Below are 64,349 nucleotides of genomic sequence, written 5' to 3' on the forward strand. Positions count from 1 at the left end.
ACTCAGTGTTGACTTTATTAGGTACAGGATGTTCATGGTCTTCTGCTGCTGTAGCCTGTCCACTTCAAGGTTCAATGTGTTGTGCATTTAGAGATGCTCTTCTGCACATCACTGTTGTGAGTGAGTGAGTCGGTCAGGGTCGACCATCGATGTGGCATCCTAGCTGTCTAGATATGTAAGCCCGGGCAGTACGATATAGAGAGCAAGCTGTTGCCTATGTAGCAAGCTCCCCCTCCCCACGTGTCTGATGAGCCCAATGGAACCGCAGGCCCCGAAGCAGATTGGTACCAGCAGCACGGCAGGAGTTGCCTGTCAGCATTGACCTCAACTTTGGTCTGCTTTAGAGACTCCAGCTCCAGCCCTTTCCCTCGGGATTTACTCACGAAGATGAGCTGCCAACCATGGCTGGCGAGCCCCACATGCCCGAAGCAACTGATTTTAAGGTTCCAGTCAGCTGCTTTTGCCCTTTCTCCTGTTAGTGGAAATGGTTCTGCCATGAAGGCTGGCAGCTGGGCTTGGTTGTCAGAGGCTATTTGAGGTGCATGCCATTGGGAGCAGTTAATAGTTAGTGGGAGCTTGTCCCCATCACCACCCTGGCTCTAACAACCTTAAGGAACCACCGTTGTAAAGCGTCGTTATTTGAGTTACAGTCACCTTCCTGTCAGTTTGAAACATTCAGACCATTCTCCTCCGACCCCTCCCATTAACAAGGCATTTTCACCCACAGAACTGTCACACTGTTATTTGCACCATTCTCTGTAAACTCTAGGGTGAAAATCCCAGGAGATCAGCAGCTTTTGAGTCACTCAAACCACCCCATCTGGCACCAGCAGTCATTCCACAGTCAAGGTCACGTAGATCACACTGCTTCCCCCATTCTGATGTTCGGTCTGAACAACAACTGAACCTCTTGACCGTGTCTGCATGCTTTTATGCATTGAGTCACTGCCACGTGATTGGCTGATTAGATATTTGCATTAACGAGCAGGTTGTACAGGTGTACCTAATAAAGTGGCCAGTGTGTGTGTACCAAATAACAAGGAGCAAAATTCTGGTTCCTCATCATGCTCTACATGTGTGCGACAGATATTTTTATTCTGGGGTAGCTGATACAGGGATACCTGGTTCATATTGGCATTAGAATTGGAAACCCTGTAAATAGAACTCACCAGACGCAAGCACCATAGGGGGACCTTGTTGTCAAGCAGCATGTGCACTGATTTGACACCAGCACTGCCATTTTGGAGCTCAACATTCCAGCTAATGCCTTCTCTTAATCTCACACAGCTGAACACACGTTCCGCAATAGGAAGGAAACCAACAGAGTGACAGGATAGAAAGCAGGTGGGATTGAACTTCAATCGGGATAAAGATGCAAAGGTCTGTGGTAGGATGTAAAGATAGTAAAGTATGCCTCTGTAGGTGTGAATGAGACTAGCTGAATCTGAATCTGAAGCCCTCCCCATCAAAAAGCACATTTACAAGAAGCACTATCACAAGAAAGCAATGTTTATCATCTAGATCTCCCACCATCCAGACTATGCTCTCTTCTCTTGTTGCCATCGGGAAAGAGGTACAGGAGGCCCAGGTCCCACACCACAACCATCAGGCTGCTGAAACAGTGTGCACTTAACCATTTTGTATTTTCCTTTTGGAAGAAGAATTAAGTAGAAATAGTACCAGCCTGCCCTAACTCCGACTTTCAACTTAAACTGTTGACAGTGGTCAACATCCATTACAGTACTCGTGCTTTTTATTTCTAAAATTTTATTTTCTAAAAGACAACGCCTCAAAAAGGTGGCATCGTTTATGAAGGACCCTCACCATCCAGGATTCTCATCATTGCCATCAGGGAGGCAGAAGACATACACAGTCGGTGTTTTAGGAACAGCTTCTTCCCTTCCAGAATCAGGTTTATTATCACCGGCATGTGACGTGAAATTTGTTAACTTAGTAGCAGCAGTTCAATGTAATACATAGTATAGAAGAAAACAAAATAGTAATAATAATAAATAAATAAGTAAATCTTATTCAATATACTTTACACAGTTTATGTATATTGAATAGATTAAAAATTGTGCAAAAAAACAGAAATACTGTATATTAAAGAAAGTGAGGTAGTGTCCAATGTCCATTTAGGAATCAGATGGTAGAGGGGAAGAAGCTGTTCCTGAATCACTGAGTGTGTGCCTTCAGGCTTCTGTACCTCCTCCCGGATGGTAACAGTGAGAAAAAGGCATGCCCTGGGTGCTGGAGGTCCTTAATAATGGACGCTGCCTTTCTGAGACACCGCTCCTTGAAGATGTGCTGGGTACTTTGTAGGCTAGTCCCCAAGATGGAACTGACTAAATTTACAACCCTCTGCAGCTTCAGAAGTTTTTGAGTGCATTTGTTGACATACCAAATGTCTTCAAACTCCCAATAAAGCATAGCTGCTGTCTTGCCTTCTTTATAACTGCATCAATATGTTGGAACCAAGTTAGATCCTCTATCACAAAGGTACATATATATATAGCTCATGGGTCCAAGACTTTTGCACAGTCCTGTAGTAATTATATGTACTGCTGCTACTGCAGCGAAAGAAAACAAATCTCATGACATATGTGAGTGATTCTGATACGGGTTTCTATTGTGGACTGAGAATGGGAAGGGGGCAGGGAGAGGGGAATCACGGTTGGGAAAAGGGGAAGGGAGAGGGGAGGGAGTGGGAAGCACCAGAGAGGCATTCTGTAATGATCGATAAGCCAATTGTTCGGAGTCAAATTACCTTCTCTGGGGTCTCAGGACTGGGTGCGTTTGCACCCGCCCCACCCCCTGACCCTGACATTCCTTCTCTGCCACCTGTCTCACACTCACCCCCTCCCCCTTGCAGCGCTCCACCCTCACCATTCCCAACATCCTTTGCTCTCTGCTCCACATTGACCAATACAGTTCTGTGCAAAAGTCTTAGGCACCCTAGTTATATATATATATATATGTGTGTGTGCCTAGGACTTTTGGACAGCACTATATAAACTTTGTATATACACAATGTGTTACATAGAAACATAGAAAATAGGTGCAGGAGTAGGCCATTCGGCCCTTCGAGCCTGCACCGCCATTTATTATGATCATGGCTGATCATCCAACTCAGAACCCCGCCCCAGCCTTCCCTCTATACCCCCTGACCCCTGTAGCCACAAGGGCCATATCTAATTCCCTCTTAAACATAGCCAATGAACTGGCCTCAACAGTTTGCTGTGGCAGAGAATTCCACAGATTCACCACTCTCTGTGTGAAGAAGTTTTTCCTAATCTCGGTCCTAAAAGGCTTCCCCTCTATCCTCAAACTGTGACCCCTCGTTCTGGAAAAATATTTGCGCGAAAGTGGTCGATTGGAAATTAATTATTGTTGATGCTTTCACAATTTTGGAAAATCTATTGTGGGTGCATTAGCATGTTATCCACTCTCCAGCAGGTGCGGAAATCTGGTCAGTTCATTGCCATTTTGGGTGCGTCATTCCAGCGAAGTTCTCTTTAGCCCTCCCACTTAATTGTTCCAGTTAATTGGTTCACATCAGAATCAGTACTTTTTGGCCCAATTAGCCAATTTTTCATGGAAGTAGTTAAAAAGGTAGAAAAAAGATAAGATATTGTTTAACTGAATAACAAATTATGCATTTAAATGAAATACAGAAATTAGAACACTACCAATGGTATTGTGCTACTAAAAACTGTGTATAAGTTCCTAACAGTTATCAGTGAAGGAATTCATCCAATGTATACTGCCATGCTCTTTGATTGATTGTAAATGAACAAAATGAGCAGGGACACCTAGTGCAGATGATGGACAGCCTTCATACAATGCTTTCAATTGTTTCATCCTCTAAATCTTCATTTTCATTATAATGTTCAAGATAATGCCGATACCTTCAAATTCTTCGTAGCTCCTTACTTGTTGAAAAGCAATGAAATCGTTTCATTTTCACTCCTGGTCATTTCTGGCATCTTCAAGCTTGAATGCTTGAAACCACAGTGAGCAAAATAATTCTGAGTTCTCTTACTGCTTATTTCTTGCCAACAATCCATGACAAAGAATCACAGCTTTTGAACAGAAGTACATGCAAGTGATGCTATTTAAAACCTGTTGCAAGATAACAGGCCTCTCTCTCTACATACATATGTATGTGTGTGTGTGTGTATGTATGTGTATAGATACACAATATATTTGTATATTTTTTGTGTGCTTGTCCATCTTGTCCAACAATGTCAGGAAACAAACTTGTGCGGGAGAGTTTTTAAAGAGAAAAAGCTATTGCACTGGGGTCGTTCCACTCTCTTGACCTCAGAAGTCCAGGTCCAGCAGTGGTACAAACAAACGTCACAAACTGGAGTTTTCCTTGGTTAGAAACATAGAAACATAGAAAATAGGTGCAGGAGTAGGCCATTCGGCCCTTCGAGCCTGCACCGCCATTTATTATGATCATGGCTGATCATCCAACTCAGAACCCAGCCTTCCCTCCATACCCCCTGACCCCTGTAGCCACAAGGGCCATATCTAACTTCCTTTTAAACATAGCTAATGAACTGGCCTCAACAGTTTGCTGTGGCAGAGAATTCCACAGATTCACCACTCTCTGTGTGAAGAAGTTTTTCCTAACCTCGGTCCTAAAAGGCTTCCCCTCTATCCTCAAACTGTGACCCCTCGTTCTAGACCTCCCCAACATCGGGAACAATCTTCCTGCATCTAGCCTGTCCAATCCCTTTAGGATCTTATACGTTTCAATCAGATCCCCCCTCAATCTTCTAAATTCCAACGAGTACAAGCCCAGTTCATCCAGTCTTTCTTCATATGAAAGACCTGCCATCCCAGGAATCAATCTGGTGAACCTTCTTTGTACTCCCTCTATGGCAAAGATGTCTTTCCTCAGATTAGGGGACCAAAACTGCACACAATACTCCAGGTGTGGTCTCACCAAGGCCTTGTACAACTGCAGTAGTACCTCCCTGCTCCTGTACTCGAATCCTCTCGCTATAAATGCCAGCATACCGTTCGCCTTTTTCACCGCCTGCTGTACCTGCATGCCCACTTTCAATGACTGGTGTATAATGACACCCAGGTCTCGTTGCACCTCCCCTTTTCCTAATCGGCCACCATTCAGATAATAATCTGTTTTCCTATTTTTGCCACCAAAGTGGATAACTTCACATTTATCCACATTAAATTGCATCTGCCATGAGTTTGCCCACTCACCCAACCTATCCAAGTCACCCTGCATCCTCTTAGCATCCTCCTCACTGCTAACACTGCCACCCAGCTTCGTGTCATCCGCAAACTTGGAGATGCTGCATTTAATTCCCTCATCCAAGTCATTAATATATATTGTAAACAACTGGGGTCCCAGCACTGAGCCTTGCGGTACCCCACTAGTCACCGCCTGCCATTCTGAAAAGGTCCCGTTTATTCCCACTCTTTGCTTCCTGTCTGCTAACCAATTCTCCACCCACACCAATACCTTACCCCCAATACCGTGTGCTTTAAGTTTGCACACTAATCTCCTATGTGGGACCTTGTCAAAAGCCTTTTGAAAATCCAAATATACCACATCCACTGGTTCTCCCCTATCCACTCTACTAGTTACATCCTCAAAAAATTCTATGAGATTCGTCAGACATGATTTTCCTTTCACAAATCCATGCTGACTTTGTCCGATCATTTCACCGCTTTCCAAATGTGCTGTTATCACATCCTTGATAACTGACTCCAGCAGTTTCCCCACCACCGACGTTAGGCTAACCGGCCTATAATTCCCCGGTTTCTCTCTCCCTCCTTTTTTAAAAAGTGGGGTTACATTAGCCACCCTCCAATCCTCAGGAACTAGTCCAGAATCTAACGAGTTTTGAAAAATTATCACTAATGCATCCACTATTTCTTGGGCCACTTCCTTAAGCACTCTGGGATGCAGACCATCTGGCCCTGGGGATTTATCTGCCTTCAATCCCTTCAATTTACCTAACACCACTTCCCTACTAACATGTATTTCGCTCAGTTCCTCCATCTCACTGGACCCTCTGTCCCTTACTATTTCTGGAAGATTATTTATGTCCTCCTTAGTGAAGACAGAACCAAAGTAATTATTCAATTGGTCTGCCATGTCCTTGCTCCCCATAATCAATTCACCTGTTTCTGTTTGCAGGGGACCTACATTTGTCTTTATCAGTCTTTTCCTTTTTACATATCTATAAAAGCTTTTACAGTCCGTTTTTATGTTCTCTGCCAGTTTTCTCTCATAATCTTTTTTCCCCTTCCTAATTAAGCCCTTTGTCCTCCTCTGCTGAACTCTGAATTTCTCCCAGTCCTCAGGTGAGCCACTTTCTCTGGCTAATTTGTATGCTACTTCTTTGGAATTGATACTATCCCTAATTTCTCTTGTCAGCCACGGGTGCACTACCTTCCTTGATTTATTCTTTTGCCAAACTGGGATGAACAATTGTTGTAGTTCATCCATGCAACCTTTAAATGCCTGCCATTGCATATCCACCGTCAATCCTTGAAGTGTCATTTGCCAGTCTATCTTAGCTAATTCATGTCTCATACCTTCAAAGTTACCCCTCTTTAAGTTCAGAACCTTTGTTTCTGAATTAACTACGTCACTCTCCATGTTAATGAAGAATTCCACCATATTATGGTCACTCTTACCCAAGGGGCCTCTCACGACAAGATCGCTAATTAACCCTTCCTCATTGCTCAAAACCCAGTCCAGAATAGCCTGCTCTCTAGTCGGTTCCTCGACATGTTGGTTCAAAAAACCATCCCGCATACATTCCAAGAAATCCTCTTCCTCAGCACCTTTACCAATTTGGTTCACCCAGTCTACATGTAGATTGAAGTCACCCATTATAACTGCTGTTCCTTTATTGCACACATTTCTAATTTCCTGTTTAATACCATCTCCGACCTCACTACTACTGTTAGGTGGCCTGTACACAACTCCCACCAGCGTCTTCTGCCCCTTAGTGTTACGCAGCTCTACCCATATCGATTCCACATCTTCCCGGCTTATGTCCTTCCTTTCTATTGCGTTAATCTCTTTTTTAACCAGCAATGCCACCCCACCTCCCCTTCCTTCGTGTCTATCCCTCCTGAATATTGAATATCCCTGAACGTTGAGCTCCCATCCCTGGTCACCCTGGAGCCATGTCTCTGTGATCCCAACTATATCATAATCATTAATAACAATCTGCACTTTCAATTCATCCACCTTATTACGAATGCTCCTTGCATTGACACATAAAGCCTTCAGGCACTCTTTTACAACTCTCTTAGCCCTTTTTAATGCTTGCCCTGGATTTGTCGGCCTGCCACTTTTACTTTTCCCCTTTGTACTTTTTGCTTCTACGCTCACTTTACACCCCTCTGTCTCTCTGCACTGGTTCCCATCCCTCTGTTGTGAACTAACCTCCTCACACCTAGCCGCTTTAATTTGATTCCCACCCCCCAACCATTCTAGTTTAAAGTCACCTCAGTAGCCCCCGCTAATCTCCCTGCCAGGATATTGGTCCCCCGAGGATTTAAGTGTAACCCGTCCTTTTTGTACAGGTCACACCTGCGCCAAAAGAGGTCCCAATGATCCAAAAACTTGAATCCCTGCCCTTTGGTTGTAGAGGATAATCATCTTCTGTGCCTTGTCATGCCCTTTGCTCCCCACAGAACATTGCAGTACCACATTCTTGGCCATTGGATCTCGCTGTAAATCTCATCCACCCAGTCCACATATATATAACTATGGTGCCTAAGAATATTGCACAGTACTGTATATTGGTTAAAATAGGAAGGTGGTTGGGAAACAGAAATAAGAGTGCTTAGCTTTGTATTAGCTCAGTAGTATTTACTGTTATTTGGTAACTGAAAAAACATAATATACTGTACTGTTCAGAAACATTAGGCCTCAGACTTTTGTACAGTAGTGTATATTATATATTTCTTATTGTAATTTATAGTATATCTTCTGTATTGAACTGTACTGCAGCCATAAACTACAGGTTTCATGACATATATCAGTAACAATAAAGCTGATTTGGATTTTGATTGTAGTTGTCCTTATTTTTCCGAGAAGGCCAATAACGAGTCGTTCCACCTGGTCTCTAAAGGTAAATTAGTAAGTTGGTCTATTACGGTCACATGTATAAAGGTACGGCAAAAAATGGTCTGCACGCTATCTATTCAGATAATTTCGTTACAACAATGCATTGAGGTAGGCTAAAGGCTAAGCAATATTAAATAATGCCTGTCTGGTCTGACTGTTTCACTTGATCACATATCTCCCTGACAATGAGCCTGCAAAATGCCCTCTCCTCCAAAACGTGATGCACTCATGATTCAAATTATCATTTTCTTAGCAGGAAACCTAATCAAGCATTTTATTCAGATATGACCAAATAACCAAAGAAGAACACAGATGAACAGCAATTAAGAAATTACTCTGCTCTGTGCAATGATTTATTATTAATGATTACACATTTTAAGACTAACTTTAAAACATTTCCAAATAGAAAATGTTCAATTTTACGTTCTGTTTGCTAATACCCACGAATCAGTATTGATCATACATAATCAAAAAGAGAAACAAACTAAATAAATAAAAGAAAATTGAATAAAAAAATATATCCAGAAGAGATTCTGAAGATGCTGAAAATCTTGAGCAATATGCACAAACTGCTGGAGGAAGTCAGCAGGAACCTCATGAAGGGTCTCGGCCCGAAGCGTCAACTGTTTTTCCCCTCTCCATAGGTGCTGCCTGGCCTACTGAGTTCCTCAGGCGTTTTGTGCCTGTTTCTTGTGACTAAAATTGTAGTATTGCATATGTAACTAAAACAAATGGGATCACAATATTTTGTTGGCTTAGTGTATGGGGAAATTTCAATGAAAAGGGTAGATTTATTATTCATGTGACCAAAAAGTTTAAGTTTTCTATAAAGATTGAAATGATGGATTGTATTCAAGTGCTTTGATTGGGACTATTGGCCCATTCTATCTGTCCTACCACTTTACAAGTCCAATCACTGATCAGTCCCACTCCATATAAGACCATAAGACATAGGAGCAGAATTAGGTCATTTGGCCCATCGAGTCTGCTCCACTATTCAATCATGGTTGATCCTTTTCTCCCCTCCTCAGCTCCACTCCCCGGCCTTCTCCCCATAACCTCTGATACCATGTCCAATCAAGAACCTATCAAACTCTGCCCTAAATACACCCAGCGATCTGGCTAAAGAAATTTCACTGCATCTCTGCCTTAAATGGAAGCACCTCTATCCTGAGGTTGTGCCCTCTTGTCCTAAACTCCCCAACCATGGGAAACATCCTTTACACATCTACTGTGCCTAGGCCTTTCAACATTTGAAAGGTTTTGATCAGATCCCCCCTCATCCTTCTAAGTTCCTTCTAAGACCCAGAGTTCCTCGTATGATAACCCTTTCATTCCTGGAATCATCCCTGTGAACCTCCTCTGCACCCTCTCCAGTGCCAGCATATATTTCTTGGATGAGGAGCCCAAAACTATTCACAATTCTCAAGGTGAGGTCTCACCAGTGCCTTATAAAGCCTCAGCATCACATCCCCGCTCTCGTATTCCAGGCCTCTTGAAATGGATGCTCACACTGCATTTGCCTTCCTCACCACCGATTCAACCTGCAAGTTAACCTGCAAGTTATGTTCTGCACAAGGACTCCCAAGTCCCTTTGCATCTCAGATTTTTGGATTTTCTCCCCATTTAGAAAATTGTCTGTACATTTATTTCTACTGCTAAAGTGCATGACCATGCGTTTTCAGCATTGTATTTCATTTGCCATTTTCTTGCCCATTCTCCTAATCTGTCTAAATCCTTCTGCAGCCTTCCTGTTTCCTCAACATTACCTGCCTCTCCACCAGTTTTTGGATCATCTGCAAACTTGGCATCAAAGCCATCTATTCCATCATCTAATCATTGATATACAGCATAAAAAGAAGCGGCCCCTGCAGAACATCACCAATCACTGGCAGCCAACCAGAAAAGGATAATTTTATTCCCACTCACTGCCTCCTACTAATCAGCCAATGCTCTAACCATGCTAGTAACTATCCTGTAATACCATGGACTCTTAACTTGGTAAGCAGTCTCATGTGTGGCACCTTGTCAAAGGCCTTCTGAAAGTCCAAATATAAAACATCCACTACATCCCCTTTAACTATCCGATTTATAATCTCCTCAAAGAATTTCAACAGGTTCGTCAGGTGAGATTTTCCCTTAAGGAAACCATGCTAACTTTGTCCTATTTTGTCCTGTGTCACTAAGTACTCCATCACCTCATCCTTAACAATTGATTCCAACACCTTCCCAACCACTGAGGTCAGACTAACTGGTCTATAATCTCCTTTCTGATGCTAAGAGGATGCAGGGTGACTTGGATATGAGGTGAGTGGGCAAATTCATGGCAGATGCAATTTAATGTGGATAAATGTGAGGTTATCCACTTCGGTGGCAAGAACAGGAAAACAGATTATTATCTGAATGGTGGCTGATTAGGAAAAGGGGAGGTGCAGTGAGACCTGGGTGTCATTGTACACCAGTCATTGAAAGTGGGCATGCAGGTACAGCATCTTATTGAAAGGTATAAAATTCTAAAGGGATTGGACAGGCTAGATGCAGGAAGATTGTTCCCAATGTTGGGGAAGTCCAGAACGAGGGGGTCACAGTTTGAAGATAAAGGGGAAGCCTTTTAGGACCAAGATGAGGATAAACTTCTTCACACAGTGAGTGGTGAATCTGTGGAATTCTCTGCCACAGGAAACAGTTGAGGCCAGTTCATTGGCTATATTTAAGAGGGAGTTAGATATGGCTCTTGTGGCTAAAGGGATCGGGGGTATGGAGAGAAGGCAGGTACAAGGTTCTGAGTTGGATGATCAGCCATGATCATACTGAATGGCGGTGCAGGCTTGAAGGGCAGAATGGCCTACTCCTGCACCTATTTTCTATGTTTCTATGTTTCTTAAACAGTGACATGACATTTACAATTTTCCAGTCCTCTGGTGCCATTGTAGGGTAGTCCAATGATTCTTGGAGACATTCCTAATGCCTCCATAATCTCTACTGCTACCTTTCAGGACCCTAGGGTGCGGTTCATCTAGTCCGAGTGACTTACGTACCCTCAGGTCTTTCAGCTTTTTGAGCTCCGTCTCCCTTGTAATAGAAACTGCACTCACTTCTCTTACCTCACACCCTTCAATATCTGGCGCATTGCTGGTGTCTTAAGAATATAAGAAATAGGAGCAAAAGTAGGCCATCTGGCCCATTGAGTCAATTAATAAGATCATTGCTGAACTGGCCATGGACTCATCTCCACCTACCTGCCTTTTCCCCATAATCATATTGTGATCACTGTCATAACCATAATCAGTCTTCCATAATAAAGACTGATGCAAAATACTCATTTAGCTCATCTGCCATCTCCTGGTCCCCCGTTATTATTTCTCCTGCCTCATTTTCTAACAGTTCCATATCCACTCTCATCTCTCTTTAATTTTTTACGTACTTGAAAAAGCTTTTACTATCCACTTTGATATTGTTTGCTAGCTTGCTTTCATATTTCAACTTTTCCCTCCTAATGATTCTTTTAGTTGCTCTCTGTAGGGTTTTAAAAGCTTCCCAAACCTCTTTCTTCCAGCTAATTTTTGCTTTGTTGTATGCCTTCTCTTTTGCTTTTACATTAGCTTTGACTTCCCTTGTCAACCATGGTTATACAATTTGAATATTTCTTTGTTTTTGGAATACATCTATCCCGCACCTTCCTCATTTCTTCCAGAAACTCAAGCCATTGCTGCTCTGCTGACATCCCTGCCAGCATCTCTTTCCAATTTACTTTGGCCACCTCCTCTCTCATACCACTGTAATTTTTTACTCCACTGAAATACTGCTATGTCAGACTTCACTTTCTCCCGATCAAATTTCAAGTTGAACTCAGTCATATTGTGATCACTGCCTCCGAAGGTTTTTTAAAAATTAAGCTCCCTATCACCTCCAGTTCATTACATAACCCCCAACCCAGTATCTTATCCCCTAGTAGGCTCAATGACAAACTGCTCTAAAAAGCCATCATGTAGGCATTCAACAAACCTACTCTCTTGAGATCCATTTCAAACCTAGTTTTCCCAATCGACCTGCATTTTGAAATCTCCCATGACTATTATAACATTACCCTTTTGACACGCCTTTTCTATTTCCTGTTGTATATGTGGCCCCTATCCCAGTTTGTAGGCCTGTCTATAACTGCCAACGGGGCCCTTTTACCCTGTCAGTTTCTAAACTCAACCCACAAGGATTCAACAGCTTCCGATCCTATGTCACATCTTTCTACTGATTCAGTGCCATTCTTTACCTATAGAGCCGCGCCAACCCCTCTGTCTACCTTTCTATCCCTCTGATACAACATGTAACCTTAGACATTCAGCTCCCAACTACAACCATCCTTCAGCCACAATCCAGTGATGGCCACAACATCATACCTGACTGTCTGTAAAAGTGCAACAAGATCGTCCACTTTATTTCTTATACTTCATGCATTGAGAAATAACACTTTGAGTATTGCATTTGCTACCCTTTTTGATTCTGCATCTCTAATACACTGGCACTCACCCTGCTGGCTGCAATTTTGTCCTACCATCTGCCTGCCCTTCCTGACAGTCTGACTGCATGCTATCTTTTGCTTTATTACCATCCGTCCTGTCCTGAATCCCTTCACTCCAGTTCCCACCCTCTTGCCAAATTAGTTAAAACTCTCAACAACAGCTCTAACAAACCTCCCCATGAGAATATTGGTCCCCCTCGGGTTCAGGTGCAACTCTTCACTTTTGTACAGGTCATACCTCCCCCAGAAGAGATCCCAATGACCAAGTCCCCTGAAGCCCTGGCCCCTGCACCAGCTTCTCAGCCACACATTTATCTGTCAAATCATCCTGTTTCTATCCTCACTGGCGTGTGGCACAGATAACAATCCAGAAATTACTATCCTGGAGGTCCTGCTTCTCATCTACCTGCCTAGCTCCCTAAATTCTCTTTTCAGGACCTCTTTGCTTTTCCTTCCTATGTCATTAGTACCTATATGTACCAAAGCATCTGGCTGCTCTCTCTCATTCTCCAAAATGCCATGGATGCAATCTGAGATGTCTATGACCTTGCCACCTGGGAGGCAACATACCATTTGGGTGTCCCGTTCACGTCCACAAAATCTCCTATCTGTTCCCCTGCCTATTGAGTCGCCTATCACTCTGCTCCTGCACCACGAACCCATGCTCAGTGCCATTAACCCAGTCTCCAAGCCATTCCCCTGGGAGGTCACTCCCCACAAAGGTATCCAAAATGGTATACTCCCACTTTGAAACAGAAAAAGTCACAAATGTCCATTAATTTGACAAAAGTTTTCCGCAGTCAGTGGACTCACTTTTGACAATTTATTCCCCGTTGCACATTTTGCTTGTAGGTCTTTGTTGCGTGTGATTTTTCATAGAGTCTGTTGTGCTTCTTTGTTTTGTGGCTGCCTGCAAGAAGATGAATCTCAAGGTTGTATATGGTACATACTTTGATAATAAATTTGAAGTTTGAACTTTAATTTGATTGACACCAGTACAATGATTGATCAAATTGCTTAAAATCATGTGCAAGAAGTAGATTGCTACCTAATACTGAATATTGTTCACCAGACTTGCAGAGCTTTGAAACGACGAACATTAAAAAGATTGTCAAACAAAAAACTGACTTACAAAAATGACTTGATGAAATGCAGCTCTCTAACACTGATTGAGCTTTTGATTCTCCAGCCAGCTTGCTACCAGATGAAAGATGCTATTAAAAATCAAGGTTACATACTTCATCTCAAAGTATATTGCCACTACATTGAACTCTGTCAAGTACATGATGTTACCTTACAAAATTGAATCTTAATATTAGTTTGAGGTGAACCCAGTTAATGGTGTGAAAACTGATCTTTTTAACTGAAGTACAGAACCACACATTCAGCATACGCCTCAGTATCTTTTAATTCCAATGGTTGCAATCTTTATATCCATAAATTCTAAATCAAATATTTGGATTAATTTTAAGCAGTTTGTTAGATTCTGTACCTATAGAATGGGAACAGAATAAATCAGAGTTGTATATTTAAACAACTCCTGTAAGAAGTTCAAACACGAGGAATTCTGCAGATGCTATAAATTCAAGCAACACACAAAGTTGCTGGTGAACGCAGCAGGCCAGGCAGCATCTCTAGGAAGAGGTACAGTCGACGTTTCGGGCCGAGACCCTTCGTCAGGACTAACTGAAGGAAGAGTTAGTAAGAAATTTGAAAGTGGGAGGGGGAGGGGGAGATCCAAAATGATAGGAGAAGACAGGAGGGGGAGGGATGGAGCCAAGAGCTGGACAGGTGATTGGCAAAAGGGATGTGAGAGGATCATGGGACAGGAGGCCCAGGGAGAAAGAAAAGGGGGAGGGGGGGAAAACCCAGAGGATGGGCAAGGGGTATAGTCAGAGGGACAGAGGGAGAAAAAGGAGAGAGAGAGAAAGAATGTGTGTATAAAAATAAATAACGGATGGGGTACGAGGGGGAGGTGGGGCATTAGCAGAAGTTTGAGAAGTCAATGTTCATGCCATCAGGTTGGAGGCTACGCAGACGGAATATAAGGTGTTGTTCCTCCAACCTGAGTGTGGCTTCATCTTTACAGTAGAGGAGGGTGTGGATAGACATATCAGAATGGGAATGGGACGTGGAAGTTTTCTGGATTTAATTTAACCCTTGTATTTTCAAATGATGCTTTATGCGATGATTCTGACAACAATTCCCAGGAATGATCAGAAGTATTTTGTATTCTTATTTTGACTGGTTTACATGCCCATCTGACACATTTATTGTTCAAGGGTTCAGGATTGTTTACTGTCATTTCCAGTACACAAGTGTGAAGGAGAATGAAATAATTGTTATTCTGGATCCAATGCCGCAGAAAAGCAGAATAAGCAAAAGGCAGTCCTACAAAAGGAAGTGTATTCAGCCCAGTTCATCATGGGTAAAGATCTCCAAACCATTGAGCATATCTACATGGAACATTGCTGTAGAAAAGCAGCATCAATCATCAAAGGTCCTCACCACCCAGGCCATGCTCTTTTCTCACTGCTGCCATCAGGTAGAAGGTACAAGAGTCCCAGGACTCACACCACCAGGTTCAAGAACAGTTCCTTCCCATCAACCATCAGGCTCCTCAACAAAAGAGTTAACTATACTCACTTGTCCATCCACTGAGATGTTCCCACAACCAATGATCTCACTTTAAGGACTCATTATCTTGTTATTTCATGTTTTCATTACTTATTGTTATTTATTTATATTTCCATTTGCAGAGTTTGTTGTCTATTATGCTCTACTTGATCTTTCATTGCTCCTGTGTACAGTTACTATTCTACAGATTTGCCCTGAATTCCTGCAGAAAAAGAATCTCAGGGTTGTATATGGTAACATATATGTACTCTGATAATAAAATTTACTTTGAACTTTGAACACGACAATAAAAAGCACAAATATAAATACATAAGTAACTGATATACCATACACAGATTGGTTGTATGTCCATAAAGTGATGCTAGGCAATAGAAACAGTTCCACCAGGCCTTGCAGCTAAGCCTCATGTGAAGGCCAGGAGCTGGACTTAGTTCTCAGAGGCTCTTAGTGATGCACGCCATTTGGTGCACTTTACAGGTAGCGGGAGCTTATCCCTGCTACTACCCCCAGCTATGACAACCTTAGGAACAACAATCAGCCTTACTGCTTGGGGAAAGTAACTGGTTTTGAGTCTGGTGGCCCTAGGGTGGGTGCTACAAGGCGAGAGTGGGACAAACAGTCCATGAGCATTCTTAAACAACTTCAAAACATTTAACATATAATTCACAACCTGATTCTATCTGTTAATATTACAAAACCATTTTTTTTCTTTCAGAAGACTGGAGAAAACAAGAGCATGGAAGGTAAAGATTAATTGGTATATTGACCTCAGTATCAAGAAATCCAAATAACCATAAGGTATGAACTTTATTTTTGCAACAAGCAAATATAAATGTAAAAAGATGGTTAAATTCAGTTAATTATATCGTCTTTAACAAGTGCCCACCACTTTGCCTAGAAGCATTATTTGAGTAAAATGTGATACAGGACACTAAGGTCTTGGTGAAAGAGGGAGATACAAAATACACGTTGAGAAGAAACAAGGAGATTTACAGAGATAGTGTACCGAAGTGTAGGGACATGTCTGTCTCTGCTGGCGTACAGACACATATTAAAATTTGTTGATGAAATAGCAACAAAATGAAGACAAGTCAACAGCTACAGTATATTCCATCAGGACTCTGAAGAGACTTGGTATATCACATAAGACGTGAGCAAAATTCTCAGATGTACAGTGGAGAGCATCGTGATTGGATGCATCAATGTCTGGCATGCACAGGATTGGAAAAAGCTGTAGAGGGTTGTAAGCTCAGCCAGATCCATTATGGGCACTAACCTCCTCACCATCGAGAACATCTTCAAAAGCTGATGTCTCAAAAAGGCAGAATCTATTTCAGGTTACTAACAAGGAGGAATACAGGAGCTTATAAACAGGCAGCATAGTCAGCATCTATGGATGAGAATAAAGACCCAACTTTTCAGGCAAGGCCCTTCATCAGGACTGGAAAGGAAGGGGGAAGATGTCAGAATAAGAAGTGGGAAGAGGTGAAGGACTACAAGTTAGAAGGTGACAGGCGAAGCCAGGTAAGGCGGGAGAGAGGGGTGAAGAAGGTGGGAGGTGATAGGTGGGTAAGGTAAAGGACTGGAGAAGAAAGAATCTGGCAGGAGAGGAGGGTGAGCCATGGAAGAAAGGCAAGGAGGAGGGGCACCAGGGAGGAGAAGAGCTAAGAGGCCAGGGTGGGGAAATGAAGAAGAGAGAAGATTGATGGAGAAAAAAATTACCAGAAGTTGCAGAAATCAATGTTCATGCCAACAAGTTGGAGGCTACCTAGACGAAATATGAGGTGTTGCTCCTCAAACCTAGGAGAGAATAGTGTAAGATTAGTGTAAAAACCTACCACTTATTCAGTGGGCCAAAATACCTACTTCTATGCTGGATGACCTATGATAACTAAATTACCGTATGTTCGAACATTCTTATCAATTTATCTCTGTCCCCACTCAGTTCTGATGCAACTGAAGACTATATTTTGATCCAGTTCTTCCAGAAGCAAGTCATTATGATTATACACTCAGTGGCTACTGTATTAGGTACATATTACAGCAGCTTGTTAATGCAAGTATCTAATCAGCCAATCATGTGGCAGCAGCTCAGTGCATAAAAGCATGCAGACATGGTCAAGAGATTCAGTTGTTGTTCAGACCAAACATCAGAATGGGGAATAATTATGATCTAAAGTGACTTTGATCATGGAATGATTGTTGGTGCCTGCTGGGGTAGTCTGAGTAGCTCTGAAACTGTTGATCTCCTGGAATTTTCACTCAGAAAAGTCTCTAGAATTTACAGAGAAAGGTGCAAAAAAAGCAAAACAAAAACATCCAGTGAGTGGCAGTTCTGTGTGAAAAATGCCTTGTTAATGAGAGAGATCAGAGGAGAATGGCCAGTCTGGTTCAAGCTGACAGGAAGGCGACAGTAACTCAAATAACCACACGTTAAAAACAGTGGTGTGCAGAAGGGCATCTCTGAATGCACAACACATTGAACCTTGAAGTGAATGGTCTATAGCAGCAGAAGATCACACTGAGTTCCACTACTATACCTAATAATGTGGCCACTGAGTGTACATATAAGAGAAACCATCTTTGCACCCTCTTGCTATGGATATTTAATGACATTATGAAATGTCATGTATTACGTTGGATACACTAAGAATAGCTGTGTAAAGCTCACACAGTGTAAGATATTAAAAGTCTCAGCCCTGTCCCATATGAGTACACAATTCCAACACTAAAACCTAACAGAATTTTATTAGAATATTGCAGGACTTCCATAAAACTTAACGTCAATAGCATTTAAGTTGTGCTCTTTCTACGATTTTATCCTGGTGCAGTTCAGAATTAGTATCAGAATCAAGTTTAATATCACTGGCATGTATCATGAAATATGTTGTTTTGCAGAAGCAGTACTTTACAGTACATAACAATAAACTATAAATTACAATAGGAAATATATATATTAATTAGTGCAAATAGAGAGGGGAAAAAGATGGTGGAGGGAAAGAAGCGGGTCCTAAAACGTTGAGTGTGTGTTTTGTTGCCCCCTGTACCTCCTCCTTGATGGTAGCAATGAGAAAAAGACCCGTCCTGAATGATGGGGGTCCTTAATGATGGATGCTGCCTTTTTGAGGCATCGCCTTTCGAGGGTGTCCTGAATGCTGGGGAGGCTGGTGCCTGTGAGGAAGCTCTGCACTCCACACACCATACCTCACAGTAATTCAAATTTCCACATTGTTGGGTGTTATTCAGCAATATCATTAGTCACATAATCAGACACAATAAAATGATGAAATTAAAATAGAAAATGCTAGAAATACTCAGCAGGTTAGGCAGCACCTGTGGAGAGAAAACCAGTGTTGATATTTCAGCCTGATGACATTCCTTCAATGAAATGTATTCTTAAGCCAAGAATCAAAGTTATAAGAGAATGTGCCTTTAGTCTAATTGTTAAGCATTTCAGCCAAGTACTGTCAATGTAGAATTTCTCAATTTGAAATCCTTTGTAGAAAATGTTATTTATATCATTTTAGTGGAATCCACTCAGAATTCTAATTTCCATATGAATTATATTTCTTGGGCTGCACCAACATGAAATTTTAAAGCAACAGCAAGCAATACTTATTAAGCTTTTTTTTAAATGTCATGCTGACGTAAAATGAGGTGCCGGGCAGGATATGGCAGACTGCTAATTTAATCACTCCCCATCTGAATTATACTGTTTATTAATCCTTATGGTCCAAACTTTTGTTCCATTTTTATTTATTTTAATTTAATTTTAATATGGAAGTGCCTACTTCTTGCTTGTTATCCAAGTGGCATCTAACAGGTTCAACTATTGTCTAGTTTAAGAATTTCATGCTGAGACTATTAAATTGTGGGTCGTATTTTGAATTGGCTTACTTCCTGTCTGTCTATCTGTTTCTTGTTTATCTGTCTGTTACTCATCAACACTCCAGCTGTGCGCATATTATATTGCCTTAATTTCAAAAGTCGCCTAGCATTTTCGGTTGCAATCTGAAGTGAGATTATTGTTTTAGCCCAGTGGGTGTCAGTCACATTCTTTAGTTTTTTTTTAATATGAAGTGCAAGGGTGTAATGCTGAGGCCTTATAATGCATTGGTCAGACTACACTTGGAGTACCGTAAGTGGTTTTAGACCCCTTATCTAAGAAAGGATATGCTGACATTGGAGAGGGTCCAGAGGAGGTTCACAATAATGATCCTGGGAATGAAAAGGTTAATGTATGAGAAACATTTGATAGCTCTGGGCCTTCACTCGCTGGAGTTTAGAAGGTGATGGATCTCATTGAAGCCTACCAAATATTGAAAAGCCTTGATAATGGACAGGGAAATGATGTTTCCAATAGTGGGAGAGTCTGGAACCAGAGGGCTCAGCCTCAAAATACAAGGACATCCCTTTAGAACAGAGGTGGGCAGGAATTTCTTTAGCCAGAGGTTCATGAATCTGTAGAATTCATTGTCATGGTTGCCATGGAGGCCAAGTCATTGAGTATATTTAAAGCAGAAGTTGATAGGTTCGTGATTATTAAGGTTGTCAAAGATTATGGGAAGAAGGCCAGAGAATGGGGTGGAGAGGAATGATAAATCAGCCATGAGAAAATCTGTGGATACTGGGAGTCCAAAGCAACACACACAGAATGCTGGAGGAACTCTGCAGGTCAGACAGCATCTATGAAAATGAGAGAACAGTTGGCATTTCCTGCTCAGACCTTCCCTCAGAATGTGATGGATCAGCCAAGATGGAATGGTGGAGCAGACTCCATGGGCCACCGTGCCTCCTCTTTCTACTCCTATGCCTTGTGGTCTTCCTTCATCTGTATCTTAAAACATAACCAATCTTTCAGCTAATGTTATTATTCCAGTTGTGGGGATGGAACTGGACTCTCTGACGGTGGTGTCTGAAAAAGAGGATGCTGTCCAAGTTGCATGCTATCTTGGACAATGTCTCCCATCCACTACATGATGTACTGGTTGGGCACAGGAGTACATTCAGCCAGAGACTCATTCCACTGAGATGCAACACAGAGCGTCATAGGAAGTCATTCCTGCCTGTGGCCATCAAACTTTACAACTCCTCCCTTGGAGGGTCAGACACCCTGAACCAATAGGCTGGTCCTGGACTTATTTCCCGGCATAATTTACATATTACTATTTAACTATTTATGGTTTTATTACTATTTAATTATTTATGGTGCAACTGTAACGAAAACCAGTTTCTCCCGGGATCAATAAAGTATGACTATGACTATCATAGTACCGTTTGTGGAGACCTCGGTGAGAAGTACGGTTCTAATTAACTGTAAATCTGTAAACTGTAACATTTATGATATCAATGTATGTCTTTTCAAGCTAAAGCCAACATCCATCTTCTGGTTGCAGGGAATATTTAACATACCGTATCTAAGAGTCCATACTGACCCGGGGTGAACTTCAGTGATAATGTAAAAAGCCTAGGATCCGAGCTGCCGTTTTTGTTCATTGTAGAATCGTGGAGTTCTACAGCACAGGGTCAGCACCTTCCGCCCATCTGGTCCGTGCCGCTCTATTAATCTACCCAGACCCGACCTGCATACATACCCTCCCATCCATGCACCTATCCAAATTTCTCTTATATGTTGGAATCGAACTTGTATCCACCACTTCCGCTGACATCTCGTTCCGCACTCTGAGGAATGCCCGAATTTTAATCCCATTAAGATTTCTCAGGAAGCCAGGCTGATTGTGACCACTTTAGTAGGGCGACGCTAAAATACAGACGGCAGTCCTGCTGAAGGGTCTCGGCCCGAAACACTCATCTCTATCGATGCTGCCTCTGACCTGCTGATCATTTTGTGTGTGTTGCTCTGCTAGAGATGGGAGATTCAGAAGGTACGTTCATCGAGACGGCGTCCTGTGCTAAATGACCTGGTCAGTCGAGATGTTCTGCTAGGGGGTTGTCTCTTGGTGGGTCCACGGGTGACTGTAGAAGTCGATCCGGGATCCATACAGTGCGGTGCGTTGGGGGCAAGAGTAAGTGGCGACTGTGGCGGTAGTGGATATTAATAGGCGCAAAGTGAGCGACGTGCCCATGTTCACAGGAGTCAGAAACCAAAGTTTGCACTATCACCCTCATCCCTCAGGCTCCAATTTCTCAAGCAAAGACTCCCACATCCCTTGGATTCAGGCGGGAATTTTAAACCACTTCACACTTGCACTCCATATATTGTGATGTCAGATATTGGATCGATATCTGGAGAATATGCAACGCGAAAGATGTACTCAGATCGGAAGCAGAGTTAAACTCGGGTTGAAAAGGGTGACATTTCTATTAATATTTAGCAGGCATGGTACATTTTTAAAAATGGCCTGTTATTTTTAATATTTCATATACACTCAGCCAAATCTATCATGGGCGCTGGCCTCCCCATCATTGAGGATATCTTCAGAAGGTGGTGCCTTAAGAAAGCAGCATCCATGCACCAGGCTGCAAGATATATCCCGATAGAAAGTGGTACAGAGGAAGGAGTCCCGCCCAGAGGGGAACCAGGTTAACACTACAAACGAAAACTGGAATTGCTGTAGGTGATGCGGTCGGAATCTGCCGCGGGGATAGAGCGAGACAACAACCGGTTAACCAAAGATCCTTCAGAAATGTTGCTCCTGAGACTTCAGTAATATTTCCCAACCCGCTGTGTGCCTTGCAACATCGTTTCTATTTATTTTAGAATTCCAGCTCAGCAGAATTTTGTTTGCTACTTTAATGGTCGTGCCATTTACTACCCTGGGCCTCCTGTAACAGGGGCAAATTTTAGATGTGTTTCCATTTAGTGATTATTTCTCCTCTGTGCTGTTCGAATAAAAAGGCATATTTCATGAAAGGACGAGTAAGGACCACAGGCCCATGCAAGAGAAAGTTTGTAGACATTGCTCTGCTTCGGATTAGAAAGCGTTATCATAAATTCTGTCAAGACCCATTCTCTGGATTCCAATTATTTTCCCATCAATGTCGCACAAACATTACACGACCTTACCATGGGGGCGGTACGGTAGCGTGGCGGTTTACAGTACCAGCGAACCGGGTTCAATACCCACCGCTGTCTGTAAGGAGTTTGTATGTTCTCCCCGAGGCCATGTGGGTTTCCTCCGGCTACTCCGGTTCCCTCCCACATCCCAAAGACGTGCCGATCAGTGGGTTAATTGGTCACATGGGTGTATTGGGCGGCGCAGGCTCGTTGGGTCGGAAGGGCTCATTACCGTGCTGTATCTCGAAATTTAAAAGACGCGGTACGTTTTGAGCCCCTTTTTAAATTAGTCTGGGGTTTAAATAAAAGCCTAACTTACTCTCAGCTACGTCGTAAATTTCAGGTTTATATTATATTAAATCAGCAGTAAAAAAAGAGATAGACGATTTACCATAAGGAAGGTATACAAACTGAGGTAGTCATTTGGGCGATAGTTATCCTGTCGTTACTGTATTTAGAGTTCTGTTGTCGCCCACTATATCAATTGATCTGAAAAACACTGCCAACTAACGCTGGGTTCATGGCAAATTAGCTTCGCGCCTGGAGATGTGATCTTCATTAAATGCGCAAGGATGGGAGTCGTGGAATTTGTTGCTAAGTCAAGCAGGTGCGAAATAGAGTACTTGCGGAATTTAATTTGTGTTTGGTTAGTGCAAATTCAACCACCTCGTGAAAGGGATGTCACATCGCTTGGCTTCAGTGGCCGTGAGAATATCTTGCACGGGAAGCCCGAGTTATTCTTCAGATTTCTGCCAACTTCATATTAGTTACTTTACATTAAAATGTGATGGCAAAGTACCTTCAAGATATCACGGTAATATTTCGGATGGGTAGATTTTGTCGCATATTCATTATATTCATTATTACGAGTGCTTCTTAGTGGGGTAAACAGTCTAAGAATTCTAAACAGAAAAGGTTCTGAAGATGCTGGAAATCCAAAGCAATGCTCCCAAAATGCTGGAGAAACTCAGCAGGGCAGGGAGCATCTTTAGAGAGGAATGAACAGTCCACGTTTCGGGCCGAGACCCTTCATCATATTCGAAACGTCGCCTGTTTATTCCTCTCCATAGATACCGCCGGACTCGCTGAGTTCCTCCAGCATTCTGTGTGTGTTAATCTATAATTCTACCTCGCCAATCTCGATTGATATGTCTAGGCACAAGAAAAGCCATAGAGCTTACACCTTTCCGTTGAAGTATATTTGACCTGCCTTATAACCCCCATCCACCCGCCTCGGCCCCCTATACGTACATGCCTTACCAATATTAGTCAATCAATCTAATTTTAAATGTTACACTTTATTTAACATCAACAATTCTAGAGGAGAAAGTTTCCGACCCTCTTACATCCTTAGAGGTAATGACGTGATTGACTATATACTTCAAACTAGAACATGACTATCATTCCGCCTTTCCATTTAGCGCTCAGATTAATAATTCACTGGCTAATGGAAAATTACAGGGAGGAAATTTGCTCAATCCGCCTATTTTCGTCCATTTAAGTAACTTGTCCGTGTTTCTACGCAACGGCTAGGACTGCAGCAACGGATGACGTTAGCTACTACATAAAGAACGACATTATTCATCATGATAATTTAGGGGTGTCACCCTTCAATCGACATTTTAATACTTGTACAAAATATGTACATTTTTACACTTTTTCTGCTAGTAGCTGTTTTCTGTATAAACAACAAAAATTACAGTGTTTAAGCCAGAGCTAAAAAAAAATGCTTACCGCATCTACAATGTGAATATCACCAATTACATTTAACAACTCAGCCATCCAAGAATGGTTAAAAGTCTAATGTTGACATGTATGATCATTTTAGGAATTCCATGATATATTCATTAACATAGCACGTTTTACTCTCCATTAAAAAAGAAATTGTTGGCTAAACAAGTAAAGGTAGTTTATCCAAAGTAAGCGATTGGTTCGCCATAAACCCAAAGACTAACTCCCTCTGAATTTACTCAGTGGCCACTTTATTAGGTACAGGAGAGAAACCCGGTGAGGTCTCCTGCCTCTATAGCCCATCCACTTCAAGGTTCGACATGCTGTGCGTTCAGAGATCCTCGTCTGCACACCACTGTTGTAATGTGTGCGTGTTTATTATTTGAGTTACTGTCGCCTTCTTGTCAGCTTGAACCAGTCTGGCCATTCTCCTCTGACCTCTCTCATTCACAAGACATTTTCACCCACAGAACTGCCGCTCACTGGAATTTTTGTTTTGTTATGTTTTGTTTTCGCACCATCCTCTGTAAACTCTAGAGATTGTCGTGTATGAAAATACCAGGAAATCAGCAGATTCTGAGATACTCAAACCAACCCGTCTGGCACCAACAATCAAAGCCACGTAGATCACATTTCTTCCCCATTCTGATGTTTGGGCTGAATAACAACTGAACCTATTGACCATGTCTGCAGGCTTTTATGCGTTGAGCTGCTGCCACATGATTGGCTGACTAGATATTTGCATCAACAAGCTTGTGTGCAGGTGTACCTAATAAAGTGGCCGCTGTGTGCATTAATAAAAGAAATTAACACAATACTGTGTTTAAAAGGAGGCGGGCGTAACTGAAACGTATGCTTTGGTATGCCTTGGAGATCATTCTGCAATGAAGCTTTGATATGCAATCAAATGTAACTGAAACACTTAATGTTGTAAAACTCTTTATAACCAGTTTAATTCTGTATGAAACATCGTTTCACTTGCACGAAATAAACTTTAAACGTGACTGCTACCTATATACAAATATCAGAACAACTATCTTTGCACGGAGTTAACGCAGAAAAACAGAAAGTTGTTGACTATCATGATACATGGTTGTAAATGATCTCTAGCGTATTCAGGTGACTATAAATGAAATTAACTTTATTATAGAAATCATTCTGGGAGATTTCTAGGGAAGACAAATACTTACATTTCGACATAACAAATTGGATTATATCGAAGACACAATCTACCTTTATCTACCAAATTGTCCACTTCCTTGGAGTTCTGTTGCCTTTGCACATAAACTTAGCTGTTAACGACCTTGGGCAGATCCAAACAGATAGAGTTCGCTTATACACAACTATGATGGCTTCCCTTCCCCCACCCATCCCTCCCCTCCCCCTCCCATACCCAAAATAAAATTGACCAATATTTAGTGTACGAGTTGGTAACATCGAAGTCCAGAAGTCTAGAAATGTTGCAACGTAGCGGTAGAACCACTAGATAGCGGTCTTAATTGGTGACTGCTATGTTGACCATGACGTCCTGTAATCTTCCCGTGACCTACGTGTACCATCGAGTTCAAGTTGTTCTGGTTTGAAACATACAGAAATGCCCATTTACAAATAATACACCGAGTGAAGAATTTCGGGGGCGGGGGGACAATAAGACGTTTGTTCCGCTGACTTTACACGTCTGGCAGGAGACGTCCCACGATTAACTCTTCTCAAAGTGGGTGTATCGGCCGTAGTCCCAGAACAAAGATACCTTCAGAGTCTCCTTCTCGGAAACAAATACTGCTGGGGGTCCGACTCGCCACAGACTGTGTCCACTCTCCCCTTTACTGCAGTCGGGGCCAGTACTGAGACATGTCTGGTTCGCTGCCCGGCACTTGAACGGGTACTGAGACACCGGGGGAGATGAGCCCTGCGGATATCAAATCAAAGCTGTCGTTAAACTACACCATCCAACAATAACAAAAAAAATCTTCCCAGCTCTCTTACTTTGCACGCGATGATTGTGTATGTTTAAAAAAATCAATAACAACTATGTTGTTCGAAGAGATAATTTTGAAACCCCACAAAACAAAATCATAAGAAAAACAGAAGTATTTATTTATTAACGATGTGCCGTTAATTCCCCAAATAATTCCACAAAAAAACATAACTTGTTTATTATCTGACTCGAGTGTACGAGTCCTCGGAGGACTAAAGATAATAATGTTTGCTGCGTTAGCGTTACAATTTTGGCGCTATTTTAAGTAACAGATTTACAATTAAACCGGGACTTTGACGCACTTTATTTTGACCTATTCATTTTACCATACAATAGAAACCCGAGAACACTTCAGTTTCTTCGCTTTAACATCTAATGTCACTAAAGGACTTTGCCAGAACTGACTAACATATTTTGCTCTTAAATAAAAATGTTGTGGTACTTCCGATTCTAACTAACAATGCAATCCATTTGGAACCACACCAGACACATCTCGGTTGTGATCATTAGTAATTGTACTTTTTAATTAAAAACACAAATATTAATGAAGGGGAAAGATTAAGATTTTCCCTCCTCTTCCTCTATTCCCCACTCTGATCTTTTACCTCTGCTCACCTGCCTATCATCTCCCCTGGGTCCCCTCCTCCTTCCCTTTCTCCTGTGGTCCACTCTCCTCTCCTATCAGATTCCTTCTTCTCCAGCCCTTTATCTTTCCCGCCCACCTGGCTTCACCTATCACCTTCTAGAACCTTCCTTACCCTCCCCCACCTTTTTATTCTGGGAGCTTCTCCTTCCTTTCCAGTCCTGAGGAAGTCGACTACCTATTCATAAGGTCAGTGATGTTGTGGGGATGGAACTGGACTCTCTGACAGTGGTGTCTGAAAAGAGGATGCTGTCCAAGATGCATGCCATCTTGGACAATGTCTCCCATCCACAACATAATGTACTGGGTGGGCACAGGAGTACATTCAGCCAGAGACTCATTCCACCGAGATGCAGCACAGAGCGTCATAGGAAGTCATTCCTGCCTGTGGCCATCAAACTTTACAACTCCTCCCTTGGAGGGTCAGACATCCTGAGCCAACAGGCTGGTCCTGGACTTATTTCCTGGCATAATTTACATATTACTATTTAACTATTTATGGTTTTATTACTATATTTATGGTGCAACTGTAATGAAAACCAATTTCCCCCGGGATCAATAATGTATGACTATGACTATGACTATTCATTTCCACAGATGCTGTCTGGTCTGCTGAACTCCTCCAGCATTTTGCGTGTGTTGGTGGTGGATTTCCAGCATCTGCAGACTTTCTTGAGTTTAAGATTGATGGGGTCGAGTAAGATTGAGAAATAACTCAAGTTGAGATTTGTTCAAAATCTGTTTTGGAAAGGGATCCCCACCATCTGGGACATGCCGTCTTCTCATTGCTACCATCAAAGAGGGGGTACAAAAGTCTGAAGACACACACTCAACAATTTGGGAACAGCTTTTTCCCCTCCGCCATCAGTTTTCTGAATGCTCCATAACCCCACCAGACTATTTTGTTCTCTTTTCAACTACCTTTTTTTTTATTTCTCAACATAACCTTTATGTAGATATTACACTGTACTGCTGCCGAAAAACAACAAATTTCACAACATCCATCCGTGATAATAAACCTATTTCTGATTCACTGAGAAGTGGGGAGACAAAGCAGCAATTCCATAGACTTTCACCTCAAATATTTCTGGGCGGGGGCTACCGGGGATTTTTGGTGGTTGTCACTAGCGTCTTACCTGTGGACGTGGTGCCTGAAGTGCCCATGCTCTGGGGGTTCATATGTGTCTGCATGTGAGGCGGCGTGTACGTGTCATAGCTGCGTCCGTTGACTGACGGGCTGGTGGGCAGCATACAGGAGTATGACGGCGTTTGGCTGGACACCGGCGACTTTTCGAAAAATAAATGGAAAACACAAGATCCGTTTGTGCATGCCGTAGAGAAAGCATTTAATGGCTCTTGACTCTGTTTGCTCTGCTCCATACTTACTTGCATAGACAGGTTGTTTGCCATGCTGAAACTGGGCATGGGTGGCAGCGCGCTGTAAGTGTTTGTCAGGGAGGTGTCTGCCCGCCCCAGCATTGCGCCTGTGGCAAAGGAGGAAACTGCACATGGAAGAAGAGAAACCACGTTAGAGGTGGGATACATTTTGGGGCACATTTTTGAAGTAAGCATCCAACACATGCATTAAATCAACACGTTGATTTGTAGGGAAAGGAGCTGTTGAAATGGCCTAACCCTGTGGTCTTTCTTGTGGTCTTTTCGCTCATCCATTGTTCTGTTCCCCAGCCCAACCACCAGCAGTGTCCCACCACAGACTCTTTTTTTCCATCTCCCTTCCAGAGCGAGACATTCCTCTGAAGAACTGTATTTAACTGCCTTAGTTCCAAAAAGAAAACTAACTGAATTTACCTCACAGGGACCAAACTACTAAAACTCCTTTTGGTAATTTCCAAATCACCCGCGGCCTCCTGGGTGAATGGCATTCTGGGGGAGAGTTTAATTTCTGTGAGGTTTCCCCTTGCAATCTCCCTCGACGGAATTTTAACCACTCCTCTCCATCCACCACCACCGTTCCATCCCTCCCAGCCTCGCATCTTTGGTTCCTTGTCTACTGCGGAGAAGCCTTGCTGAACACCAACTCTGATGGTCTTCGGGCAACTTAGCTCAGGCCCACTCCCCCTCATCCAGTGGCCCTCTCGTTTCTAGGAACATGACGTTGAAGCTGTCCTTGAGTCTGGTGGTTTGTGGTCTCAAACTTTTATACAGGGGAAAAGAGGGTTGCGTTCTATCGCTGAGCAGCAGTGAACCATCTGATTGGCCTATCAGAGTTCTCTTTGGGAACTAGTTGACTTGATCAGCATTCCTGATCTGGCTATTGTTCACGATTGCATTTAATTTAAAAAAAGAGAGAAGAGCCGAGGTGAGAGGGATCCTTGATTCTGCGGTTGCTTTACCAAGACAACAGGAAATGTAGATTAAATTAAATGGAGGGGAGGTTAATTAACATTATCTAATCATATGAGGTAATATTAAATGGAATAAAATCTCTGGAAATTCCACATGACATGTAGATTGGTAAAATCAACATGACTTGCAATGTGACAGAGAGACCGAGTGATGAAGAGCCCATTGGATTTAGCTACTGAGTCGTGGCAGGAAGGGCTTCTCCAACACATTGCAGGTAATATAGATTTTGCCAGTCTGTGTGTCACATGGAATTTGGATAGATCTTATTTCATTTAATATTACTTCACATACACGGTTTGTAAAAAACCTCCTCTCGACTAACTCCATCTACATTTCCTGCTGCCTTGGTAAAGCAGCTAAGATAATCAATATTCCCATTCACCTAGGTCATCCTCTCCCCTCCCTTTGCCCACTGGGCAAAAGATATAAAAAGGCTTGAGAGCAGAAACCACCAGACTCAAAGGCAACTTCTATTCAGTCATTATCAGACTCTTGAATGGACTTCTCCTAGGCTAAATGATGAATTCTTAATCGGCCAGTCTACCTCGCAGTGGTCCTTGCTCTAGATATGTCTACCTGCACGGCACTGTCTCTGTAACTGCCGCACTAAATGCACCATTCTGTTTTTTATTCACCTCATGTGCTTATGTATGGTATGATCTGTCTAGAGAGATTCAGCATTATTTGTCACATGTACATCGAAACATACAGTGAAATGCATCATTTGAATCAACGACCAACACAGTGGGAATATGTCTGGAAGTGTCACCAGGCTTCCAGCACCAACATAGCATGCCCACAACTTAGCTCGCAAAACAAAAGCTTTTCACCGTATCTCAATAATAAACCAATTCCTATACCAGGTGGAACTAATACCAATTACTTTAACTGAAATGCTCTGCCTCCTTGTTAAAGAGATCCCTGATACAACACATTGGGAAGTTATTAGCTGTAACAGAATGTTTCCCATTATCCAGAGCCAACTAAAGCTACAATTCTATGTAGAGCATATTTCTTTTCCTATGATGCCCTTAGGGGGTCTAGGGAGAAATGGACCACAAAAGCAGATAACACTTTACCACGCCTTTTCCTTATAATCGCTGTACTTCTCAAATCCCGGGGAATCATAAATACAGAGGATCTGGTTAATGTATGAGGAGTGATTGATGGTTCTGGGCCTTTACTTTCTGGAGTTTAGAAGAATGAGGGGGGGGGGTCTCATTGAAACCTATTGAATATTGAAAGGCCTAAGATAGCGTGGACATGGAAAGGATGCTTCCTATAGTGGATGAGTCTGAGACTAGAGGGAACATCCTCAGAATAGAGGGACATTCACTTAGAACAGATATAAGAAGGAATTTCTTTAGGTAGTGGAATTCATTGACACAGACGTCTGTGGAGGCCAAGTCATTGGATATATCTAAAGTGGAATTTGAAAGGTTCTTGACTAGCCAGGGCATCAAAGGTTATGGGGAGAAGGCTTCAGAATGGGGTTGAGAGGGATAATAAATCAGCCATAGCAGAATGGCAGGGCAGACTCGATGTGCTGAATGGCCTAATTCTGCTCCAGTGTCTTATGATCTTATGGTTTGAGTACTTGATTACAAATGTGGGTGCACGCACACACTTCTCCACCCAGAAACTTTAGATTAATTGTGCGTCAATTTGCCAGTCAATAACACATAAGTGCTTCTTACGGCCATGGGAAACACTGGTGAAGTTAAACTCTCTGGTTCTTAATTCATTCTCTCCCTGATGACAAATTTTGAATGTTTCAGGAACTGGATAATTGATGATGTGGTGGTTTTAGACAATGGCGCTCCAGGCAGCTTTGTCTATTACTGCGCAGCCTGAATTAACCTGCGGTTGTAAGGTGGCTATTGTCCTCACCAGGGGTCGTGGGCTGTGGGATGGGCTGGTAAACACTGGTGCTGAAACTGCTGCTGATGGGGATGTGGCTTGGGGTGTTGCTGGCTTGACGCCTCTGATTCCTCAATTTTTCCTCTCGTCTCCATTTTGCTCGCCTGTTAGAGAACCAGACCTGAAACACAAAATGGAAAGGAAATATTAATGAAAATATGAAAAGAAAGTACTTCTTTCCTGAACACAAGAGGTTCCGCAGACGCTGCAAATCGAGAGCAACACACAAAGTTATGGAGAAACTCAGCAGGTCAGGCAGCATCTATGGAGGGGAATAAAGAGTTGATGTTTCTGCCCAAGACCCTTCTTCAGGATTGGAAAGGAAGGGGGCAGAAGCCAGAAGGAGGAGGTGCGGGAAGGGGAGGACTACGTGCTGGTAGGAGATAGGTGGCAATGGTAAAGGGCTGAAGGAGGAATCTAATCAGAGTGGAGAGTGGACTATGGGATAAAGGGATGCTTCTCATTTTGCTTTAGGAATAAAGGAGGACCACAACTTGTCATGGTTTGGAGGTTGGTGTGCCTCAATGACCCAGAGAGCGATGTTGGCTGGAGTCTGGGCTTTATGTTGGTTCTTGGTAGGGTCACCCATGCCAAACAGGTCAAAGGGTGGAGGACAAAGTGCTCCACTGGTCCTCCAGGTCTGGGGATTCAGCTCAGTTCTAATAACCCTGACTGGTCAAACAGAACTGCTACAATAAAGAAGAACCCCTCTACATCTGAGTGGCCGAGGACAGACAGAGATGCAGGACCTGCACTGCTGTTCTAAATGCCAGCAGTTTAACGGCCAGTAAAATAAAAGCTCCCACATACAGCAATGCTATAACCACATGTGACATTTTATTTGAGGAATAGTTGCGGAACGAAACACAAGAGAGTCACTCTTAATTGGTTTCAAAAATGATAGGATGGAATCTTTCATGTGTACCTCATAAAATAAAACATAAAGTGATGGACACAAGCAGCTAGGACTCACTCAATACCTAAGATCACAAACACAAGAGAATCTGCAGGTGCTGGAAATCCAAAGCAACACACACAAAATGCTGAAGGAACTAAGCAGGTCAGGCAGCATCTACAGATGAACAGTCAATGTTTCGATCCGAGACCCTTCATCAGGAAGTCATGGAAGTACTTAGCAGGTCAGGCAGCATTAGTGGTGAGAGTAAGTGAGTTAATGCTGCAGGTCAATGACCTCTCATAGTGGAATCTTTTATTTCAGATTTACTGCATCTGCCATGTTTTCCTTAAGCACCATGATTTTATGCCCCCGTTCAGAGGAGGTGCTATTAACAGTACTGCACTCCTGCAGAACTGCACCAGAAGCTAGACTTGCTAGTTTGCATTGGCCTCTTTTGAAGGCTTAACCCTTCTAACAATAATTTGCCTTTGCTGCCGATTAAGCCGCAAATGGCTTAAATGCAACAATCCAACAAAGAGCTTCTGCAGATGCTGGAAATCCAGAGCAACTCACAAAAATGCTGGAGGAACTCAGCAGGTCAGGCAGCATCTATGGAGAGGAATAAGCAGTTAATGTTTCGGGATAGACCCTTCATCAGGACTGAAAAATCATTGCAACTAGGTGAAAATACCATGTTCTTCAAACGAATTCTAAATCATGGGTTTTCAAATATCCATAATTGGATCTCTGTCATGAACTCCACTCTAAAACAGAATGGGACTGAGATCTTCATTCTACATTCTCACCAAGCAGAAGAATTGGTTGAGTGAGCTATGGGTTTTCTCTCTGGAGTAAAGGAGGATACAAGATGATAGGAGTCTTAAATCGAGGAAACAGCCAGAAACTTTTTCCCATGGTGGAAATGGCAAATGTGAGGGAGCATAATTTTAAAGTGATTGATGGAAAGTACAGGGAAGATGTGAGAGGTAAGTTTTTCACACAGAGAGTGGTGGAAGCGTGGGACACACTGCCAGTGATGGAACTAGAGACAAATCTCTTAGATAGGCACATGGATGACGGAAAAAACAGAAGGCTACGTGTACATGGGCAGGAAGGCTTAGATTGATCTTAGAGTAGGATAAAAGTTTGGCACAACATCAAGAACCAAAGGCTATAATGTTCTAATTGCATTTTTTGGCTCAATCACTGGCAAATATTGTCACCACAATTGAGAAATTACTGAACTTATTCATTGAGTTTCAGCCATGCCAACAATCACCCTTATGACACAGTCTGTTTAACAGGCTGGTTCACAGTCAGAATTGGAGACTTAGTTTACCTGTATCCTAGCTTCAGGTAGATCAATTTTGGCTGCTAATCGTTCTCTGGCAAACACATCAGGATAATGAGTTCTTTCAAATTCTAGAAAAAAGAATGTTTTGTTCATTTATATATCTCATCAAAACATGCACAAATATGATCATTCAGTTATGTAGGAGCAGTTGGCCATTTGGCCCTCAACACTGCACTGCCATTTAATAAACCGATGATTGGACTGACTCTACCCTCAACTCCACATTCCCATCCACCTCCATCATCCTTTAACTCCTTGCTAATCAGAGATCTGTACAATTCTGCCTTAAAATAGACACTCAGTGGTCACTTTATTAGGTACACTTGTATGCCTGCTTGTTAATGCAAATGTCTAATCAGCCAATCATGTGGCAGCAACTCAATGCATAAAACCTTGCAGACGTGGTCAAGAGGTTCAGTTGTTATTCAAACCAAACATCAGAATGGGGAAGGAATGTGATATAAATGACTTTGACCATGGAATAATTGTTGGTGCCAGATGGGGTGAATTGAGCATGTCAGAAACTGCTGACCTCCTGGAATTTTCACACACAACAGTCTACAGAGTTTACAGAGAATGGTGTGAAATATCCAGGAAGCATCAGTTCTGAAGGAAAAAACTCCTTGTTAATGAGAAAGGTCAGGGGAGAATGGCCAAACTGGTTCAAACTGACAGGAAGGCCACAGTAGCTCAAATAACCACACATTACAACAGTGCAGTGCAGAAGAGCATCTCTGAATGTACAACACATCGAATCTTGAAGTGGATAGGCTACAGCAGCAGAAGTTCACAATGGGTTCCAGGTCCTTACCTATTAAAAGTGGCCACTAGGTGTATATTCAATGTTGATTCTTCTGTTATCCTTGGAGAAAAAGATTTCCAAAGACTCATAAAAGACATCAATTCATTGAGATCTTAATTGGATGTCTCATTCTGAAATAATGATCCCCGTTCATGGTTTTCCCGCAAGTGGAAACATCTGCACTTCATCTTCTTGTTAGGACGCTGTTGTATCTTACATGTTTCAATCAAGTCCTCTCACTTTTACGCTAGCAGATATAAGCCTAACCTAACCAGCTTTTCTTCATGAGACAACCCAAGAATCAAATAAAGCTGGCGGTGGTTAGGAGAGTAAAATATGATTCTTTGCTTCTTCTGTCCAACCATGGCCTTTCATTCATTCTCATGGATACTTAGACACATGAATATACAGCGAATGGAGGGATAGGTATCATACTCGGGCAACAGGGATAAGTTTAATATGGCATTGTGCTTGGCAGAGACAACCCATTGCCACTCTCATGCATTCACTCAACAACTCATGTCCTCAGTGTTATTTGCCCAATTTGTTTTCCTTTGCACATTGGTTGTTTGTCAGCCTTCATGCATAATTTTTCATAAACTGTATTGTATTTCTTTATTTTCTTATAAACGCCTTGCAAGAAAATGAATCTCAAAGTAGTATGGGGTGCCCATAAGACATAGGAGCAGAATTGGTCCATTCAGCCCATCGAGTCTGCTCCACCATTCCATCATGGCTGATTTATTACCTCTCTCCAACCCATTCTCCTGCCTTCTCCCTGTGACCTTTGACACAGTAACTAATCAAGAACTTATCAATCTCTGCTTTAAATATACCCAAAGGCTGTGGCAATGAATTCCACAAATTCACCATCCACCAGCTAAAAAAATTCTTCCTCATTTCTGTTCTAAGGGGATGTCCTTCTGTTCTGAGGCTGTGCCCTTTGGTCCTAGACTCCCTCACTATAGGAAACATCCTCTTCACATCCACTCTATCTAGGCCTTTCAATATTCAATAGGTTTCAATGAGATCTCCCTCACCTGTTCGTCTGAATTTCAGCGATCAATTCAGAGCCATCAAACGCACTTCGATAATAAATTTACTTTGAACTTTGACATTTTGGGTCAAAGGGCCCATTACTGTGCTGTACTGTTCTATGTTCTATACTCATTTTATGTACTCTCTCTTACTCTCATGCAGGCATTCTCTAAGATCCTCTTTGTTTTACTTTCCCTTACTTACTATTTCACTCTCATTACGTACTCACACTTCAATGGCCAGTGTTACATCGTGGTACCCGCAAACGTTCACTCTCTTAAAAATTTCTCTCACACACTCTGTCATGTAGTATACAATTCCAATGCTTTCTCACCCATAAACTCACTCGCTGTCAGTCACACACCACTCTCCTGCTAACTCACTCTCTCCATAGCGCTTTTAACTCACTCTTTTCTGCTCTGAGATGTAACATTTTATATCCGCGTGCAACAGGAAATGGACAATGTGCAAATCTGGGCTGATCCCGAGACATAATATTTGCAAAAGTAGCCTCCGACCTGACAGCATGAACATTGATTTCTTCAGCTTCCGGTAATTTTCTCCCTCCTGCCTCCCTCTTCTTCAATTTCGCACGCTGACCTCTTATGTCTTCTTCTCACCCGCCTATCATCTCCCTCTGACACCTCTCATCCTTTGCTTTTTCCCATAATCCACTTTCCTCCTATCAGATTCCTTCTTCTCCAGCCCTTCACCATTTCCACCAATCACCTCTCAGCTTCTTACTTCGTCGCACCCTCCCCCACCCACCTGGCTTCACCTATCAGCTTCTAGCATGTGCTGTTTCCCTAACCCCCACTTGCTTATTATTTCATCTTCCCCCTCCCTTTCCAGTCCCGATGTAGGGGCTTGGGCTGAAACATTGACTGTTTATTCATTTCCATCGATGCTTCCTAATCTGTTGAGTTCCTCCAGCATTTTCTGTGTTTTGATTTGCAAGATTGTTCAACAATGGTCACATCCAATGAGAGTGCAAATACCTCAGTGCTGCTAGGTAATCGAACTCCCATTAACATGAGAGTCATAGAGCACTAAGCAGAGAAATGGGCCCTTTGCCTCATCTGGCCTGTGCCGGCCAGGTCTACTGACTAACCCCATCTACCTGCACCCAGACCATAGCCTTCCAAGCCTCTCTCATCCATGTACCTGTCCAAATTTCTCTTAAATGTTACAATAGAATTGGCATCCACCACTATTCCACACTCGCTCTACCCTCTCAGTGAAGAAGCTCCCCCTCAGATTCCCCTTAAGTATTTCACCTTTGACTCTAAGCCTGTAACCTCTGGTCTCGGTCTCAACCAAAAAGAAGGGAGAATGCCTGCAAGCATTCGTCCCATCCATACCCGCCATAATATCATATACCGCTATAAGATCTCCTCTCAGAATCCTGCACTCCAATTAATAAAGTTCTAACCTATAAGATCATAAGTCATTGGAACAGAATTAGGCTATTTGGCCTATTGAGTCTGCTTCACCATTCGATCATGGCTGATTTATTTTCCTTCTCAACCCCATTCTCCTGCCTTCTCCTTCATAACTTTTGACACTCTTACTAATCAAGAACCAATCAACCTCCGCTTTAAATATACCTAATGACATGGCCTCTACAGTTGTCTGTGGCAATCAATTCCATGGTGAAAGAAATTCCTCCTCATCTCTGTTCTAAAGGGGTGACCCTCTATTCTGAGGCTGTGCCCTCTCGTCCTAGACTCTACTACTGTTGGAAACATTCTCTCCAATAAAATAAAAACATTGAGGGGGGATCTGATTGAAACGTATAAGATCCTAAAGGGATTGGACAGGCTAGATGCAGGAAGATTGTTCCCGATGTTGGGGAAGTCCAGAACGAGGGGTCACAGTTTGAGGATAAAGGGGAAGCCTTTTAGGACCGAGATGAGGAAAAACTTCTTCACACAGAGAGTGGTGAATCTATGGAATTCTCTGCCACAGGAAACAGTTGAGGCCAGTTCATTGGCTATATTTAAGAGGGAGTTAGATATGGCCCTTGTGGCTACGGGGGTCAGGGGGTATGGAGGGAAGGCTGGTGCGGGGTTCTGAGTTGGATGATCAGCCATGATCATAATAAATGGTGGTGCAGGCTCGAAGGGCCGAATGGCCTACTCCTGCACCTATTTTCTATGTTTCTATTTGCTTTCAGTGAGATCCCCCTCATTCCTCTAAACCCCAGCAAGTACAGGCCCAGAGTATTCATACACTCCTCACATGTTAACATTTCATGCCCAGGGTCATTCTTGTAAACCTCCTCTGGACTCTTTCTCATCCCAGCACATCCTTTTTTAGATATGTGGCCCAAACTGCTCACAATACTTCAAATGTGGTCAGACCAAGGTTTTATAAAGCCCTACCATAAGAACGTTGCTTTTATATTCTAGTCTTTTCAAAATGAATGCTAACATTGCATCTGCTTTCCTTACTACTGAACCTATTCAGTGTTTTCCTATAAGTCAATTCTTCATGTCCCGGCAACATCCTTGTGAATTTTCTCTGCACTGTACACAATTGAGGGGCAGTAACCATTAACAAGAAATTTCATTGGATCTGATATGTAAATATCATGGCTACAAAGGCCAGAGAATGGTCGCTTTTGCACAAGGAATGCCACTTGGTAGATACTCCTTTGGACATTTCTTCCTCTGTCACCAGTGTCTGTGGCTACAAAACATACATAAAGGTGCATTGCACTGACTCATCTCCAGCCTACCTGCCATCAAGGACATATATACAGAAAGATGTCAGAAAAATGCCAGGAACATCATGAAGGATCCCAGCCACCCCTGCTCATGGACTGTTTGTCCCACTCCCATCAGGTAGCATCCACACCAGGACTACCAGTCACAAAACAGTTACTTCCCCCAAGCAGTAAGGCTGATCCACCAACTATCCCACCCCTCCACACCCCCAACCACAACTACATATTCACTTCTTGTTGGAGTCACCTTATGTACAGAAGCTACTATGCCTAGCGTTGTTTTATGGGCATACAACCAATCTATGTGTATAAGCTGTCTTATCTATTTATATTTATTGCGTTTTTATATTATCATTGTGTTCTTTAACTTGTGTTTTTTACTGTGCTGCGTCAGATTCAGAGTAACAATTATTTAGTTCTTCCTTGTGTACTGAAAATGACATTAACCAATCTTGAATCTTGGATGTGGCTGCACCTTCTAAACCTGGCACCTGCAGACTGGAACAGGACAGAAGTATCATGTCCATGGGAACATCACCACTCTGAGTCTCACACCGCCCTGACATGGAAATACACTAGTGATTCTTCATCATTGTGGGTTCAAGTCCTCGTAATTTCCACCAATGGCAGGCATCGTGGTAGTGTAGTGCTTAGCATAACACTTTACAGCACCAGCATTCGAGCAGTCCCACTGCTGTCTGCAAGGAGTTTGTACGTCCTCCCCGTGACTTCCTGGAGCTCTGGTTTCCTCCCACATTCCAAAGACATACAGTATGGGTGAGGGTTAGTAAGTTGTGGGCATACTATGTTGGTGCTGGAAACATGGTGACCCTTACAGGCGTTGGTCGTTAAAGCAAAATTACACATTTCCCTCTTTGTTTCAATGTACGTGTGACCACTAAAGCCAATCTTTAATCTTAAATGAGAGGATCTTCATTGGAGCTAAAGAAATAGGAATGGTAGTGGGTCACTTGGCCCTTGTACCTGCCCTGCCATTCGATAAGGTCATGCCAGACTTTTCTGCACAACTCTACACACCTTGATTCCCTTAAAGTCTGAAAACCTATCGATCACTGCATGGATTGCAAAGTGCCATCATCGTTGCCTTCTCAGAGGTATTTAGAGATGGACCTTTGTCTGTGTCATAATAAAAACATACTCTTATACACCCTCTCATTCTCTGTCACTCACACTCATTCTCTGCCTCAACATTATACCTCTGCTTTTCACTCTTATTCCTCCTCTCTCACTTACACTCACACACAAACAAACCACACTCTCTCTCACACACACACACACACAATTACCCATTCTTCCCCTGAATTCCTCTCCTTAACTTTACCTTTCTCCAGAGCCTCGATCTGTTCCTGGGTGAAAGATGTTCTGTTTCGCTGTAGCTTCCGTTTCAGCTGAAGTCTCATCTGCGCCTCATCTGAATCATCGCTGTTGGAGTTGATGGAATTGGTATTTTCACCGCCGCCTTCCTGTTGCTGACAACCATCTATATTAATAATGGAAGCGAGAATTAGTACCGTTTGGCTACTTCTGCGAGGAGTGTGCGCATCGGTGTCAATGAGAACCTACAGCTTAAGGAACAGTTTATTTCACCAAGTGAAAATATTTCCCAAATGACATCTGTTCCTTGGGCTTTCTCCATACCTGTTTCTTTAACCATACAACCACCGATTTGTTGTTTTACGGAATAATACATAAAATATACCATAAATTATAATATGAAATATTACATAATATAAACATCTAATAACACAGGGCATGCATTGAAGATGAGAGAGTGTAGGTTCAAGGGGGACGTGAGAGGTAAATTTTTTACTCAGTGTCGTAGATGCCTGACATGTGTTAGAGGCAAATACATGAGGCTTTTGAGATATGTTTGGATAGGCACATGGATAGAAGGAAGATGGAAGGATATGAACATGGTGTGGGTAGGAGGGATTCATGTTTGGGTGTTTTTGATTTGCTTTTAGCTAGTTCGGCACAACATTGTGGGCCGAATGGCCTTTTCCTGTGCTGTACTTTTCTATGTTCTCTGTTCCATTTATATATCATTATATAAAAATTTAAAAATGTAGTGCGAAAGGAGAGCAAACATAGTGAGGTAGTGTTCATCAGTTCATTGTCCATTCAGAAATCTGATGGAGGAGGGGAAGAAGCCATTCCAAAACATTGTTATACCTCGTTAAATGATTCAACTTATATTATCTAATCTTTCTTGTTTTGAAGAGTGTGTTTCATTATATTCACTCAACTCTACTAAAATCGGATATCCTACTTCCAACCCAGACTAGATAAGCCAGATTCTATCCCACTCGTAACTAAACAACAAACAAATCATTAATAGGATTTATTTCCATGAAGGTAACCTAAAATTGAAAGACGGGAACATCTAGCTGATGTGGGCCATGTCTTTTGAGATTTTTGGATCATTTCTTGGACCTACATGGGAACTATTGCATTCCTATGGGCCAAGGGGGTACCTGATTACTGGAACCAGGTGGAAAACCACACGCAAAGCTCGGCACAGATGCAGGGCAAACTTCATTTCTTCATGTAGAACAGTACAGGCCATTCAGCCCACAATGGTGTGGCAACCTTTTAACCTACTCTACAATCAATGCTTAGCTAAGAGTCTCTTAAATATCTGCCTCTACCACCACCCTTAGTAGGGTTTTCCAGCCACCCACCATTCTCTGTGTAAAAAGCTTACCTCTGACATCCCTCTATATATTCAACCAGTCACCTTAAAATTATACCCCCCCATATCAGCTGTTTCTGAACTGGGGAGAAGTATTTGGCTATCCACTCAATCTATGCCTCTTATCATCTTGTACATCCCTATCAAGTCACCTCTCATCCTCCTTCGCTCCGAGGAGAAAAGCCCCAAGCTCGTTCAACCTATTCTCATAAAACACATTCTCTAATTTAGGCAGCATCCTGATAAATCTCCTGTCTTTATACATTTCACATCCTTCATATAATGAGGCAAACAAAAGTACTCCAAGTGTGGACTAACCAGAGTATTATAGACCTGCAACTTTACCTTGAACTCAATCCCCTGACTAAGGAAAGCTAACACACCATATGCCTTCTTAGTCACCTGATCAACTTTCATGGCAAATTTGAAGGAATCTCTGGACATGGACCCCTCCACACTGCTGATAATCGTTCCATAAACCAAGTTATTAACAACAATAAATTTAGCATAGAAACTTCTATGGATTTAGAAGTAGCTAACCCACATTACCCTATATACAAAGGGTCTCGGCCCGAAATGTTGACTGTACTTCTTCCTAGAGATGCTGCCTGGCCTGCTGCATTCACCAGCAACTTTGATGTGTGTTGCTTGAATTTCCAGCATCTGCAGAATTCCTGGTGTTTATGTCTCTGCTCCTGTGTTTGCAATAAGGACAGCCGCCAGTCTAACAATGGTCTGATAGAGGCACTGCTCCAATGTTCTAACATGGTGAACTCTTGATCTCCCATTCAACGTCATCAGCGCCTCTGTGTCAGGTCTGTGCCCATTGACAACTCCCAGCCTGCTCATGCCAGTCCCCACCCATCTAATAGGATTCAACAGTCGCTCATTCCAGACTCATCACCAGCAGCCTATTTTAACCCCAGTCCTTGTTCACCCGTTGAACCTGCCCAGCCTCAATCAATGGCTCCCGGCTCTCACTCTTCCTGGCTACAGTTCACCTGGTTGCCTGGTGTGTTTAGTATCTGTTCTCTCTTGTTTTGTAGCCCCTGGTGGCTTTTATTTTATGGTCTATTATTAAAGTTATCATTTGCTGCTAAATCGTCTCCCCTGCTCTGCGTCTCCGTCAAGCCTCCTCTACATTTCCTGTCTTGTATGGCACGATCTGTCTAAATGACGCACTGTACAGTATCTCATTCCATATGCTAGTAACATCATGAAGGATACCGCCCACCCTACTCATGAACTGTTTGTCCCACTCCCATCAGGGAGGAGGCTACATAGCATCCACACCAGGACCACCAGATTCAAAAACAGTTACTCTCCCCAAGCTGATTAACACCGACCCACCTCTCCAGACCCCCAACCACCACTGCTCTAACATTTCCTGTCAGTCACCTTATGTACAAATACACCTGTGCCTCGAGTCACTTTATGGACATACAATAAATCTATGTATATAAGTTATCTTATGTTTTTTTTTGTTTTGGGGGTTCCTTATCTTCGTGCGGCTTTTTTTGGGGGTGCTGCATCGGAGCCGGAGTAAAAACTATTTCGTTCTCCTTTACACTCGTGTAATGGAGACAATCTTGAATTTTGATTAGCAAATCAATTACTGATACGTTTGAAACAACGGTCCGTTGAAGTTTCCTTCTCAGACTAGTGTATCCCGGTAATTATATTTCCTGTTACAGTTATCGCTAGCAAACTTGCCTTCGCTAAGTTGCCCACCAAGTTTATAGGCTGTACATTCCAGAAGTTCAAACTCCGGAATTTCTCTGTTCGTTTATCTTAAGTAGAAGCTTTGCCTGAAAGCTCATAATCTTGGCCTCCAGCGGTTGAGCATGGCTGCAATTATATTATCATTAATAACAGCCTATAATTTTCTTATATTTAGAATAAAGGACTGCTCGCTACTTGTGATACATAAGTACTTTTTTTTTAAAAAAGGAACTGAATTGTGACGATCGCTGTAATAAATCACTTTGGTTAACTGAAGCGGGGTCTGAAAGCTCGGGATGGCATTTGATTTTAATATGGCAGGGAGTAAAGATCTGAACAAGTGTTGCGGTGCTGAAGTGTATCTGTCAGCACATACTTCAGATTATTAAACTCCTGCAACAAAGCCAGTACAACCCTGTAAACATATGTCAATATTACTGTTCAATGACATCTTCGCAAGGTTTATGAGATGACAATTTTCATATGATTCATGGTTGATCGAATCCTTTTAAAGCGCGATTGAGGCTGAAACTGCGAGAATTATTGTGTCACGTGTCCGTTGGAGTCAATCGTTTACGACTTTCGCCGATTTCCGCACAGTTGTTAATTAATAATAAAATAAAGAAACTGCGCTGCTGTTCGACGTTTATACGCAGCCCGTAAGGAATTCACAGAAATCCGTGTTACACCGCCAAAGCAACTATATATATATATGTTCCGGAGGGTTAAAGAATTTGCCTTGAAATAGATATTGTATCGATGTTTTTGACCACCATATGGGCGGTTTTTAATGTCTTTTGCAGTGACCGCCAACATTTGAATCGCCTTTCAAGCGCACAATGCCAGCACAGAACGAAAATCATTTAAAGTCCCGGGCCAGAAGGTTGGCAAATGTTCGTGGGCAGAATTTCGAGAATAACAATCGCTGGTCATCGCGGGGCGGCAACAAAAGGATTCTCTTCGGGCGGGCAGTCCCCCTCGCATTGTCACACAAGCATCACAGTCAACAGACTCCTCAGTGAAGTATGTTAACCTTTGTGCGACACTATCATTAATCACTGTCTTGTGAGCCGGTCTGTTCAACTCTATTTACGGGTATACATTCTATAGAAGCAGAATGGGCGAAAGCATTTGAGAAACTTCAGTATGAATGAGAGCCTATTTGTTAACGAGAAAAGAGGGGAAAAAAGGCGAATAGAAAATAAACTTTTACATATATTGTTACATCCTCCAAAACTCTTTTTTTGCCTGCTGAGGAGGCTCGCCAGATGTTTTGGGTCGATTTCCGTAACCTCTGGACTGCTTTACCCGATTCTAATCAATGCCATTTTATGTCTTCTTCTGTGGATGTAATTTTCCCCGTGCAATGTCTGCAGTTACAACGTGTTGCGCCTGCACAACTTTCCCGGGCCAATTTGTGACTTACGTGATTTTTCCTCCCGCACGCCATCGGCTGTCTGTTTTACATCTGATCTGGTTATTTCTAAACACAAGAGATTCTGGCAGAATCTGCAGAATCTCTTGTGTTTATATTTTGCTTCTCCACTGCGAAGTCTCTTCGAGGGATGCCTACCCTGAAGAAATGTAAATCTTCCCTTTCGACCCGAGTTCAGTGAGACCCTCTCTCACTGCTCCCCGCTCTGTGATCTCCGCTGCCTTGACTCTCCGACCATGTAGCCACCCAGAGTCGCTACCACAGCCAGCGATCTTTCCTGGCACCTAACTAGCTCACCTTCCTTCCCCTCACCTCACCTTCTTATTCTAGCAGTTTACCCCTTTAACTACCCAGTCCTGATGAAGGGTCTCGGCCCGAAACGTCGACTGTTTATTCCTCTCCACAGATGCTGCCTGACCTGCTGAGTTCCTCCAGCATTTTGTGTGGGTTGATCTCCCCTTTTCGCTTTCGTTCAGGGGGATAGCTGGCTTTCCCTCGCCCTTCCCCAAATATCCGATCCCTAGAACTGGTCAGGGGAACGAGCGCCCGTTGATCTGCCTTACTCTTCTCCACATTACAGTCGCATTTCCTTCTTGTCATTTCTAAACGCAATGCGAAAGCTATGGGTTTGAGTGCTATAAACCAAGTCTGACGAATCAAGGCGAATAACTGTTGCTAAAGCTCAAATTAATACATAACAACAACAATCCCCAGTCCGAACTGAATGCAACATTTAAGCTTATATTGTCGCCGAATTTAACAAACAAAATCTACATGCTCTAAAGTACGCGAACAGTGTTGTAGCTCTCCATACCCAGTTTATACTGTATTTGAATACAGGTGACGTAAGGCACAATAATATTGTCAATTCCTTCAGAAATAAACCGATTATTCTCGGTTGTCTTGGATATAAAGGGGGTACAGGAATTAAAATACACACACAGCAAACGACAGACAATTAAGTTATCTTTCTTTTATGTCTCTTTTTGGGGAGGGCGGTTTGAAATCTCCGAAAGACCCAATTCAATACCCCGGTCCCTGGTGCTGTTACTCCTGAGAGCTAATCCGTAGATAGAAGCATAAATGTGTGTCCCATTATCCCACAGCCAGACCAACTGACGCTGGGGTTAGGATTTGTTTTTTACAATAAGGCTCTGGGAAATAAAATCATTCCTTAGTTTCCCAGTGTCTTAATCATTCACGCGGAAAACACGCAAGAAGATAGCAAACGGATTGCGGCACTTTTCAGCGCAAAAGCTCAGATGAGAAACACACCGGCTTTTAGTATAAACCTTGTGAAAGGGAAGTGTCTAAATCCTGTAGAAAGCTTTAGTCATATAAGAAAAAAAAGATTAGAAAAAACTGTCACAGCAATGCTTAAACCCTTAATTCGCTGGAGAATGTCGCAGTCCCTAGACTGAAGGATGGGGTTGATAGAGATGTCTCTCTTAAACTATTGTCAGATTCGATATTGCTATTATTTTTCCCTTCTGTCGGCTGACATAAATGGTCTTGAAACCATATTCCTTCTATGAGATCTAACCCCTGACTTGTGCTTCGCATAATGGACTTTTAAAAACCTGCTCAAACATCCCGGCACGAGCAGGATCTGAAGCGCTAAGAAGTTGTGTGGATATTCCTAAAGGTCTCCTGCTTATTATTTAGGGCTACATCTGCTGTATGTCGCTTTATTGGTCAAAGATCAGCTATCTGGAGAGGAATTATTCGTTAGAACTCGGGCATTAAAATAACCATTCCCACCCTTGCTCTGTATATTTAAAAGGAAGTATCGAATGAAATTAAGAACGCCTGTCCGTAATATTTCACGCATGGTTTGGCTAAATCAAATAACGAAGAAGTCTTGAACTCAACTTAAATTCGTTTGCAATTGGTTACCGTAATTCGTATCTAGGAAATAATATAACATCGGTATATAGTTCACATTTTAACGTTTGGTTCTTTGGCTTTTCACAAAGCGCCTGGCAATGTAATGCCACAAACTATACCTCCACCAGATTATTAGAACAATTCGAATAACTTCCGATTACAATTATTTCGTTCCCCCTTTACACTCGTGTGCTACAAATGACATTAAGTAATATTAAATCCCCAATGGAAACAAATTGGCCAGAGGGATAATCTATAAAATATTTAACAAGCTGGAACTGAATCGAAGTTACTTTGGGTGAATTATTTCCATTTTCTGCTTACGTCTCTCATTTGTTGCGGGAAATAGGTCAGATTCAGAATTTCCTCCGATTATTTGGCGACTCCAGTTCCTGAGGGGAACTGTCATTTCAGGTTCCCTGTTGGCCTCGCAAGTTGCCTTTGCTAAAGGGAAGTTTCTGAACGAAATTGATCATGCGATTAAGGCCGATTTACTTTTAGATTGGCCTGTGATAATCCCGCGGAATGATATCTTACAATTTATGATGGGGCATCTTTTGTGAATATCCCCCGGAATGATATCACATAACATATGATAGGAGAGCCTTTGGGATAATCCCACGGGATGATATTTCACAACGTGATTGGGGAGCCTTTGTGATAATCCCGGGGAATGATATCTCATAACAGATGATGGAGGGAGCTTTGCTGCTGGAAACAGTGCGGAGAGATAACCGACTATCACTGGTAATGTAATCCCTCTTCTGTTTAATGTATAAGAGAACATAGTGATTACACCTCAGGATCAGGGGAAGACAAGCTGAATCCAATAAATGAAGGACTCTCAATAATAAGACTCACTTTCAACGACTCTGATATCCCAATTCACCTCGCCGCCAATGGTGCAATTCTCCATCATAGAGAGCATCCTCACATCAGCCATTACTGTCTGGTTTGGTGCAACAGCCTCTCACAGTGTACAAAAACCACAGTGAACTGTCAGGTCAGCAGAAAAGGTCATTGTCTGCCGTCTACCATCACTGCAGGACTTGTATGGGTCCAGGACAAAAACAAACGGCAGGAAAAATATAATTGCGGACACTACTCACCCTGCAAACTGTCTTTTTCCAAAAGCTCCCTTGTGGAAAGCGCTAAAGGGTTAATCAAAGAAAAAATACACACCATCTAATAGTTTCTTGCCCCCGGGCAGATAATCTGATCGACCATCGTAGTAAGCCTCCCCCACCTCCTCTATCTATTCCTTCAGTCATGGAACTGCACTGTAAACACTTCTAAACCACTTTTTTTATAAAGCTGTTTACACTGTCAATACGTGCTGGTATTTATGCACAATTTATTCCATATCTGTACTTCTAAATGTATTATATAATGCTTTATTTTGTATAATCATTGAATATTGTCAGTTTCTATGTAACGCCAAGACACCACAGCAAATCCCTAACACATGTAAATGTATATGGTAAATAAAGTTGATCCTTGATAAAGTTCCCCTGAACTGGAATCGGTGTTACTGTAATGTAACATAAGACCGCAAGACAAAGGAGCAGAATCGGGCCATTCAGCCCATCGAGTCTGCTACTCCATTCCATCATGGCTGTTTTATCACCCCTCTCAGCCTCTTTCCCTTGCCTTCTCCTCGTAACCTTTGACGCCCGCTTTAAAAATACCCAATGACTTGGCCTCCACAGCCGTCTACGACAACGAATTCCACACATTCACCACTCTCTGGCTAAAAAGATTCTTGCTCATTCCTGTTCTAAAGGAACGTCTTTCTACATGGAGTCTATGCCCTCTGGTCCTAGTCTCCCACACTACTGGAAACACCCTCTCCACATCCACTCTATCTAGGCTCCAATAAACGTTGCACACATTACAGCGCTTAAAGTAAAAAGAAACGGATTTGAGTGGGGAAACTATCCCTGCAAGCTACGAGCGGAGAGAGATCGAATGAGATCTTTCTGCGCTGCTGGGTTCTCTAACTATACAAGGTTTCTCGAGCATACAGTGTGTGAGGAATAATTCTGAATACGCAGACGCTATGCGGATTCGTTTAAGGCCCGAAGTCACCCATTAGGTTCTGTCGGAGAGTATATTTATTAAATAGTCACCCAGGGTTCGAATGTAGAGCAGTCAAGGCCGGGGCTGCCTCTCCCCGCGGCCTGCACGGTCCTAAATACTTAAGGCAACTGTCAAATTCTACCTCCGCCAACATCATTACCGTGTAATTGCAGTAAACAAGTTTGGATCTTCCTAACTATCCCTAGGGATTCCAATCAACATAATTCACCGAAAATATCTAGACAGCCTTAACAGTCACTTCGCGTCTGTGGCCCCCCGACCCCGCTCGGAAACACATCACAGGGCGGAATAAAGCATCCAAGTGACTCCTGTTTGCGATTTCAATCTTGACCTATAGAATGATCACAATTTGGCTTCTAGTCTGCATTAAACGAAAGTAGTGCCTTAAAAGTATCATTTATTCAAAAATTAGTCGCCATATCCAATAATTCATTGAAATCACACCAACCAGTATATCCTACATATAATTCTTAGCCCGGTCTATACTAAATACCATAGAAACGAAGGCTTAGAACGAGCCTTCGGAATTAAAAATGTGTTGAATGGAAGTACCAGATATTCTGTTTATATTTGCTTTCCCTGATCCACCAACCCTCCACTTAACCTCTAGAAGTGCCAGAAATAACAGGAGACTACCGAGTCTCCTGCTACCCAGTCTTTTCAGCAAAGTTTGTTTGTCCCTCACTGGGATGAGCGGCGAGTTCAAGTTGTTTTAGAAGTTTGGACTCCGGACTTTTCAAACACCCCTGTGTTCCAATACATTCCTTGTTAGTTGCGCCGATTGCTTCATTAAGAGTGCTATAACAAGCTGGGGGATATTTTACAGAAAGCAATCCGCTGCTGTGTATCTTTTAGTGCCGTTCTTATATTGTCTGCTTCTCAGAAAGCTGACATGTCTAATTGGCAAGTGGTGCGATATGGTGTCCGGGGGTCTCATGTGTAACATTTCTACAGCTGTCTTCTAGAACGAGACGCTTATTCATGTTGCTTAATGAGAAACAAAACGCTCTCTAATGAGCAATTACATAGCGACAGAATTGTTCCCATAACAAATTCTTGCGTGTGGCAGAAACATCCTTTGTACAATATATTCCGCGCACTGTTGCCGAATCTGTGAACAAAAAGCAGGTTGTGGACGGGACAACCTCCTTCCCGGCATGATGACTGTCACTCACAGGCTCGCTAATGACACACAGGATTGAGAAAAACGCTTCACTCCACCGCCACCCCCCCATCATCCTCCCCTCCCAACCACCCTCCCCTCCAACCCAGCGAGTAACATCACTTCCAATTACACTGCACATTATCTCGCTGCTATCGCGATAATAAACATCGGCTAACCTTAAACATGAACGACGTCACCCACGCATTGGGCTTCGAGCGAAGAAAGTTACACACAATAATGTAAACTCTAACCATCCCTGTAACTTGCAATATTTCACTAATGTTGGAACTCAGTTTAGCCATAGGAATACAGTTGCAACATCACTATTACATAAGAAGCAACTAAATGTGAATATACATTTTTTTTTGTTCTGGATGACCGGTCCGGGAGCTGTTTATATTCTGAGCTGCTCCGCACTGGCACTCTCAGCATGGTCATTATGTGGACAGAAAAGCTTCCTTAGATAAATTTGCACTAAGCATTTTCTCCCTCTGGTCCTTGATAACTGAAATTTCTGTCTCTCTTAACCTTCCAGCGAAGTATTCTAAGGATAGCCCATTCACCAATGAACCGATTTTAACTTGGTACCTTCTTCTAACCTGTTTGGTTGGGATTTTCCTGCGTCGCTTAACCCATTTGCCTCCCTGTCACTGCGGTTCCCGTTCTAATTTACGACATTGGATACGCGCTTTAACACTTTAAACTTGCTTCTAATTGAAGATGTTAAAAATTGATAAAATAGATAAAACATGTGGTTTAAAGGCGTTTAATTAAAATTCAACCTAGTTATTGAAGGTCTTTTTTAAATTTATTGCGACAGGGTGAATGATATTTTAAAATTAGGACTGTTAAATTAGAGCTTTGGCCATACAAATCCAATAGTGGGGTCGCTTCACTCGGTCTCCTAAGGTCCCGGGCTATGCCGAGTATTAATTTTCATAGTTGTCCAGAATTGAGAAAGGGACGGGTACAAGACACAATGGGCAAGATAATTTGAGTATGCAGAAGATAAAGTATAATTCTGCTCAACGCTGGCATGCGTTTACGCCATTAAATGGCACGGTGCAGACGTAGAGTTGTTTGGATTTATAGTAAGACCGGTCTCGCCGTTGGACCGATTACAACAGTCATTGCGTGATTTGGCTGTTATCTGGGTTGGATAGTTTCGAAAATCTTCCCAAGTGCGAATTAATTCACGGGTTCAGGGACGGACAGGTGTAGCATGGGACAGAGACCATTCTTTAGTTTGGTTTCTGCTGCTCGATTGTCCGGATTTCTCCTCTCTTGGTTTTTTTTTTCGCGCGTGATTACCCGAATGCAATATATTTTCGCAATATCTTTGCATTCCACCTAAACTTGGAAGTAGAAGCAGACAAGAAATACATTCCATAGATAACGAATGATTAGTCATTGAAGGCCTGTTGAATAAGGTCTCCTTGAATTGTTCGGTTCGGGTCGTTTCTGGAACAGCTTCTTCCCCACCGCCATCAGATTTCTGAATGGATAATGAATCCAAGTACAGTACCTCACTAGCTTTTGTTTCTTTTTGCATTATTTATTTAATCTCATTTTCACATATACTGTATATAGTTTTATTATGTATTACAATGTACTGTTGCCGCAAAACAATAAACCTCACGGCCAATGCCAGCGATATTAAACCTGATTCCGATTCTACTTAGTAGTTCATCTTAACGAAATAGATGAATAACTGGCGTTGAAGTTCTCTGATCTAGTACATTTCGAAATGCTTCAGGCTGGATTATTCACCTGCCCTGTTAAAGGCTGGCCTTTACAAGAATGGCCGTGCAGTTTCCCTTACCTTGATTTGGGTGGCCTGGTACGGAGCCTCCGGGGTACCAGCCTGGTCGGGTACCCCATGCACCTGTCTGACCGTTCAGCATCCTTAATTTGTCATACATTCCATCGGCTCCCATTTGCTGCTTTTCGCTAGCCAGGTTGCGAAGGACTCGGTTAATCGACGATACCTAAAAGCGAATCCCACAATGTTCTTAAATAATTTTTACCCCTTAGTTTGGATGTGGAAAATCAAAGATGAAGGAAATAAATTTGGAGTTTATAACCACATTAGAAAACAATTAACATACAGGAATTATGACCACCTAATCAATGTCAATTGATCTACGAAAATTATTTCATATTAAGAACATATTAGACGCTGTGGCTAAGTGAAGTGCAGACTTAAAGACTTGCGAGCAGACTCGATGGGCCGAATGGCCCTATTCTGCTCCTGTGGCTTATGTCTTCTGGTAAACTAGACAGTCATCTATGTCAATTAGCAAAACAAAACGAAATAAACCGCAAACATCGTTGACCAAGTTTAATTAATGCATGTGAATTGGCACAAAATTGTAATTGAATCTACAACAATTGATTCTGTCCGCTCCATTAAAACGTGCTTGTTACGCACATCCATCCATTAACTACCGAATCTAAAATGAACCTTGAAAATAATTACTGGGATCAGCATTTCAAAACTATTTCACCAGATTTAAATAATTTCACTTCACCTCGCTGCGTGTTTAGCTTTTGTAGAATGAGGCTTTTAAAACGTTCATTTAAAGTGTTCCGCGAGGTAAAATTTATCAGCGACCCTTTTATTTATAGAAGTCGTATGTGGCTTTTCTAGTCAGCCCCTTGGTTTTGGTCCTCTTGTTAATGAAATCACACACACACTAAAAAAAATTAGTCCATGTCAAATACTGTGTTTTTTTTTAACGTGCACTCGTTAATGGTAATAAATAAACCATTCCCTCCGTTAAAAGTTAATTAAATGTTTTACTCACACTTGGTATATTGTCGTTAGTACAGACCCCCTCAGAGAGCAATCTGTCTCGAATTTCCCAGGCGAAGATCGACGGACACTCGCGTTTATACTGAGCGATCTTTGACACAACCTCGGGAGTCGCTACCCTTGGCTTGCTTCCGCCGATTGCTCTAGGTCTGATCGATCCCGTTTCATAATACCTGCCCAGGATCTTACTGACACAACCGTTGGACACCTATATAAGTGTATACATACGAATAAACAGAAACCAAATATATTAAAGAACGTTTAACAAGTGAAATGGGTCTTTTAGTTTGATAATATATATTTATGTAGATATTTAAATATAGTTAAGCAATGTTGGGCTTACTTTTCGATTATCCACTACTTGGACTTTTGCATCAGTATGGTTCTACAATACAAAAATATACCTTAAGTGGCAAAGGGAAACGTACCAATATTGCATTAATTTGGCGCGTGCCAAAGTTATGAAAAAAAGTTTCAAACTTAATTTTGTTTTTTTTTGCATCAACATTGGGTCTACAATACAAAAATAAACCCTTAAATGGCAGGGGGAGGGGGTGTTACCATTTTACCGTCAATTCAAGATAATTTCTTTTTTGTTTGCCAATTCGTAAAGAAATTGCTTTGAAGGTACGAATGTAATTTGTAGGAAGCATTTTTGGATTGTAGAAAACCCCTTTCTAAAAATTGTATTAATAATCTGATTACATATGCAATCGTAACACTATGACATCTTGCATGCATTATAGATCGATATGAAATGACATACATAAAACTACGGCGGCTATAATGTTTACCTGGAGGATCCTTGAGATATCGCAAGGTCTAGCCCCACTGTGGGCAAGTTCCACAATTTTTTGTCGTGTCGAATCAGGCAGTGGTCGACCATTAACAAACACACCGCCGAGCTGGTTCACTCCACTGTGACCTAGGGGTAAAGCAACAGCGAACATATTCAACCGCCGAGTCGAAGGGGGGAAAACATTCAGCAAAGTTCGCCGTTCTCACCGGCCTTGGTTAATCCCGCCGGAGAACCCAATTGCAAAACAAAACTGACCTATAAACGCGCTCTTTCGTTCTAAACACAAAAACTGCCAATCAAAACGGACGAGCTGATCAGCAAAGAAGGCGTCGATTTGATTCCCTAAACCGAAAAAGAAAATGTAATAGACTAATCGACCCAGTCACCACATTAAAACCAGAGAGCCAACAAAAGCTAACATTTTGTTTTCTCGAAAGCGAACGAGAGAGCACTAAATCGAACAATTCACCGCATACTCTGTCTGCAAATTCATCTCGAGTCAACGTGGCAAATAATTCATTAATTCCCCGAAACTACAACAGACGTTCGTACTCCGAACGCAAGCCATTCCGTTTGCTTATTAAACAAACAGAAAATGGGCAGCAATTGTAAACTGGTGAAGACTCCGAACCTGAATCTCATTCTGCGACCGTGTCCCTGGAGAAAGCTCATGTAGAACCTGTTCTCCTCTCCCTAGGAACGTCTGCTAAATTGGCTCCAGAAAGGCCGGCCACTTAGCCATAAATAAGCTCCGAGTATAGGAGGGAAAACGATGAGCTTTGCTGACATTTGCCTCCAAAATCAAGCTAGCTGCACGTCAACTTTGAGCTTAATTTCTAGAAATAAGCGGAAGTATCCCTGGATAGCGCACGGAAGGATAATTGAAAAGATCAGTCGCAAACACTTGTGGCAGGCATGTCACTTTATGACACGGTTCCACTTTGAAAATCGCATCGTCACGACAAATAGTATCATGATAAAACGACCCTTTCTGTCCGCATTTGTATACCATTCATAGCGTATTGCTCCGTACTCATTACCCTTAAAGGAAGGCTTCATTTTAAAGTTGCTTTGGGGCAAGGCGCGGTCACGATGCCGGGGACGCGCGCCCTACTTAATTCAATATAGTTTTAAGGTGCACAAGCCACTTGATATCTTTTAAGAGCAAATATAAAGAGAGTTATTTCCTCTATACAATTAGATACAATACGCATTTCTAGTCCTTTGTCTGCCTTACGTGTTTTAACAATTATATTCCTATATATATTAGGAACAAAATTCTACTTTATATCTTAGTCCTATGTCCGAGAAAACTTTAAAAAAAATCAAATTTAGGATTAATAGTGCAATTTTCTTTGAGAAATCTGTTAAAGGGTAATGGACCTTCGATACTGTTTTCACGCATGTCTGATGTACCAGTGTTTTAACTATGTCATCAGTAATTAACAACAACCAACAAAAAAATATATATATTCTTAAACCGCACAACCAACCAGAACACCACGTGTGAAAGAAGTATGGCATTATCAAAGAACAGCAATAGGTGTGAATCTTCTAAACAAACCCGGCACCTCATCTACCTGGGCTACTGGCGCCCAGCACAATGAGGGAGTATCCAGTTCCTCATCCTAAGACTCTCTGTATATTAAGTGGTATACCTTACACTGACTAACTAATACCAAAGGCCTTTGCAATTCCCCATCCAATCCCCTCCCCCTCCCCCAGACACACACACACACACACACACACACACACACACAAAAACACACACACACACACACACACACACACACACACACTCACTCACTCCACCTGCTAATTTCCGGGTTTAAATTTTTAAAAGAGCGCAATATAGAATCGTACCGTTGGTACAAACTGTACAGATTTTTTAAATGCGTATCTTAATCACGGTATTAATCCCTGTGCTTAGACGGGAAGCAATCGCCCAGTGGCAATGATTATGCGCCCTGTATTCCATTGCAAGTCATCTAATACGAAAACATATGGTGACAATTTGGATGTTAGGCAGCATATACACCCAGGAGTTATTAGTACAAAGCCCGCAGAGCCCAACGCGACCTTTAGACAAACTACAGGCTTCACCCGAATGATATCTACTCAGCGATTCGCACAACAGTTTACTCGATAATACACACACATCCCATTTCAATTAATCCCATTAAGATTAACAAAAAAAGTGTTCCGAGTTTATATTTACACCTTCTCGATCAGCGGTTATTTTGATGGCACTTTTTGGAGCCTTTCACTTACTTAAGCAATTGATATAATTTCCCATAAACGGAAATGCTAGGAGGTTGTCTTGGCGGGAGGGGATGTAAATTTGGAGCAAACGCTCGGGATTAAATATTATAGGTATTCTGACGGAAAGCGACCGTGATTAGACATGAACAAAGAGCGCACAGGCATTTGAAGCTTCCAACTTAACCCCATCGTAGAGTTCAAGAAAATGAGAGCTACGTATATCAAGTGTCCTTACAAAATAAGGAATCGCAGACAACTGACGTGATCGAGTATCAGTTTCTATTCCACTAGTTAGTTAATTAAGAAAGCAATTTTGTTAGGCTAACTAGGCACACATGGACAGTGGGTAGCTAGTACCATTCACACACGGTCACTTGCCGATAGTCAGCAATGTTTACCTACTAAAGCTAAAAACTGATAGCCAGGGTCTGTCTTGCAGATTTTAATACAATTACCATTAATCATAGAAGCCGCATATTTGTCTTTAACCTTTGAATTACAAGAAGAACGGCCTGTTCTTGGCATGTACATTAACAGCTGATATTTATTTGGTGATTGATATAGGTTGGCGTAGCCTCACTTACTGTTCTGCATGTTGGATTGTTACACCAGTGTCCCACGTGGCTTGTTTATAGTGCTCTATTAGTAATAAAAAAATATGCGTTAAATAGGCAGTGTCACAACTGTGGAAACTCCACAAATCTAACTTTAAATATTTCCACTGGTCGAACACGTTGAAAAGAATTAAGAAACATGTAACATATAAGTAGAAAAAGGCCGAATTGTAAAGTACAAACTTTAACACACAGCAATCGTTTTCTGATATCAAAGGAAATTTCTGTAATTAAAATCCACTCGGTTAAAGACAACTTTAATACGTGAGACGTACCTGAAAGCTGTATTGGCAATCTGTGACCACAGACATCTGTTTACCACTGAAGGCTTCCCTCTATGAAAAAAAAGGGAAAAAAGTTCATTATGGCAACCAGGAAGTTATTTTGATTTAGTGTTTATAATCGGCGCAATTTCGCGAATTTCCCTAATTAGACCATTTTAAGAGTCAGATCATTCGATAACAATTTGACGGCTTGTAGATGTTTGGCCTTAGCTACAGGAAGGGTAAAGTTTGCATTGGAGTCCGGTCCTTTAAAGACGATGTACCATCCTTATAGAAAGTTTTTTTTCTTTTGCATATTACTTGCTTTGAAGAGCCGCTAAAGATTTCCGCTCGAATTCTCCCCTTGCATGGAGAACGGTGAAAGACCCGTTTTTATTCAATTCAAGAACTTAGACAGATGCCCATCCGAAAGTGGTTTGCGTCTGCACACGGGGTTCTTGTTTCTTGTTTTTGAGAGTGCTCGGGCCGTGAGCTCGTGTTAATGACTTCAATTTGTTGCTGGTGCAATAATATTGTGTAATAACGACACGAGTGTGGGCGGAAAGTCGACTCATTTTAATACCTTTAAAATATATTTAAACTCAATTCCTGGCGTCTACTTTGGAATGGGGGGAAACCTTGAGGGATTTTCTGCGGATATTACTGTATGTTATTTTGTACCGTTTAATTTGGATTGTTTTTTTCCTGTGTTTTTTTTTTGCCTTTACAACAAAAAGGTCTTAAGGTACTGTACACCATAACGCACTTTTAAACTTAGTTATTCATGATTAACTTCTCTCCCCCCGGCCTTTAGATCCTCTTTATACTGAGGTATTCTGACACACGCTGTATACTTCGCCTCGTTGCTTAAAAAGTAGTAAGGGAAGGGGTCAGAACTGATCGACAAAGACTACAGAAAGTGAACAATGCTCTCTATTCTCCTTACAGCCCATACCCATCGAGCATGCACCCGACAACCCCCCCCCCCGCTCCCCGACCCTCCAGCCGCCCCTCCCTCCCGGACTCCCCAACCAGCAAGCAACACAGTGTCCGGTTAAACGCAGCGCGCTCTTCCAAGACTTTCAACTCCAAACGCCGAGCAGTCACTAGGTAGAATTATTATTTTCTTTTGTTTTCTTCCCAGCACCCCCCCCCCTCACCAGCCCCCTTCAGAAATAAAGCAAGTAATTTCTGTTATGAGTATCGGGAGGTAATTGTGTTGCTGGTACGGGCTGTAAAACGATACAACAGCGCAGTGGGACGCTCAATTGCGAACAGACAATTACAATGAAGGTTCTATTGAAGGGGTTTGCTAAAAGCGGGGTACAATAACGAAATGGACCAGCTTTCACTGTCTTTTTTTTACCTTCTTTCCTGTTTTTTCGAAATACTTTATTCTGTTTTCTTTGGTACCAGAAGCACGATGAGTATTGTTTTCCCGCACTAGCCCCGCTATTCTCTCTGAACCCAAATTCCTGGACGCTCGCTCTTTTTCCCCTCCCACCCCTCTTCCTTCTATTCATTACAAATCAGCGGAAAATAATTTATAGACTAGCTTTGTTATCTATTTCTGCACGCACACACTCACAGAGAGCGAGCGAGAGAGAGAAAGAGTGAGAGAGAAAGAGAGAGAGACAGAGAGAGAGACAGAGAGAGAGAGAGAGACAGAGACAGAGACAGAGAGAGAGAGAGAGAGAGAGAGAGAGAGAGAAATAAACTTCAAACAAATCCTTTCTCTCAGCATGCCCGCTACCCTGCGTAAATATTTACTACGGGGAAGGGTGGCTACCTGATTACCCAAAGAAGTCAGCGAGAATGAGGTGCCCGGTCGCTTAAGTTCTTCAAACTGAGGCCAGGAAAAGCCATCGCTGCCCAGGAGACTTCAAGAACGATCATTTGTTGAAGAAGTGGTTAGCCTGTTTGCAAAATTTGATCAACATATATACAAAAACTGCTTTCTTTCAGCAATAATGGATATTTTTCCGCGGCGTTGAAGCGCCTTCCTAATTAGTCGAATTGCAAAAAGCAATTTATCACTTTCTGAAAATTTCACACGCTGTTTTACAGCCTAATCAAACTGCATTTTTAGTTAATATAAAATAATACCAGTAGCTCGGTATATTTCAATGCAGTATTTTAAGCCCACTGTTTACTATTGTCTATCGTTGCAGAGATAAAATCCAGTGCTAATCAAGCGCTTGTTTCTCAAAGGCCCGGCCGGAGACTCCTATCGCCCACTAGTCTTTCAGTTTTACGCCGACCGGCAGGGATCAAACCTACCGATTGTGATTTTCCTCCTTCTGCCTTTCGACCCAAACTCCCACTCTGTTTTAGCTGTTCAACCGCTCACGGCTGGCCGATGTTATGAACTATTCAATTATACACCATAAGCGCACTGTAACAAGCATAAAACCACAGCAATACCTATTCCTAATCCTGTAAATTTAAAAAAAAATGTACCCTGGGAAATTCTACAAAATATATGCGGCCTCTCACGTTGTTTCATTTTAACCTAGATTTGTACACAATTTCTTCTCCCGGTGCTATTTCCCAGTCTTTGACTGTTAAGATGCTTGTAATTTGCAATAGAAAAATGTGTTTCCATTCTCCAGAGGAACATGTACGGATCATTTTTCAACACATTTATTGGATTGCACGGTGCGGTAAAGTCTATGTTAATGCATTTGGATACTTAGTAGTCAGTTTAGAGAGATCACTGTAAACTTTTTGCCCTTTAAGTGCTAAACCTCGTACTGGCGCTTCTCACTGCAGCTAAATTTGAAAAGATATTTTAGACCTAATTTACAATCACGGATTAATGACATCCCGGAAAGTATATAACGCACTGAGATTTTTTTCTTTCGCCGTCGATTGCTTTATTTTAATGTCAATAAATCACTTTCTCTAAATTAAACAAAGTTTATATTAAACAGGCAGTGATGGGGTTATATTTATGTAATAATTTTATGGAACCGCGGTGGAAAAAAAATGAATCATTTCTTTCAATTAATATGTGTTTGGTGCTAGCTCGCTGAACAGCAATTCCCGAGGTGGGGGGAAAGTATGTAAATTCGAGATTTTAAACAAATCCTAACGTTTGTACAGTTATGATGAGTTGGGAAAACCTATGCAAACGGCCTTAATGAATCGTCTGATTGCTTAATTCAAACTGACACAATGCATCACCGGGTCATTGCTTCTCCGTCAAACAACAAGCTTTGGCCGAAAGTGACTTATTTTACTCTTCCTTATCATTAATAAACATCAACTACTTATAAACATGCAGAAAAAGTGACGTTAGACACGCTCACATTACAACATCTCAAACACATTGCCGGTCCGCTCCCAGAAAGCCGAGTAACATTTCCTGAAGGGATTGCCTTTACTAAATTCTCTGTTCCGTCTTACTGAGATTTATTTAATTTATTGTTAAAAAAGACGGGCGTGTTACTGCCGAATCCGATTAAAATAAATCGGTAGCTATTAGCACACACCAAGCAGAGAATAAATGGTTTCATGAATGAAAAATTGAAATTAAAAACACTCTACAAGTTAAGACGAGCGAGCGGTTTAACACCACGGCCGCGAAATGAGCTAAATGCCCATTCAATTTCCTAAAGATTTCCCGGCTTTATACATTTCTTCTCGAAGGTTACTCGTGTGCTCGAAGTCCTATTTAAAAATAACCTCCCAATCTCGTTAAAGTGTAAAATATGTTCAGTAAATCGGAGCTGTGCCATAAATCACAGAGGGCTTTCTCCCCACTTTCCTCGCGATTGAGAAATGCGAAACTAGATCCTCGAAATGCAATAAGCAAAATATATAGAGAGCAAGTAAACTCACCTTTATAGGACAGACCGCGTCGTTGTCAACATGTCCTGCAAACAGTTAAGATGATGGGCGACTTTTTTTAAGCCTTGCCAGTGAATTATAGATTTTCCACACATATACAGACATAAACACACACACACACACACACACACACACACACACACACACATACATACATACATATACACACACACACCACGCACACTCACATACACACACACACACACACACACACACAGACACACACACACACACACACACACACACAGACACACACACACACGCACACACACACACACACACACACGCACACACACACACACGGAAATTCCTGCAAAGGAGACAGAGATTGGCAATGAAATCTGCTGTCACGGAGGAGATGGAGAGTTATTCAAGCACACGGAGGGGGAGAAATGAGAGAGAGAGAGAGAGAGAGAGAGAGAGAGGAGGGAGAGAGAAAGGGAGGGAGAGAGAGAGAGGGGCAAGAAAGAGTAGCAGTCAGGGAAGTGGAGGGAGAGCGAGAGAACACACCTAGCTGATTGCTGATTGTGCTGGTTGTATTAATGTGTGTCTGAATTCGGGAGGTGCACTCGCCTCGCCTCCACTGCACTTCACTGGCCCATTAGCTAACAGTGACCTTTGTCATCATCGGCAAGCAAAACACTTCCTCCCTGCGCCTCTCCAGAGCGGGAAATGCACTCTTTCAAACCCACTAATCATTCCACGCGGTTTTTTTTTGCAACACATGCAAATGCACACAGATAAATAATTCCTGATGAAAAGCAAAGGGGACGGCGGACACGGCAGCCGCTCCTCACAATTACATTAGCCTTACTCGCATATTCGATGGATATAGTGTGTGTGTGTGTGTGTGTGTGTGTGTGTGTGTGTATGTGAAAAAAAGTTTTGTTACAATATTCGGTGAAATCATGGCAGTGTAAATACACTCAAAATACACATCAAACCACAACTCACACGCGCTTAAGACTGAAGACAAATTCCATTTTATATAAGTTGTACATTTAAGTATTCTCTCCATTAAGTGGAAAAGTTTGGAGGGAGCTAAATGCGACGAAAATGATATTAAATATCAGGAACCAATCACTTTGACAACCATGGATACTAAATGGGTAGAATTCATTTAAAACGATTTCATCTTTACATGAGGGTGACCTTTACAAGTGATAGCGTTAATTGATTAATGGTCTATGTTAAATATTAATTGGCAATTCTAATTTTTTTAAAAAAAAGTAAATATGTATCTTTGCGTCGAAGAGGAATTGACGCAGTTACAGATCTCTGGTAATGCTCTGAACAAGGAGCAGAGATCCTAGCCCCTTGACGGCACTGATTAAATACACATTTACTTTGTGGATTCGAGACCCTGGTTAACAGGCCTTGAGAAAACACTCACAAACCTCCCCCACGCGCCTTTTGTTATCTCGGTGCCTACTATTAGCTTTTCTGTGTTAGTGCTAAGTTAAACCTCAACTTTTCTGAAGGAGATGGTTGACGCTTAAATGCGAGAGGGAGACAAACAAGAATATTTAACGTTCTGCGCAGAGAAGTGTGCCGCCTGATTTAGAGCTGCTCGTGGCAAGATCTATTCACTTTCATTGATCGTTTCCAATAGGCGGTTGGCACCTCACTGGCTGCCAAAAATCGTGGGGGAAGTAAGTAAATGGACTGGGCGCTGACCACACACCAGAACTACATTTGTTGAATGCCCGACTATTACTGCACACCTCAGTAAACTCCAAAGCAACCCCTCAGCGCCCGGTTTGAGGTTGCAGAGGCAACACCAGTTTCGGCTTAGGGTATCTATTATTTATTCAATAGCAATAGACCGTGTGTGTGTGTGTGTGTGTGTGTGTGTGTGTTGTGTGTGTGTGTGTGTGTGTGTGTGTGTGTGTGTGTGTGTGTGTGTGACTGAGACAGAACGTAGATAAGGAACAGAAAGAGAAAAAGAGGTGTACAACAAAAACAAGCAGGCAGGAGAGGGGAAAGGGGCGGGGGTCTTGGAAACGCGCAAAGCATAAAATGAAGTCATGGACGCATACACTTGACTTCTCTTGACATGTGAAAAGTGCTAAAAGTCAGACCTCATCAATAAAGTATCTTGAAAGTGAATAAGGGCACTGACAACCATTGCATTCCTAACTGAAGTACAATGCGGAGACAAACGACACTGCCAAATACTTTGCATCTGTCTGAAAAGGACGCCTCAATGGGATCTGGATAATGAGCTAGCCAGACCGTCATGCGCTGTCATCTCGAGTCCTGGCGAGAGCTGCCACTCTTCTAACATGGATCCAACCCTGTTCTCCCCCCCCCCCCCACCCTCAGCTAAGGCCAATATCGCTGAATTGCTGTGCGATATCTGAACTCCCTCCTCATCGACGTGATCTGGTCATCTTGAGGGTGGTGGTGGGCTAGGAAGAGAGGGTTGCGGGCGGAAATTTAAACATTTTTTCTATAAAGGAAAGTTTTAGGTCACGCTGTGATCGAGTGCAGAGTTTGCATGGGAACATGGTCCTGTTACGGCGAATGTCGAAACAGAGAGAGAGAGAGAGAGAGAGAGAGAGAGAGAGAGAGAGAGAGAGGTGGGAGGGGGCTGTGTGTGACTATTTAAAGTCGATAGTCTTCTCAGTTCTATTATGCAAAAGAGGACGGCACCCGCCTTGCAGTTCCGCACATTCAGGACATTTGCTCCACTCTCTGTTACCCCAATATCTTCTGGGTTACACGGCCTGGTGCGGATCTTGCAGAGAATCGCTAGAATTTGCTCGAGTCCTTGCTAAAACTGTAACTTACCGCGAAGGAAGGAGAGAGAGAGAGAGGAGAGAGAGAGAGAGTGAGAGAGAGAGAGAGAGAGAGAGAGAGGAGAGAGAGAGAGAGAGAGAGAGAGAGAGAGAGAGAGAGAGAGAGAGAGAGAGAGAGAGAGAGAGAGAGAGAGAGAGAGTAGAATGTATTAAAGTTTGGAACCAGATGCAGTTAATTGCAGGAGTTGAACCGACAATTGCATAAAAATAAACTTTTGCAATTCAAATCCGCAACAATTTATTAGCCGACCACACATAACCAGCAATGAAATGAGAGGGCCTGACCACAGCGCATAGGAACTTGAGCTGGTAATTTATTCCTGAAGCAGGGAGAAATGCACACACTCAAAACTCTTCCAAGTTGCGCACAAGACTTCAAACATAAACTCCACAGTCGCGACAAAATAAATGCACATGACTTTTTTGTTAAAATGAAAGAGAAATACAAACCCGTCTCTTGTCGCTTGGCCGCTGGAAAGTATAGCTTCGAAATCTTTGCAAATTAGCTGGGGACAATGGTGCATTAGTCAGACTCTGATTATTTGTAGGCGAGAATCCGCCCCGCCGTTCTTTTTAAAACAATTCAAAATGAATCTCCACTTTCTTTTATATATTGTAGACGTTTAATAAAATGCTCGGTTCTCCGGTTCGGTTCTCTCTGTAACTTGTTGGAACGAGGGATTTTTGTTGGGATATAAAAACGTCTCTTCTCAACAAACAATTAGAAGGAAAGTCGGTGGCCTTTCTAAAATCCGCAGGAGACGATGGTGATTTTTTTCTCTCTCTCTTTCGTTGGAAGCTCAATTAGCGCAGTTGGGATTAACACGCACTAATACGGGCCAGAAGACCTTAATCTTGTCGTTATTTCCCCCCGGGGCAAAGTGTTCTTTGTGGGCCCCGAAAAAAAAGTTTTAAACACACTCAACACCCACACACAAAAAAAAATGCGGAGGGAGAGGGCTACTGAATGTAACTGACGTCATACTCTGAGAGAAAGGGATTTATTAAAGCGCATCGCCATCAGAGCCCATGATACATTGGCTGCCATTGATTTATCAAGGAGTTAGGAATAGACGCAAGCAGCCAATAAGAAACACAGCAGCCATAGTTTATAAATCTCCAATTGTTCTGGTTGTAGATTTCCTCCTTGCCTTTTAAAACTTCATCGCTGTAATAATAATAACATATATACACCCACACATACAGATATACATATATATACACACATACACACTAAACAAACAGGCCTCTGGGGCTTATATAGCTGTTATGCCAGGATAAGTTCCACTCTCTAAAATACTTGCAGAAAAAAGTTATCGGGGGTTACCTGATCGAAAGCTTTACTATCTGTGGGGGTGTTGAGGGTGTGTTGTGAGGGGGGGGGGTTGATCTCGAAAAAAATCCTCCCCCCCCATTCTCCTCTCTAAAGTTTAGTAGAACAGACGGAGTGACGCCATTTTTACTGAACATGGCTCTCCCCAGCATTTTCAAAGAATGAAAAAAATTAGTCTATTAACTTGCACTTTTGTGAACTTCTTTGCCGCCAGATTGGCTGTCAAATAAAACAATCAAAGACAACAACAAGACGAAACGTGGAATTAATTGCATGGGAAGCGCAGTGGCTGTAAAAAAAAAGTTAAAATGGAAATCTCACGCGGAAGTTCTGTTTTATGGGACATCGCCTTGCAGAACGAAGATCGCCCAGCCAACGATTACTGCTATTATTATTAGGTCGCGGGTTCGAAGAAAAAGAATGTTCCCTTTAAAAAATGTTAACGTCAAACGAGTTGTCTGAAGAGAATGAGCGAAAGGAGAGAACCGTGAATAAGAAACATGTCAAAAATTCCTTGTCTCGTTCACGGCGATGAACCTAACAGGTTCCCCAACTTCAGAACAACAAAGTTGACGCTAAGGACGGCGAAAACAGCAGGGCCAACAATTAAAATCAGAGAGAGAGAGAGGACATTTCATCCAAAATTTCAAAACAAATTCTTTGAATTAAAGTTTGCCTGATTTCTGGTTGAAAAATTAAATAGTACTAATGTTATATAAATATATTTTGTTCAGCAAAACAGTATGAATATGGAGATGCAATTAAACAGAGGAATGATTCTATTTTATTATGAGACCAGAATATGATTTGAAAGTTTCACTTTTAGTGTCGGC

General features: G+C 42.2%; 1 protein-coding gene across 2 annotated transcripts; it reads right to left on the reverse strand.

Annotated features, from left to right (window-relative positions):
- Positions 1 to 25,426: 25,426 nt before the first annotated feature.
- On the reverse strand, positions 25,427 to 59,917 carry pax6b (paired box 6b). 2 transcript variants are annotated; one of them, XM_063063124.1, is made up of 14 exons: positions 59,893 to 59,917; positions 59,374 to 59,692; positions 55,543 to 55,602; positions 55,238 to 55,292; positions 52,387 to 52,517; positions 51,936 to 51,977; positions 51,585 to 51,800; positions 50,600 to 50,765; positions 39,098 to 39,256; positions 33,173 to 33,255; positions 30,906 to 31,056; positions 28,035 to 28,150; positions 27,785 to 27,935; positions 25,427 to 25,936 (listed from the first exon to the last, which is right to left on the reverse strand). In XM_063063124.1, exons 4-14 carry the CDS (start codon positions 55,245 to 55,247, stop codon positions 25,851 to 25,853), a joined length of 1,311 nt encoding a protein of 436 aa, XP_062919194.1. In that variant the 5' UTR covers positions 55,248 to 55,292; positions 55,543 to 55,602; positions 59,374 to 59,692; positions 59,893 to 59,917; the 3' UTR covers positions 25,427 to 25,850. The 2 variants fall into 2 exon arrangements, with proteins under 2 accessions (XP_062919194.1, XP_062919195.1); XM_063063125.1 differs by lacking the exons at positions 51,936 to 51,977; positions 59,893 to 59,917 and having other exon boundaries at positions 59,374 to 59,865.
- Between the last annotated feature and the right edge of the window lie 4,432 nt (positions 59,918 to 64,349).

Source organism: Mobula hypostoma, chromosome 11, assembly GCF_963921235.1.
Source record: "Mobula hypostoma chromosome 11, sMobHyp1.1, whole genome shotgun sequence".
NCBI classification, from domain to species: domain Eukaryota; kingdom Metazoa; phylum Chordata; class Chondrichthyes; order Myliobatiformes; family Myliobatidae; genus Mobula; species Mobula hypostoma.

Bases quoted from the DNA above. Each gene is read 5' to 3' on its own strand.
- pax6b (XM_063063124.1), bottom strand. The intron at 51,978-52,386 runs GTAAACATTATA...TTTGTATTGTAG, and splicing joins ATATCTCAAGGATCCTCCAG to AACCATACTGATGCAAAAGT. The intron at 39,257-50,599 runs GTAAGGGAAACT...TTATTAATATAG, and splicing joins ACCAGGCCACCCAAATCAAG to ATGGTTGTCAGCAACAGGAA.